At 39.2% G+C, this 72,089-nt stretch overlaps 2 protein-coding genes and 1 long non-coding RNA gene across 14 annotated transcripts; 1 reads left to right on the top strand and 2 right to left on the bottom strand.

The window, feature by feature from the left end:
- Nucleotides 35,946-37,270, bottom strand: LOC109228053. The gene is made up of 3 exons (XM_019393236.1): nt 37,072-37,270; nt 36,707-36,984; nt 35,946-36,491 (listed from the first exon to the last, which is right to left on the bottom strand). Exons 1-3 carry the CDS (start codon nt 37,268-37,270, stop codon nt 35,946-35,948), a joined length of 1,023 nt encoding a protein of 340 aa, XP_019248781.1.
- On the bottom strand, nt 39,686-41,953 carry LOC109228356. 2 transcript variants are annotated; one of them, XR_002068372.1, is made up of 4 exons: nt 41,714-41,953; nt 41,397-41,450; nt 40,386-40,472; nt 39,686-40,269 (listed from the first exon to the last, which is right to left on the bottom strand). It is a non-coding gene; the product is annotated as an uncharacterized LOC109228356 (long non-coding RNA). The 2 variants fall into 2 exon arrangements; XR_002068371.1 differs by having other exon boundaries at nt 39,686-40,472.
- LOC109227358 (protein CURVATURE THYLAKOID 1C, chloroplastic) lies at nt 63,151-67,620 on the top strand. 11 transcript variants are annotated; one of them, XM_019392486.1, is made up of 7 exons: nt 63,156-63,367; nt 64,438-64,540; nt 65,903-65,988; nt 66,336-66,422; nt 66,765-66,799; nt 66,968-67,005; nt 67,151-67,301. In XM_019392486.1, exons 2-7 carry the CDS (start codon nt 64,438-64,440, stop codon nt 67,285-67,287), a joined length of 486 nt encoding a protein of 161 aa, XP_019248031.1. In that variant the 5' UTR covers nt 63,156-63,367; the 3' UTR covers nt 67,288-67,301. The 11 variants fall into 11 exon arrangements, with proteins under 11 accessions (XP_019248030.1, XP_019248031.1, XP_019248029.1 ...); XM_019392484.1 differs by having other exon boundaries at nt 67,148-67,301; XM_019392489.1 differs by lacking the exon at nt 67,151-67,301 and adding an exon at nt 67,308-67,620 and having other exon boundaries at nt 63,162-63,367.

Here is a 72,089-nt window from a genome sequence, read left to right as displayed (position 1 = left end):
TGTTTTATTCTTGAAAATCATATGTCCATATTAGTTTTGGACTATACATAAATATTCCTTTTTGATCATTTTGATGGGTGGAAAAAAGGGTGACAAAAAGTAAAAGCTTTCCTCGTTCTTTCTTTTGTGCTGAGTTTTCTTTTATTCAATCTTTGTTGTTTCTGCTCCTAGTTTATATTAGAAGAGCTTGTTGAATCCTGGGGGATACGCCTAATTTTATTCATTACGGTGTAGGCGAAATATCCTTAAGGACAGTGTCCTTGACACGCCTCAAGCTAATTCTTTTATTCTCCATAATCATCAAAATTTTCCAACAGGGGAAGGTTTGCATACACGCTACCTTCCCCAAACTCAACTAGTGAGTTTTACTGGGTCGTCGTTGTCGTTATTGTACTGTTTGGAGGGCAAATAATAAGGTTAGAAGCCGCTCACCAACTGGACGGCACCAACCCACTTATCGCCTTCACCATTGCGGATCACATCTAACATAGATGCCTTTGTGATCATGGTAGGGAACATTTCTTTCCACTGATTCTGTTGGGGAAAGTAGAATTAATAGAAAGAGTTTAATTTCTATATGCTGCCAAAAAACAAATAAGTTTTCCAATATTATTAGATCATTTCAAGGATAACCACAAGTGACTATTCGAAACATATACAATACTGACTATAATAAGTCACCCAGTACTGAGGAAAGGCCATTCCGGCCCCATGGAGAAGATCCATCTCCAGGTATATATAAATGCTCAACCACTCGGTACTGTATATGGCTCATACGGCCCACGGAAGATCCATCCCGGAATATATACATCTCTGACCATCAGTCTCCAGTACCGAGGAAACAGGCCAACCCAGCCTCATGGAGAAGATCCATCTCCATACCAAGGGAAGATCCATCTCTGAATATATAATCAACCGCGCCCACTGTGGGTGTGCAAAATCCGGAGGACTCCTACGGCCCAAGCGCTATAACAAGCCAATCACGGCATAAATCAATCAGGCCCTCGGCCTTACTCAATAATCAATAACACATGCTGCGGCGTGCAGCGCGATCCCATAACTGTCACTCATAATCAGGCTCTCGGCCTCACTCAGTCATCAATCTCTCCGGTCTCACCCACGAGCTCACAATGTCATGAAACTGACCCGAAATCATGATATGATGTATCAATAAGTAATAACTGAGACTGAGATATGATATGAATGCATGGATGTGACTGAGTACGAAATATCAATGAATTCAATGAGATGACAGCAAGAAACGATCACTATGGGTCCCAACAATAGCAGCATAAGGCCTAAACATGATATCTAGCATGATGTGCAACTCATTTATTTTATCACATGGTGAAAACACAGATGTCAATAAAATAGGGCCATTATTCAGTGCCGTGGAAACAACAGAGTCACAATTCACAGGGTACACGCCCACACGCCCGTCACCTAGCATGTGCATCACCTCAACATCAATTACATAGCACGTAATTCGGGGATTTTATACCCTCAACACTAAGTTTAGAAGAGTTACTTATCTTAAGAAAGCCAAGCGATGCTCCAAGAATGCCATCACGCGCGTAGCGACCTCCGAACGGCTCAAAACTAGCCAAAAGCAACTCAAATAGATCGGATAAAGCCCAAGGAAGAAATTACAAATGATAAAGATCGAATCCTAAGTCAAATCTCAAATTTGGCCAAAAGTCACACCCGGGCCCACACCTCAAAACTCGACAAAACTCACAAAATTCGACAACCCATCCAATTACGAGTCCACCCATACTAGTTTCATTCAAATCCGACTCCAAATCGGTGTTCGAAACTCAAAAATTCATATTATGAAACTTTAGGTCAAAATCCCCAATTTCCTCTTTCAATTCACAACCAATTGCTAAAAATGAAGATATATTCATGAAATATAATCAAAATTGAGTGTAGAACACTTAACCCAATCCCTGTGATGAAAATTGATCCAAAAGTTGCCTTAATCTGAGTCACACTTCTCAAAATATGAAGAAATAACCAAGACCTCAATTTTTATAGCTTCTGCCCAGAAATTCCGCATTTGCGATCAAAATGTCGCATTTGCGACCACCGCATCTGCGGTCACCACTTCGCTTCTGCGACCTCAACTCACCAGGCGACCCCTCGCACCTGCGAAACCATTTTCGCTCCTGCGCACACGCAGGTGCGAAGCCCAAACACGCATCTGCGCTAATCTCGCTTCTGCGATCAATTGTCCGCATCTGCGGACTCGCATCTGCACCCATACTTCCACAGATGCGGAACACCAGAACCAGCAATGATACACCTTAGCCAAAATTTCCAAAATGCTCCGGAATCAATCCGAAACTCAACCGAGCCCCTCGGGACCACATCCAAAGATACCAACAAGTCTGATAACATCACACAGACCCACTCGAGGCCTCAAAACACATATAACAACAACGAAACAACGAATCACACCTCAATTTGAAATCATTGAACTTTGAAACATCAAACTTCCACAACCGATGCCGAAACTTATCAAATCACGACTGATTGACCTCAAATTTTGCATACAAGTCACATTTGACATTACGGACCTGCTCCAACTTCTGGAATCGGAATCCGACCCTGATATCAAAAAGTCCACTCCCGGTCAAACTTTCCAAAATTCCAACTTCGCCATTTTAAGCCAAATTCCACTACGGACCTCCAAATCATGATCCGGACGCGCTCCTAAGTCCAAAATCACCAAACGGAGCTAACGGAACCATCACAAATCCAATCCGAGGTCAAATTCTAAAAAGTCAAACTTGGTCAAACTTTTCAAATATAAAGCTTCAAGTTGAGAATCATTCTTCCAAATCAATTCCGAATAACCTGAAAACCAAAACCGACGATTCACATAAGTCATAATACATCATATGGAGCTACTCATGCCTCAAACAACCGAGCAAAGTGCAATTGCTCAAAACGACCGATCGGGTCGTTACATCCTCCCCCACTTAAACTTATGTTCATCCTTGAACGTGCCAAGAGTTGTTCCAAAAGCCATCGAATCGCCGTGTAACCTCACTATGCACATACCCGGGGGTGATCCCACGTCACCCTATCCCATATAGGTCTGATAACACAACAGATTTTTTATAAAATATAGATTTATCTGAACCAATACATGATTTTCTTTTAGTCTTTCTAGGATCGGGTCTTATATTAAGGGGTCTAGGAGTGGTATTACTTCCCAATCCACGACTGAAATTTCTTAATCTAACCTAGCCCATAAGTCTTAGAATCCAATTTCCACATCCGGAATTTTTTATAAGATCATAATCTCGCATCTACACAATGTATAAGTCTGAACAAGTTGTATCAAGCCATAGTCATAACCCAAGATGAAATCACATGATATACCACATAACTCAAACACTCATAGCGATAATTTCTAATCACAGTAGCTGCTTAAAATAACTCAATGCCGGTACTAAACCTCTTATCAAATAAAGCCTCGATCTAACACCTTCATATACTGCCAATGATGAAAGAAACACACAGAAACTCATAACCATTCATCAAATCAACAAGTTTTGAAACTCTCTCTCATTCGATAGGAACTATAGCAAATTTCTAAGACGATCAACATCAATATCCTTCCAAATATACCACATTTAGATCCTATAGCACCTATTCTAGGCCCAATGACCTCATCTCATCCAACATGGCCACTCTAGTGACATGGTACATCAATGCCATCTGAAGCCTCAACCTGTGCAATCCGTGCACTAATAAGCAACATTCCAAATGTACTCAAACATAGAAAAATGACATCAAATGAGAGAACCGTCCCGCAAGATTAATAATTACCACCACAATGCTGAGAACCCATCACACACCGCAGAACCAAAACAGACGAATATAACACAAAGGATCATACCTCTACATAACTCCGCTAGAATGTGTGGCCCCATCAAAATGCTGGTCCATATTATATACCTCGAGCCACCCGGTTCAAAATCCATAACCACTCGAAATTCGACATCAAGTACCCAAAGTGCATTACAACAACCACGGAGAGCAAATAACACAATGCCACCATCCGAAAAGAAGATAACCAACGCGCAATCAATCACGCAATACTCGAATACTCATCTTGCTCAAATTCCCGCTATAAGCCCAAATAGAACCACACCATGTGTGCATATAACCAATGATTCACAACTCCTCGCAATATAGAAGGGTAACTCACAGATCATTTCAGAACACGGATAAGCTCAACAACAATTGGATGGCACCTCCTTCAACGATAGCAGTTCGGAGTCAACAATTCCGACTCGATGTCGAACACCCATCCATATTGGGCCTACCAATGAACCCCAAATCGACTCTGGTCACCCACAATAGATAAATAACCCCCAAAAGTACACAATGACACAACACATACTAACCTCTGACTAACCTTGGCTACATTTTCACAGTCCACAACCACGAAATAATCTATTCACGAGAATTCCCAATCTCCAAATCCATAGAGCATACGAATCACCATCTCTGATCTCAACCCCACCGCCTGAATGTCCACACTTCTCCAATTATACGGTCATCCCACGAGGAATACTTCTATAATTCTTCTGTGCCACAAAGCAAAATCGAACTCCAGCAGCCGATTAAACAAGAGAGTGCCACAATACCAATGAAGTACCCATAAATCAAAACACATCGCCCTTTCTGAAATGTATACTCTCATCAAGCCACACCAATTAATAATATCATTTACCTAATCATCTGAAACTGTCCATGCTGCCTACGAATACACTGCGATCTTGCTCATGCAAATCTCAATCCTACACAACACACCGCATATACCATGCCATCGTATGAAAAGTATGAAAATCTCATAATCCACTCTGAGTCACAGTAAACTACATACTCACCCAGTTAGAAACCTTCCATTTGATCTCATCCAGGAGAAAATCCCTATTCGCAACATGTTCCACACACTGGTAGGAAATATACACCTCGAACCATGGTAGAAACCATTGAGAACTCTCTGAATCGCATTTGCAGAAAACCCAACCGTCAGGACCGAATCCTTCTAACTCAACCAAAGCTACGCAGGTCACCAAAACCCAAAAGCGTTGCCAAGATACACCTGTAGAAACTCATTACCTCATAAGCACCCAAAGAACTAATCATACCCATTACCATGCCGATCCAACCTTCTACCAAGCTGTTCTATGTATCCGAGTTCATTCTGAATTACCTTCAAATTGATACTTCTCCTTGCCATAATACCACAATCCTCAACCCAGACTCACCACACGAGACCCTAACATAAAACCACACCGCCCTAAGGCTCATAAGCCGCTGAATACTCTCTTAAGCACCCCAAAAGTACCACAGCCGAGATACTCACTCTGAAGAGACCTTATGTGAATTTCAAGTTGTTCATCTTAGCCTACTGATACTAAAATGTAGAATCCACAACGATGTAGAAATACTACGAGCCTCGACACTATCCAATGTAACTCTCAGCTTCTAGCCACATACAAATCCGCAAAAATTCTCAATTGCCACATATAAATCTTGAATTCATTAGAACCATTCTCGAGAGTCATCCACTGATAGAATATAAGGGTCCACCAAACTCTATAGAGAACCAGGTTCTCTATCAGATCTAACAGTACACACACACACACAGCAGTAATTAAATGGCAAGAGGAATTTTACGTGGAAAATTCCCAGCTCAACGGGATTAAAAACCACGACCTACCCTTATAGGATTTTAACATCACTACTGAGCAACTTTTAGATTACAACCTATGCAACCTAGGAATTAACCTCTTAATACTTTACTAACTTGTAATACTCTATTACAAGCCACTTTGTAATAACTCTATTATAAAGATTTTACAACATGACTAACTTTAGCCAAGACTCAAACACTCTGGTTTAAGGTTTACAAATGGGTTCCTATAGAATGCTTCTAAACAACCTAGATAGGAACTGCAATTAAAGAACTATTTTAAAGTTACAGCTCAACTAAGGACATATAATAACTCTATATGGGAACTGGTCCGTAGTTGTTTTGTTCTTTGTTCTTGAAGCACTTGAAACTTGCTTGCTGGATGATCACGTTGATGAGCTTGTCAAGTGTTCAAATCTTTTGTTTTACCTCTCTTGAATGCATATATACATATGTGACATCACATGTAATGATGCAAGCAAGATAGGTAAAAAGTCTTCCCTAAAAAGTTGACTGCAGCATTGTTCCTGCACTGTAGCGTGTGCAAGCAACCACTTTCCAGCTGCAGAGTTGACTTCGTACAGTCTCCTCAGGAACTAGTAGAGACCTGGTCCCTCAGCGGTTCCTTCCGCTCTGAGGAGTTGAATCATATTCCACGCTGGTTCTGGATGGTAACTTTGTTAGTTCATCGAAACATAAAGTAAAGTACTTATAACCAAAGTACTTGTTGCTTATCAATTTCCCCCTTTTTTATGATGACAAATCCTAGAATGAGACATAAAGAACCAAATTGTGAACCATGAAAGACCTTAAGTTCCCTCTGAAGCTTCGCTGCATTCCCCTTAGTCGGTGCAATTATTTTCCCCCCTTTTGGCATCATAAAAAGAGCAAAAATAGTGAAGCAAGAAGGAAATCTAGTTTTAAGTTAACTCATGCCACATATGTGCACACAGTCATGATTATGAACAGAGCATAAAAGCACAGTACAAACAGCAACAAGGGAAAAGCTTGCATTAATAAAGTTTTGGATTTTACAGCAGGAGCAGAATCAATGTTACTAACACATCCACACAGTAGAACAAACAACAAAACTACCACAAGTTATCATCATAGGAACTGACACGGAAAGACTGGACATTGAAGGGGCATAATCTAAGAAGCAATGGGAGGAGAAGGTTTGGAAGTAGAGGAAATTGTTTGGAGGACTAGATCCATACGAGCATTCGCTGATAGTTGCTCATTGAGCAGTCTTTCTTTCAGGTCCTCCGCTGATAGGCTAGAAACCTCTTCGTTTTGAGAATGACTGGAACCATGTGCCTCTTGCAGCTGACTTATCCGAGTCTCAAGGATAGCATTTCTTGCTTTCAATTGCCTTATCTCAGTAGTAGCACTGTTTTGAGCATTGATTAATTGAGAAATAGTTGAAGTGCTTGCAACCCCTCCAAATTTTTCAATACACTCACATTCTTCAAGAGTGCATTTTGAAAAAGTTTGCTTCTTGGCACCCAGTTTAACTATTCTAAGAGGAACCGTGAAGTGCTCGAAGACCTTGGTAAGAAGGAACCCATATGGCAGCCCATGATTACCATCTTTATAATCAGCCACTTGTTCATGTGCTCTATCATGATCCCAGGCAGATTGATGGTAGTAAAGTCACCCAGTGCTTCCATGAGGAACAGGTCTGCACGAGTGGTGATGGATCGTCGCTCAGCGCGAGGCAGCAACACTTTGTTTAACATTTCAAATAGCAATTGGTAAACAGGAAGGAGGGCCTTCTTCTGAACCCGTTCCCCCTGCTGAACCACTTTGTCCTTCAAGATTGCATTTCTGAAGTTCTGAGTACAAACTCCTTGAACACTAGATATCCCTTCAGTGGGCACACCAAGAATAGATCCCAGCAAATCAGCGTCTAATTCCATATTAACTTTATTTACCAAGGCACAAATGTAACCATCCTCAACCTTGTACAAGTCGGCATAAAAGCTTCGAACTTCCTCCTCATATACCCTAGCAGCATCACTTGTGAACAAGTGTGTCCATTGTTGGAAATCAGAGATCTCAACCAACTGTCTCATACCAGCCTCTTCCAAGACATTAGAGGCGAATGTACGCCCCCATAGTACCTTTTGACTTCTCAATCTTTCTTTCCAAGCACTCCCCGGATCATCAGCCTTGGCCTTTTTTGAGGAACCAAGTTCATCAGCAGTATCAACCTTTCTCTTAGAAGTCTTGCGGACACCTTTCTTCTTTTTATCAGACTTTATAGATTTTTTACCTGAGTCTTTCTCCATATTCTCAGTAGCAAGAGCATCACCAAGCTTAGTCCGACGGTTTCGAAGACACAGAAGATCCCCCTTTTGGTTTGAGAAGACCATGTTTTTGTGACAACTTCCTAGTCAACGTACTAGGTTCCTCCGCTTCCTCTTCATCCACACTCACAACCGCAACTAACTTCTCATTTATAACTTTGCCATCTTTCACTAATTGTCTCCTCCTTAATTTAGTCTGACTGTTCTTAAGAGTAGACTCAAGAGCCTCCTTCTTTTGTAACCTTATTGTGGGTCGCTTAGGAGTGGGCTCTTCACCAATAGCTGCTCTTCGCCTAGGCAGACTTGCGATTGGTAAGTCATCAGAAGCTTCTTCAATCCTCCTTTTGATTTTCATACGCAGGACCTGTCTCAGGCATGATTACACTTAGAGGCTCAATGACTAAATGAGGAGAGGGAGCAGGGTCAGTAGTGACCTGGGGTTCCTGAGTAGGACCCGGAGTTGGATCCTTCGAAGGCGGATCAGGTCCTCCAACAGGTTCCCCAGTAGTACCTTCCTGTGCTGAAGGAGCAACGGGCATACGCTCACAATCCTCATCAACAGGCTCAGATGCTTCCCCCTTGAGTCTTAAGGCCATCCTCACTTCCTCCGACAAAAACCCCTTTATTTGCGATGGACAACATATTTTCGATTGCTTCCTTTTCTTGCAGATTTATGAGAAGTTCAGAAGAAATACGAGAGGCACCCGTGGACTGAGGTTCGGGAGCAGCCTCTGTTGAGTCTATGACTTTAATTCCCTCAACATGGTCTGCTTTTGCCTTTTCTTCTATAGGAGAACTTGAGATTTTTTTATTTTCTTCATTCTCAGCAATATTCGTGACATCCCTCTTTTTTGGCGAGGTAAGAGATGATCTCTGGGCAATACCTCCTGCGAGAGTTGATGCTTGGAGACTCTTGGGAGAGCAGGAACTTGAGTGGGTAGGAGAGGAGATGGAGTGTGGGGGTGAATTTGTTCTAGGGTTTTGGTTATCAATAGTGTGATGAGGAGAGATGGGTGCTGGTGTTTCGACTGGTGAGGACTCAATAGTACTAGAGATTGTTTGATATTCAGCCATGGTGAGAAGAGGAGAAGATTTGGTGACCTGAAGAGAGAGTGAATAGGGAACAGGTTTGGAAGTGTTTATGTGTGAAGTATGGTGATAGAGATAGATGTATTTATGATGACAGAGGGATTGGTTATACAAAAGGCGGTAGGTTTTAGGGAGATGGGCCGATCTATAACTGGTGAGGCGTTTGGGTTTAAAGGATGCAAAACTAAAAGCTGACATGTAGATGATGTGGCACCTGTTTTGATTGTTCAAAATTGTGCATGAGAGAACATAGAAACTACTAACCAGTTTCAGGAGAACCAGGTTCCCTGACTGATCTCTTGTCTGTAAGCCTTGCCCTTTTTACCAGTGTGTACAACTTCAAATGCTTATTTTCCATGTAATCATCAAGCGTTTCTACCTGTAACGGTATAGAGATGACTTAGACTTTGCCAGGAAACACCTTTTAGCTAAGTTTACCTGAACCTTTCTTTCATAGCCAATCATTGAGGAATCGAGTTCTCAATTTGGTTTTATCAACCCGAATGCCAGACAGTTTTTCTCGAAGTGTTCTCTGCTTAGGGCCTTGGTAAATATATCTGCAATTTGGCCTTCAGTGCTGCAGAATTTCATGCATATAAGCCCTTTCTCAACATTGTCTCTGAGGAAATGGTGACGTATATTAATGTGCTTTGTCCTCTTATGTTAAACTGGATTTTTTGGCATGTTGAGTGCACTAGTATTATCACATAGAAGAGGCACACAGTTTGAGAATACTCCAAAATCTTCCAATTTTTGCTTGATCCACAAAAGCTGAGCACAACAAGAGGCAGCTGTTACATATTCAGCTTCTGCAGTTGACAGTGCCACAGAATTCTGTTTCCTTGTACCCCATGAGATTAAGCAGTAACCCAGGAAGTGTGCCCTCCTAGAAGTGTTTTTCCTGTCCACCAGATATCCAGCATAATCAACATCAGCATACCTAATAAGATCAAAACTGTCTCCTGAAGGATAATAGAGGACCAGGTCCTGTGTTCCTTTTAGATATCTCAGTATTCTCTTGGCAGCCTTTAGATGAGATTCCTTTGGATTGGACTGGAACCTTGAGAGACCCACGCTAAAAACAATGTCTGGTCTGCTTGCAGTGAGATACAATAGTGATCCTATGATCCCTCTATACATGGTCTGGTTTACAGGGGAACCAAGTTTATCCATGTCTAGACGAGTAGCTGTTACAATGGGCGGAATCGATAACTTTTGAAGCTTCCATATCAAACCTTTTAAGCAGCTCCTTGATGTACTTTTGCTGACTTATCAATGTTCCCTTCTTAGATTGCTTCACTTGAAGTCCTAGGAAGAAATTCAGTTCTCCCATCATACTCATCTCAAATTCACTCCCATGAGTTTAGCAAATTCTTCGCAAAGAGAGTCAGTTGTGGCTCTAAAGATGATATCATCAACATACACCTGAACAATGAGAAGGTTCCTCCCTCGTTTCTTTAGGAAAAGAGTGTTGTCAATCTTCCCTCTTGCAAAGCCATTTTCCAGAAGGAATTTTGACAACCTTTCATACCAAGCCCTGGGAGCCTGTTTTAACCCATACAATGTCTTATCTAGTTTAAACACATGATCAGGGTGTTCGTGACACTCAAAACTAGGAGGCTGCTTGACATAGACTTATTCTTTTAGATAGCCATTTAGAAATGCACGTTTGACATCCATGTGGAACAGAGTGAACTTCATATGAGATGCAAAAGCAATCAGAATTCTAATGGCTTCCATTCGAGCTACAAGGGTGAATGTTTCATCATAATCAATCCCTTCTTCCTGATTGTAGCCATGAACCACAAGCCTTGCCTTGTTTCTTGTTGTATTTCCAAACTCATCAAGTTTGATTCTTAATACCCACCTGGTTCCTATAATGGTTCATCAGCAGGTCGAGGAACCGGGTGCCATACCTTGTTCCTTTCAAATTGATGTAGCTCTCTTGCATAGCTGTGATCCAGTCTGCATCTTTTAGCACTTCTTTTATATTTTTGGGCTCTATTTGAGAAAGAAAAGCTGACAAGGTAAGTGAGTTTCTTGATTTTGATCTGGTTTGAACTCTTGAGTCAAGAGGAGTGATTATGTTGTCAAAAGGATGTGAACTTTTGAACCTCCAATTTGGTGCCTACGTCTCATTAGTAGAGGAACCAGGCACATCTAATTGGGATTCTTGAGCGCTTCTTACTTCACAGAGTGGGGTTCCTTGGACTGCATCAACAACTCTGTGTTCAGCTTCAGTTGTTGTAATGGGGGGACCAGGTTCCTCTCCAATTGATGGAGATGTATTTGCATTTTCTTCACTGGATTCCTTAACATGGCTCATCATGTCTGCCTTTCCATTTGCCATGTCAATTGCTTCACCTGGCACAGATAAGGGCTCTCCATCTGGATCAACATGTCTGTCCTTTTCACAGGAGAGATGAGCTTCATCAAAGATCACATGAATTCTTTCTTTTACACATTGAGTCCTTTTGTTGTAAACCTTGTAAGCTTTTCTTTGAGATGAGTATCCCAGGAAGATTCCTTCATCACTTTTGGCATCGAACTTCCCAAGAGCTTCCTTTCCATTGTTATGAACAAAGCATTTACACCCAAAAGTTCTTTGATGTGTGAGCTTGGGCTTCCTTCCATTCAGCAGTTCATATGGAGTTTTGTTCAGAAGGGATCGGATTATGCACCTGTTTACCAAGTAGCATGCAGTATTGACAGCTTCTGCCCAGAAATATTTTGCGATCCCATTATCAATTAGCATTGTTCTTTCCATGTCTTCAAGAGTTCTATTCTTCCTCTCCACAACACCATTTTGTTGAGGTGTCCTTGGAGCAGAAAAATTGTGAGTGATGCCATTTTCAGTGCATAACTCATCGAACTTGACATTGTCAAACTCCGTCCCATGATCAGACCTGATGCAGGCTACTTTATTACCATCTTCTCTTGGATCTTTTTGACAAAGTCAACAAACACTTCAAAGGTTTCATCCTTGGTTCTGAGGAACAAGGTCCAGGTGAATCTGGAATAGTCATCAACTATTACAAAGATGTACTTCTTTGCTCCTCTGCTTGGCACCCTCATAGGTCCACATAGATCCATGTGAAGGAGATTGAGTGGCATTGCGGTGCTGACTTCCTTTTTGGGCTTGAACGAAGATCCGACTTGCTTCCCTTTTACACATGCATCACACACTTTGTGATCCTTGAAGCTTGATTTGGGCAGACCACGAACCAGGTCCTTCCTTACTAGTTTGTTTAACAACATGAAGATTGCGTGACCTAGCCTCATGTTCCATAGCTCAGCATCATCATCAACAGCGCTTAGGCAGCTTAAATCTCCGTTCTTCAGCGACTCAAAATCAGCTACATAGATATTCTTGTATCTTTTTGCCACTAGCACCACCCCACCCGTAACCAGGTTTGTCACTGTACAGATTTTTGACATAAATTCGACCTTATTTCCCTTGTCACAGATTTGGGAAACGCTTAGTAAGTTGTACTTCAATCCGTTCACATAGTACACATTTTCGATTGAGTGAGAGAGAGACTTCCCAATCCTTCCAACTCCTAGAATGTTTCCCTTCTTGCCATTCCCAAAGGATACACTCCCTCCTTGCAGGGCCTTTAGTAAAAGGAAATCATTCGTACTTCCAGCCATATGCTTTGAGCAGCCACTATCCATGTACCATTGTAGGCTACTTCCTTTCACTGTTCCTTGCACAAGAAGATTAGGAGTTAGCTTTAGGAACCCAAGCCAATTAGGTCCCTTGTAATGAGGAAAGTGATGAATAAGGGATCTTTTGGTCCATGCAGGCATTATGCATTTTTTAAATGAGGAACCAGGTTCTCTACTAGTAGTTACCTTTTCAGTAAAGGCTTTGTTTTTCTGCTGCGACTGACATCTGGCCTTACAGTTTTCTTTAAGGTGCCCATTGTTACCGTAGTGGGTGCAAAGCTAATTGTCACGTACAGTAACGTACTTGCTATGAGGGTTGTACGTGATCTTTTCCCTTTGAAACCCAATCCCCTGCCTGTTTCCCTCATTGTTGGAGTACATGGCAGTGATAGCATCAGAGGACCAGGTCCACTTGAGTGATTTTACAAGATCACTCTTCACTCTACCTAGTTCTGCCTGAAGTAGTTTGTTTTTCTCAAGCTCAGCACACAGACTAAACTGCACTGACTTTAGTTCATTTTCAAGCTTAATGTGTGCCTCGCTTGCAACTTCCTTTCCTTTTTGATAATTTTCAGCCCTACTTTCCATTGTAGGTTTCCCAATGGTTTCTTTCACGTACATTACTACCACTTGAAGGTCATCTCTTTCTTGTTCTACATTTTCAATCCTTTTCTTTAAGATATTTCTTTCTTTCTTCAGGTTCTCGATTGACTCTCTTAGATCAACTGCAACTATTACTAGGTCATCTCTATACTGTTCTACTTCTCCTAGTTCAACTGTTAAGACATCTCTGTCATTTATAAGACTATGATAAGCGTCGATTAGCAAATTTGCCAAAGACATGAGTTTCTTAGGAGAATAAGATTTCAGATTTCTCTGAACATCCTTAAATTTACCTCATCATCATCGTCATCTTCATCATCACACTAGGCCATCAAAGCAAAAATTGAATCATACTCGGTTGATTCACTTTCTACTGCCATCATAGAGCCATTACCTAGTTCATCATCTTCTCCAAATTCGCTTGATGAATCTCCCCATGCAGCAAGAGCTTGTCTCACGGCATTGTCAGCGGTATTTTTTCTATTGAAGCGTCTGTCAGGAGCCAGGTTCCTTTTGGCTGCTTTATCTGAGTTATTCTTGTACTGATCCTGCTTTAGGAGAGGGTAATCCTTGATGAAATATCCCGGCTTGCCACATTTATGACAGAGATCATAACTCTTTGGCTTGCTAGAACTTCCCCTTTTTGGAATGCCTACATTCATGCGAACCATCTTTTAGAATCTTTTTGTTAGGTATGCCATATCACCATCTTCACCACTTGACTCGTTGTTTTCTGTTTGAGAACCAGATTCTTCTCCTTCTTGGGCTCTCTTATTTCACTGTCTTTCTTCTTCTTCATTTCATATGTTTTTAGATTGCCAACAAGCTCATCAATAGTTAGCTCCTGCAAGTCTTTTGCCTCTGTAATGGCGTTCACTTTGCTTTCCCAAGAATTGGGTAGCACGCTTAGGATCTTTCTAACCAGCTTGTTTTTTGGAATAGTTTCAACAAGGGAGTGAAGCTCATTAATGATGGAGGTGAATCGGGTATGCATTTCTTGGACAGATTCATTGTCTTGCATCCTGAAGAGCTCGTATTCTGCTGTGAGCATGTCGATTTTGGATTGCTTGACCTGTTTTGTTCCTTCATGAGCTGTCTGTAGGGTTTCCCAGATTTCTTTGGCTGACTGACATGTTGATATCCCGTTGTATTCATCCGGTCCAATACCACACACCAGAATTTTCTTAGCACGAAAGTTCTTCTCTATGGCCTTTCTATTTACATCGTTGAATTCTTTCCTTGTCTTGGGAATGGCTACTGGTGGGTCGCCAAGGTTTTTGGTAGGAATAAATGGTCCATCACATATGACATCCCATAGCTCAGAATCTTCAGCCATCATGAAGTCATGCATTCTAGTTTTCCACTATCCATAATACTGTCCATTGAACCTAGGTGGTCCGTAAGTAGACTGGCCTTCTTCGAAGTTTGGAGGAGCAGCTATGAGGATCCTTTCTAGGTGTTAACCTGATAGAAAGAACCCGCTCTAATACCAATGGATAGAATATAAGGGTCCACCAAACTCTGTAGAGAACCAGGTTCTCTATCAGGTCCAGCAGTACACACACACACACAGCGGTAATTAAATGGCAGGAGGAATTTTACGTGGAAAATTCCCGGCTCAACGGGATTAAAAACCACGACCTAACCTTGTAGGATTTCAACTACACTACTGAGCAACTTTTAGATTGCAACCTAGGAATTAACCTCTTAATCCCTCACTAACTTGTAATACTCTATTACAAGCCACTTTGTAATAACTCTATTACGAAGACTTTACAACATGACTAACTCTAGCCAAGACTCAAACACTCTGGTTTAAGGTTTACAAATGGGTTCCTATAGAATGCTTCTAAACAACCTAGATAGGAATTGCAATTAAAGAACTATTTCAAAGTTACAACTCAACTTAGGACAAACAATAACTCTATGTGGGAACTGGTCCGTAGTTGTTTTGTTCTTTGTTCTTGAAGCACTTGAAACTTGTTTGCTGGATGGTCACGTTGATGAGCTTGTCAAGTGTTCAAATCTTTTGTTTTACCTCCCTTGATGCATATATACATGTGTGACATCACATGTAATGATTGAAAGCAAGGTAGGTAAAAAGTCTTCCCTAAAAAGTTGACTGCAGCATTGTTCCTGCACTGTAGCGTGTGCAGGCAGCAACTTTCCAGCTGCAGGGTTGACTTTGTACAGTCTCCTCGGGAACTAGTAGGGACCTAGTCCCTCAGCTGTTCCTTCCACTCTGAGGAGTTGAATCATATTCCACACTGAATCCCAACCCGGAACCTTGTGATCTTGAGGTCTTATAAATGTGTAACAGGTTCCTTATCTGGTTCTGGGTGGTAACTTTGTTAGATCATCAAAATATAAAGTAAAGTACTTATATCCAAAGTACTTGTAGCCTATCATCCACTCTGCTCAAATCTCAATTAGACTGATCAAACGGGTCGAACGACCTGTGCCCCATTAGCACTCTAACACCCAAGGAAGTAACCCACACTCCTAAGCAAACGAGCAAATTCCTACTCCATGCACATTATACCCTTCACGAATAACCACTCAATTATTTCATGATTCTCATATACTCATAGAGTGTAATACAACCTGTATCCGAAAATTCCTTTACTCGAGTCATCCTCGATATCCACCTCTGCAGAACGTAACTTATTCACAAGTATACCTCAAACCGAGACCAATACAACACAGTCATACAATAAACTTAGCAATAGCAGACTCCCCCACTTGGCTCAAATCCATAGATCAAAACACACAATAACTTATGATGTCCATACTCTATTACTACTAGAATACCGCAGTGAGATCCCATAAATCCTCCATAAGCTTGTGAAACTCAAACCATCTATCACCTCAAATCATCTGCAAATCTCGCCCTTGTAACTGTCAAGCCATCTGTCATAAGCGATCGGAACTCAAATTGCAACTCATATAATTCAATGGTAAAAGAGAACTCGCCACAACAACATAGGGATCATACAAACCTTAAGACACCCTCAGGAGATAACCCACCTGCTTTGCCTCAAGCTGACATCTCTCTATTCCCTTTACAGTCATAAACATTACGCAATCACTTAATCTTCCTAAGTCTGAACTAATATCACGACATGAAATCTACTTCAATCCTCAACTAAGCAACATGAAAAGATCCTTCAACACACCCGTAACTCGGGGCTATACATCAAATCAAGATGGAAATCAAGCACCAAATAGTTCTTTCTACACCTCAAGCAGACCCTTCTAATCACATTCAAATCATATGAACACATCTCGCAATCACATCATGCTCATCACGTAGCCATCCAGCCACAAATTCCACTAATAGGGACACTACCGGACATATAAATCTAAAAGTACGTGCTCACACAATCAATACCTCAGTGCCCAAGCTACAGTCAGAACCCAGCCTCATGTCCTCCAGACTGGCCCATCATCAACATACTGAAATCACATCTCACACCTCTTCCGTGGAATCACAAGTCATCGATGCACAGCTGATACTGAGCGCTCATGTGGGCATACGAATGCATGGAATGAATTCAAAGGATTACGCTTCAAGATGAATCAATGTCGCACGATAAGGAAAGAAAGATGGGAAGTATATCCTAAATGTCATGTAGCCTCTAAAAGATAGGTATGGACGTCATCATACCGATCTGCAAGACTCTACTAGACACTTGCTCATGACTTGTAGAACCTATGAACCTAGAGCTCTGATACCAATCTGTCACGACCCAAAATCCACTAGTCGTGATGGCACCTAACCCAACCCGATAGGTAATCCAACTAATAACTATCCAATTCCATTAATATTAATAACATAATTAAACAAAAGGAATTATCTAAATCTTATACATTCCCCAATGACTGGTAGTACAAATCATGAGCTTCTAAGAATATAGTTTACAAAACTGACATGAAAAGAATACATCTTCTATTTGAAAAGTACATAAACAGAGTTTCATAATCTAAGGCTACCGTGAACAAGAGGCAGCTACAGCAGGAACGCAGGTACGCCTTCAAATCCAGCAACCATCGAATGCAGCAACATCAGCATCCGGGATCTGCACGCAATGTGCAGGAAGTGCAGTATGAGTACAACCGACCCCATGTACTCAAAAGTAACAAACCTAACCTCAGGTTGAAAGCAGTGACGAGCTGGAACATAAGTCGGGTCCAACATAAATACCCAACAACAGTTCATACAACGTAGAGCATATAAACAAGGAAATAATCTCCGAGATAAAAATGTTCAGCTTTAGCACAATTTTCCGAAAATAGTTCCGCTTCTCAAAAATATCAGTGAAAACCCAAATCCTTTATCGAAATCATCGAATTTTTTTGAGATAGTTTGAAAACTGTAGTTTTTCCTGAAAACCCTTTCCGAAATAATTAAAAATGTTTTATTTCCCTTCCAAGTAACAAGTGTGAAATACCACTCTATGCCCACATATCAATGTGTGAGAAAAAGTCATGAATGATGTGATACCGTACAATATAGGGAAATGCGTCTCTATGCATGTATGTCATATATGCATGCCAATGCCATGTATCCCAGATATGAATCATGTACTCACACTCTCAGAGTACTCAAACTCACTGTATCACACTTTCCACTCATCATACTCAACCACTCGGTACTGTATATGGCCCATATGGCCCAGGGAAATCCATCGGAACATATACAACACTGACTATAAGTCACCCAGTACCGAGGAAAGGCCATTCCGGCTCTATGGAGAAGATCCATCTCCAGGTATATATATAAATATTCAACCACTCTGTACTGTATATGGCTCATACGGCCCAGGGAAGATTTATCCCGGAATATATACATCACTGACCATCAGTCTCCAGTACCGAGGAAATAGGCCAATCCAGCCTCATGGAAAAGATCCATCTCCATACCAAGGGAAGATCCATCCCTGAATATATAATCAACCGCGCCCACTGTGGGTGTGCAGACTCCGGAGGGGCTCCTACAGCCTAAGTGCTATAACAAGCCAATCATGGCATAAATCAATCAGGCCCTCGGCCTTACTCAATAATCAATAACACATGTTGCGGCGTGTAGCGCGATCCTGTAACTGTCACTCATAATCAGGCTTTCGGCCTCACTCAATCATCAATCTCTCTGGTCTCACCCACGGGCTCACAATATCATGAAAACTGACCCGGAATAATGATATGATGTATCAATAAGTAACAACTGAGACTGAGATATGATATGAATGCATGGATGTGACTGAGTACGAAATATCAATGAATTCAATGAGATGATAGTAAGAAACGACCACTATGGGTCCTAAGTCCTAAAAATAGCACCATAAGGCCTAAACATGATATCTAGCATGATGTACATCTCATTATTTTATAACATGGTGAAAACACAAATATCAATAAAATAGGGCCACTATTCAGTGCCCTAGAAACAACAGAGTCACAATTCACAGGGTGCACGCCCACACGCCCGTCACCTACCATGTGCGTCACCTCAACTTCAATCACATAGCACGTAATTCGAGGTTTTTATACCGTCAGCACTAAGTTTAGAAGAGTTAATTATCTTAAGCAAGCCAATCTGATACCGGGCAAGCCAAGCGATGCTCTAAGAATGCCATTACGCGTGTAGCGACCTCCGAACAGCTCAACAATAGCCAAAAGCAACTCAAATACATCAGATAAAGCCCAGGGAAGCAATTACAAATGATAAAGATCGAATCCTAAGTTAAATCCCAAATTCAGCCAAAAATCAAACCTGAGCCCACGCCTCGAAACTCGACAAAACTCACAAAATCCAACAACCCATCCAATTATGAGTCCACCCATACTATTTTCATTCAAATCCGACTCCAAATCGGTGTTCAAAACTCAAAAATTCATATTATGAAACTTTAGGCCAAAACACACAATTTCCTCTTTTAATTCATCAACCAATTGCTAAAAATAAAGATAGATTCATGAAATATAATCAAAACTGAGTGTAGAACACTTACCCCAATCCTTGTGATGAATTTCTCCAAAAATTGCCTTAATCTGAGTCCCACTTCTCAAAATATGAAGAAATAACCAAGACCTTGATTTTTTTTAGCTTCTGCCCAGAAATTTCGCATTTGCGGTCAAAATGTCACATTTGCGACCACCGCATCTGCGTTCACCACTTCGCTTCTGCGACCTCAACTCACCAGGCGAACCCTCACATCTGCAGAACCATTTCCGCTCCTGCGCACACGCAGGTGCGAAGCCCAAACACGCATCTGCGCTAGTCTCGCTTCTGCAATCAACTCTCCGCATCTGCGGACTCGCATCTGCGCCCATACTTCCGCAGATGCGGAAACACCAAACCAGCAATGATACACCTTAGCCAAAATTTCCAAAATTCTCCGGAATCAATCCAACACTCACCCGAGCCCTCGGGACCACATCCAAAGATACCAACAAGTCTGATAACATCACACAGACCCACTCGAGGCCTCAAAACACACATAACAACATCGAAACGACGAATCACACCTCAATTCGGAATCATTGAACTTTGAAACTTCAAACTTCCACAACCGATGCCGAAACCTATCAAATCACGACCGATTGACCACAAATTTTGCACACAAGTCACATTTGACATTATGAACCTGCTCCAACTCCGGAATCGGAATCCGACCCCGATATCAATAAGTGCACTACTGGTAAAACTTTCCAAAATTTCAACTTCTCCATTTTAAGCCAAATTCCACTACGGACTTCCAAATCATGATCCGGACCCGCTCCTAAGTCCAAAATCACCCAACGAAGCTAACGAAACCATCAGAACTTCAATACGAGGTCAAATTCTAAAAAGTCAAACTTGGTCAAACTTTTTAAATTTAATGCTTCAAACTGAGAATCATTCTGCCAAATCAATTCCGAATAACCTGAAAACCAAAACCGACGATTCACATAAGTCATAATACATCATACAGAGCTAATCATGCCCTCAAACAACCGAGCGAAGTGCAATTGCTCAAAATGATCAGTCGGGTCGTTACAATTGAAAAAGTTCAGGTTTACACCATGATGTGTGAAATTATCAATAAACTCCATGTTTATTATGATATGGGTTTTTATATCAATAAACGTCCACTTTATTGTGGTATTCTTTTATTTGTGTAGTACAATCTGAAGAATAAAGCGGGTAACTTTTCACATACATATTACCCCGCTATAAGTTGTAGTAATAGAAGATATTAAATCTTTCCTTTATTTATAGTCTCAATATAACCAACCACTTTCGCAGATACTTTAGAAACTTAATAAGTTTCTTTGAGATGTACTACGACAATACCTTATTGGTAATCAATTTTATTTCTCCAAAGTAGTATAATTGGATCTTCTAGAGTTTTCAATTAATTTTGTACTACCACATATTTATCAACATCCATAAGGTGAATATCTCTTTCAAGGAGAAAGTTATACCATTATGGTCATGGTCAAAATTATTTTAGGCAAGATATGTTGCTTCTATTACTTTTGCCCTGTAATAATCATATTACCATAATATATTGGCGTACGTGACCAATAACCATTATGCCATAATAATGACATTATTTTTTTATTTCATCTCAAACCTCTTTCTAGAGGTGAGTGTGGCATATTCACTACCACTAGCACATTCATATTCTTCCAAGAATGAATATGTATTCACAAATCATATATTGTCACATTCACATCATGAATGGACCATAATCATTTATATGTGCTTTACAAAATCTCATGTCAAATCGATGACAAACATTACTTTCACAGAGTGAAGGATTATCTTGAGAATCACTATTATTCTCATTACCACAATGATGACGATTATAATTTCGTCTATTGCCACGTCCACATCCATTGATACCTTCACGGTAATAATTTTATCTTCTTTCAAACTTATTACATATTGCTACCACATTCTCTTAAGGGAATGAGAATGAAGCAAATCCAACGGGACGAGTTTCTAATTCTTTGCCCACAATCATACATGAATTTGATCATGGCAAGGTATAGAAATTTTACTACTTTGGGTGGTTACAATTTCTTTCAAACTCCATTAGAGTTACAATCAAAAATTATCGTCTTTGCTTGTATTTAAAATCAAATTATAGAATGTCAAGAATTTAAACGAGAAAAGTAAAGTAAAATGCTTACCTTAAATCCAGAATTTAATCATGAAGGAAGTTCATGGAACAATTGACAATCATTATGCTCAATCCCAGAGTTTCTACTCAATTGGTTAGAGTCTCGTGCTGATAACGTGTTATGAAACAAGAAAGAAGAAGAAGAATATTGTAGAAAAAAGTAGGGAGTGGGAATTCTTATTGATTTTGGGATCAATTACAATGAAATAGAATCCTTCTATTTATCGGGGAAAAGTGACTTAGCCACCAAGTAACAAACCTTAAAATCTCTCTAAAATATAGACATACCATAAATACAATTCTTTTTATAACAGGATGTCTCTTTTTCAACATATTTTGCAACTAAAAACTAACAACCTTCCCATTTTCAAGTGAGATTGAAAAAATTGTAAGATTTTAATAACCAAACACTATTTTCAAAAAAAAAATTGAAAAAAAGGAAAAATTTCTTATGTCCAAACGGGCTCAAACACTGTCCGTAAAACCACATTTTTTCGAAATATATGCAAGTAGTTTTAAATTGTTACTGTATTTTATTACTTTTGAAACTCAAAATATTCAACGTGAGCCCGTTTTCTTCAAAAAGATTGAGAAATGTTAATATAGTACTTCTCACGGCTTGTGATTATATCGAATAGGTACGTTTTCTTGATCTTGAACACTTGCTTTGAGTAAATGTGAAGTAAGTGCGATAGCAGAATAGATAATTATGAATAACCGCGCTAATAATCACTAATTGACTAGATCCTTTGGGTTGCCCGGTTGGTTTGGAGGGCGGTCATTCATACGGTTGATCTGGGATCGATTCCCCCCTCAATGCCTTCTGGGTTGAGCCTATTGCACAGGATTTGCCTAGTACGATTTATATCCCCTGTGTAGTTTGGCAGGTTATTACACAGGGCACCCTAAGGACAGAAGTTGTGGCAGAGGTTATAGCGGCTGCGGGTTTCTTCCCTTACCAAAAATAGTTGACTAGAACATGAATAACTTTGATTTTTTGTGTATGTTAGAGTGGCAGGATTGAGATTTCAAAATCGTGAAAGTTCTGAATTCACCCAAATACTCCTAAGTCATAATAACATGGTAGTTTGACGTTTACTTTTGATTGACCTACTCTTATATACATACTAGACAAAATAGTCATTTTAATTTGTTTTCTCATATTCAAGAATAATTATTTAATAGAAAACCACCGTTCTAATTGTTACAAAATAAAAAATAAACAAATACTAACAAGGAAGTAATATTCTCAAAATTTAGAGTTGCGTGTAAGTTAAAGCTCATTAATTTAAAAAGTAAATAATTTATGGAAAGCAAATTTTACTTGAATTTAAAGTCCTAAATATACTTTTTATAAAGTTCAAATAAGAAAAGATTTAATAATAATAAAGTTATAGTATATTTTATAATTTTAACTATTGGGCGAATAATTAGATGACTTTTTTGTTTAGTGTGAACTCTATTTTTAAAGGGTAAAAAAGATATTCAATTTGTTCGCAGGTATTATTGATCAAATAGTTGATAGCAAGGATCGATCTCAGTGTGGATATGCATAGAGTCTTCGCACTATTAAAGAAACTTTAAAACGAGACTATTGTATTGGGGAAAATCAATATTACCCTTGGAATTAATTATGTGGCTGACGTAGCAAAATACGTGGATCATTAGAAAAGTGACAACTGGAGAAGAGTACTTAAAGAGATGCGAATCTAAATAGGTACGAGCAAGGCGTCTAAGAGACAAGAAGAAACGGTTGCTCGGGTCTCTTCATAATTTAAAGAGATATCGGCGGAATGAATCAAGACAGCAAAAAGTACAGATTCGATAACCTTCAATTAGTGATTATGAATGATTAGAAACGTTACAGAATCTTCACGAAACAGTTACGATTGCCAATTATACCGTTCCATTAATATCATTAATTGCTCATTATGACTCGATTATGAGAGGGAAGAGACGTTGTACTTAGAAATAGCTATAAAAGAGGGAGAAATGACATTTGTATGGATACGTTCTGATTACTATTGGAATATACTTATTTACTTTGTTTTATACTGGTTACTTTGCTATTTCTCGTTCTAATTTTCCTTTTCCATTGCAAAAATATTCTTTTATTTGATTATCAGTAACCCGAGTACTTCTAAAAATAAGCTTTGACCGAAATTCCTATTTCTGGTTAAACAACTATGATTTAGAAAAGATTATACTTGTTGAACAATGAGCATGTGAAGGCAAAGTTCAAGTTGTAGTTGCAACAATCCAGCTGGGATCCAGCTCATCCTAAATTAGTTAAGATATTAGAAGTGATTGTATAGGATTTAGTTAGTTAGTTACAACTATAAATACACTGTATATGTAATAGCTAAATAGATTTTTCATTTCCTTTCATATCAGAAATACAGAGCATCCTCTGCTTTCTTCAACATTGAGCTCTCTTTCCTTCTTCGTCTTTCAAGCTGAAAACTCCATTTCCATGGAAGTTATCATTGTATCAGAGCCTGTGACGCTGATCGCTGGCACTCATTAACTCAGTTGCCTTCTTTAGGTTCTCTGATTCACTCAATTGAGTGAGTGAATTCTCGTGAGGGAACTCTAATTGAAATTAGGGCTTGATTTTTGTGGTTCACTTGATTAACTCAGCTAGAGATGGGATTTGAAGACGTAATTCATGGCACTACGACTGCAAATGCTACTGGAACTTCAAATTCAGCAAATGCTACGAATGGAGGAAGTGTCTTCCCTACAATCGATCACAATCACCTCATGTACCTACAACCAACTGACACACCAGGTAGTTCTCTGATCTCTCTTCAAATTGTTGGATTTGAAAACTATGCATTGTGGACTCGTGCTATGCGAATTGGTCTGCTAGGGAAAAGCAAGCTAGAGTTTATGGATTGTCGATATCCTAAGTCTAGGTTTTCGCCTGATCTACATGATTTGTGGGAAAAGGTGAATGTTGTTGACCTTTCATGGATTATGAATGTTGTTAGACCCGGTTTACTAAGTAGTGTGTTGTATGCATCGAGTGCACATAAGGTCTGGGAGGATTTGAGAGAGAGGTTTGATAAGGTGAATGGCTCGAGGGTGCAGTTTCTTCATAAGGAAATTCACTCACTTAGTCAACGCACTATGACAGTAGCTGACAACTTCTCCAAACTCAGAGATCTATGGGATGAGTTTGATGCAATTATGCCATGCCCTGGGTGTCCATGACCCAGAGTCTAAGAGATATTTGGAGCATTTTTAATATCAAAGATTCCTTCAATTTTTAACTGGAGTGAATGAAATATACACACAAGCCAGAAATCAAATCATGATGATGCATCAAACTCTCTCCTTGAACAAGGCATATTCCTTGATTATTGACCAAGAGAGTCAAGGGAGTATAGCTAATCTCACTCAGACTGTTCAAACCTCTGATCTTCTTAAAGGAGTTGCTTTGTATAGTAACAAGGGAGCAGGCTACACTGGAGGCAATCTCAAGTTTAAGAAGAACCAGCTGCAGTGTGAGTACTGCCATTACAAAGGCCACTCAAAGGAAAACTGCTTCAAGCTGATTGGTTATCCACCAGATTTTAAGTCAAAGAGGAAGGGAAATAACTCAGGTAGTCATGCAAACTTTACTTGTAATATTGATGCTAACTCAACAGCAGGTAACTATGTGAGCAGACCTGCTCCACCACCTCCACTACAGCCACAACAACAAGGAAGGAATGCTCCCATAGCAACTGATAAACCCATGGCACAACCTCCAACTCCATTCTTTACACAGGAACAATACCAACAGATCATCCAACTGCTCAGCAAGGGAAACAATGAAGGTTCATCTGAGAAATCTGCAGCAGCTGCAGCAGGTACTATGAAAGCCTTATTCACTTCATGTGTTAATAAAGAATGGATAATAGACACAGGAGCAACAGATCATATGGCATCCACTTTAGAAGTGTTGAAAACCTTTAAGCAAATACCTATGTGTGAGAGGAGTAAAGTTCATCTACCAAATGGTGATGTAGCTTATGTATCTCACACAGGAAAATCTTCTGTAATTGACGGTCAGGACATATCTAATGTACTATATATCCCAGAATTCAAATACAACCTTTTGTCCGTGTCTAAACTAGCAAAGGAGTTACAGTGTTCAGCCCTATTCCTTCCTGACTTCTGTATTATCCAGGATCTCTGGAGTGGTCAGGTGAAATCGATTGGTAAGGAGGATCATGAACTATATGTGCTGAAGAGGAACTTTGCACACTCTTTTCTTACTAGTTTACTTTGGCATAGAAGGTTAGGACATGCATCACTTAATGTAATAAAGAGGCATGATGTACTCAGACATCTAGAAGAGGGTGAGCATCATCCTTGTACTGTTTGTCCTCTAGCTAAACAAACAAGACTGCCTTTCCCTTTGAGTAATACAATGTCAAAATCTGCATTGAATTGATTCATTGTGACATTTGGGGCCCCCATAGAGTACCTACATATCATGGCAAAAGGTATTTGTGACTATTGTAGATGACTTCACAGGATACTCTTAGATATTTCTAATCACTCCAAGTCAGACACTTTGGTAGTGCTGAAGTTCACAACTTATTTTCTACTCAAGTGAAAACTCTTAGGACAGACAATGGATGTGAGTTCTTCAGTTCTGACTTCACTAGTTTACTATTAGAACTAGGCATTGAGCATCAGAGTACTTGTGTATATACCCCTCAACAGAATGGTGTTGCTGAGAGAAGGCATAGGACAATCTTAGATATGGTTAGATCACTCAGGTTTCAAGCATCAATACCCTTAGGGGTCGTTTGGTATGAGGTATAAGTAGATATAGTGCTGGTATAAAAATTTAATACTGCCTTAATACTTTGTTTGGTTATCAAACCTAGTATAAGTTATCCTGGGATAAGAATTAGTACCGGGGTAACTTATACCTTGTAGGGGGTGGGGTAATTAGTGCCGGTATAACTTATACCTTCTTCTTAGAAATTATGCAAATGTCATTTTTAACACAACATACCAAACAGTGGATAAAAAACAATACCAGGATAACTAATCCCAACATAATTAATTCCAGCGTAACTTATCACAGCATAACTTATCCCGGCATAACCTGTATTCAAACCGAACGACCCCTTAAAGTTTTGGGGAGAGTGTGTTGACATTGTTGTGCACTTACTCAACAGGTTTCCCTCCAAAGTCATCGGCTACAAATCACTTTTTGTGTGACGACCCGACCCGTCGTCACGTGAGTTACCGCCCCGTTTTCCCCATTTTCTGCTTCTTTATGCTTCATTATAAGAGTCTTGTGTGAACGAGTTGATTTGGATTGGTTTCAAAAGGAAATGAGACACTTAGTCTGGAAGGTTTGTTTTGAAAAAGCCAACCGGATGTTGACTTATGCATTAGAGGGCTCGGATATGATTTCCGATGGTTCGGTTAGATTCGGGGGATGATTTGTGATAGGAGTGTGATCGGAAGTGTTTTTGGAGGTCCGGTGTAGAATTAGGCTTGAATTGGCGAAGTTAGTATTTTGGCGAATTCCGGTTGATAGGTGAGATTTTGATCCGAGGGTCGAAATGGAATTCCGAGAGTTGCTGTAGCTTTGATATGTGATTTGGGATGTGTGTGCAAAATTTCAGGTCATTCGGAGGTGATTTGGTTGGGTTTTTTATCGAATGCGTGTTTCGGAAGTTTTGAAGAATTTAGGCTTGAATTCGATGAGAATTGATGGTTTTAGTGTTGTTCGAGGTGTTTTGATGATTGGAACAAGTTTGAATGATGTTATAGGATGTGTTGGTGCTTTTGGTTGAGGTCCCGGGGGCCTCGGGGTGATTTCGGATGGCTAACGGGAGATTTGAACTTGGAAAAATGTTGCAGAAAATGCAGCAGTCAGTGCAGCAGGATATTGGTCTTCGTGAACGCGAGTGGGCCATCGCGTTCGCGTAGAAGGATTTGGGGCCCTGAGTTTCTGTTCTTCGCGTTCGCAGCTGGGTCTCGCGTTCACATAGGTTCGAGTTCTGGTGCATCACGTTCGCGGGCAGTGTCTCGCGTTCGCATAAGAGGAATTGAGGACCCGCATTATTTGTTCTTCGCGTTCGCGACATGAATCACGCGTTCGCGTAGTTGGAGCAGCTGAAGGTTCGCGTTCGCGTGTGGAGCCCCGCGTTCGCGAAGGGTATTTGGTCAGAGGCAAGTTTTGTTCATCGCGAACGCGAGAGAGCCCTCGCGCTCGCATAGAGTAAATACCAGATGGGCAGAAGGGTTTTTATTAACATTTCATCCGCGAACTAAGTCTTATTTTCACCATTGTTGAGCATCCTTGAGAGCTTTTGGACGGGAATTGAAGAGGGTTTCGACTGGGATTGATTGGAGGTGAGTTCTATGAACTAAAAACATGACTTAATTGTAGAATCAACCTAGAAATTCATGAAAACTTAGCAAAAAGGGGGAAGAACTATGGCTTGAAATTTGATATTTCAAATTGGGTTTTGATGGCCCATTTGAGCTCGGATTTGGGAGTTTTTGGTATGTATGGACTCGTGGCGAGATAAGGAACCCGATGATGTAAAATTTTCTGATTTTCGAGAAGTGGGCCCGGGACTCGGGTTTTGCTAATTTCGAGATTTTTGCTATTTTTCGATTGTTTTCGATTGGGTATTGTTCCATTGGCATATTGTGACGTATTCGTTGTGGTTTTGGTCAGAATAGACGCGCGAGGAGGTTGATTTGAGAGGCAAGGGCATAGCGAGCTAGGATTTTGGCCGGTTTGAGGTGAGTAATAGATGTAAATGATGTCCTGAGGGTTTGAAACCCCGGGTTTGCACATCGTAGTGCTATATTGAGGTGACTTGCACGCCGGATAGCGAGCGTGGGGTAGAGCTCCGTTGGGGATTGTGACTTGGTCCGTCCCGGTAGATGAATATACTGCGTATTTGACTGAAAATTACTTATTATCATTATAAGTTGAGCTGATTGCTATATTTCCGCTTCGTGCCAACTGATTGAATCCTTCAGGGATTGCTATTACTGGTTTCTTACCATTTTTACATACTATTGAACTCAGTTCTAGTAACTAATACTATTTTACAAACTCAGCCACCTTTTCTCAAACTTGAAACTTAATTAATATTTTTAATGAAGTTTGGGCTGAATATTTCTATACTACTGTGCCCGAGGGGCTTATGTGATTCTGGACTGAGTATTGGATCGGGCTGCGCGCCGCAGCGGTATTGTATTGATATTGATATGAGGCCGAGGGCCTAGTTGATGCCACGAGATGGCTTATTATTGCGCTTGGGCCGTAAGGGGACCCTCCCGGAGTCTGCACACCCCCAGTGAGCGCCGTCGACGATAAATAAATGGAGCGGGCTGCACGCCGCAGCGGGTACTAGAGAGTACCGAACTATGTGTTGCATTTCATATTTGACTGTCATTTACTTACTTATCTGTTGTAGTATTTCCATAATTATTTTATTGGTTTACTGACTTTATACTACTTGGTAAATTGCTGTATTTATAGAATTACTTTGTGCCTATTCAGGATTTCTTATTCTCGGCCTTTATTTATGTTTATTACTCACTGGGTCGGAGTACTCACATTACTCCCTGCACCTTGCGTGCAGATCCAGGTACATCTGAGGCTGAGTGAGGACTTCTCTGCCGAGTAGCATATCCGGGAGTATCAAGGTAGCTGCATGACGTCCGCAGTCCTAATCTTCCCTTCTATCTTATTGCTTTATTTCCGCATTTCTTTAGAACGATATGTAGTAGGTTGATACTCATGTATTAGAGTCTCAGACTCGTGACACCGGATTCTTCGGGCTGTGTAGTAGCATTGATATTTGGGATTTTCGCATGTTTTAACTCTATTTCGGAATTTCAGTATTATGACTTAGTAATTTATCTATGTTAATTAATTCATGAACTAGATAAAAAATGGTTAAGGTTATTAAATTGGTCGGGCTTGCCTAGCAGTGTGTTGGGCGCCATCACGACTGGGGTTGGGGTCGTGACATTTTGAAAAGCTTTACTTACACCCTCATTCCTTGAATCATTTGAGAGTGTTTGGTTTCTTGACCTATGCAACCAGTCCTAATATACATGACAAGTTCTCCTCCAGGGAAATACCATCTGTTCTCATGGGGTATTCTCCAACACAAAAGGGTTATATTCTATTCTACATTCTAAAGTTTTCTTTGTAAGCAGGAATGTAGTATTCCATGAAGCCATCTTTCCTTTCAAGGACATGAGAAGCTCAGGCACTCCTCTATTTCCAGTCCTGGATCTCTTAACTCCAACATCAACTCAGCCCCAATCTGGCTCCTACATTCCATCAAGTCATACTGAAGCTGCTACTTATGCATATAACCCCACATCTTCATCCCAGGGGGAGATATCAGATCAAGAAGAAGCTCCAGAACAGCAGCTTGATGTTCCTGGTAATTCTACAGCTCCAGCTCTAAACCACTTACCTGACCAGCTGGTTGTTCCTAGTAACTATGACCTTACAGAAGCTTCAGACACCCAAAATCTCAGAAGATCTCTCAAACACAGTAAACCTCCACTGTGGTTGAAAGATTTTGTAGCACAGTCCCGGGGCATTACATGTGCTTATCCCCTTTCATGATATGTGTCTTATCATCATGTGACTCCTCGTTTCCTGAAAGTTCTCACCACTTTCTCATCTGTGACTGAACCACAAACCTTCAAAGAGGATGCTGCTGATCCAAAGTGGTCACAAGCTATGCAACTTGAGATTGTAGCTTTGGAGAACAACCACACATGGACCATTGTTGATTTTCTACCAGGTAAAGTGCCAATTGGATGCAAATGGATCTATAAGGTAAAGTATAGAGTCTCAGGTGAAGTGGAAAGATACTAAGCCAGTTGATTGCAAAAGGGTACAGTCAAAAGGAGGGTCTGGATTACACAGAAACATTCTCCCCAATAGCCAAGATGGTCACTGTGAGGTCCATTATAGCCCTTGCATCATCAAGGAACCGGTGCCTCTATCAGATGGATGTTCACAATGCTTTTCTCAATGGAGAGCTTCAAGAGGAAGTCTATATGCACATTCTTGAAGGGTTTGCCAGATAGGGGGAGTCTCAGAAGGTCTGCAAACTGCAAAAGTCCCTCTATGGACTTAAGCAAGCTCCAAGGCAGTGGAACTTGAAGTTGACTGAGGCTCTACTGCAGATGGGGTTCAAACAAAGTCACTTTGACTACTCTCTCTTCATCAAGAGGACAAGTCATGACATAACAACCATCTTAGTCTATGTAGATGATTTGTTGATCACAAGCAACAATCAAAGAATGTTGGATCAAACTAGAAGGGACTTGCAAAACAAGTTCAAGATGAAAGACCTAGGTGAGCTCAAATTCTTTCTGGGAATTGAGTTTGCTATGTCTGGGAAGGGCATAGTGATGAATCAAAAAAAATATGCTTTAGAGCTCATTTCTGAATCAGGACTGAGTGGAGCTAAACCTGCAGGAACTCCACTAGAGTTGAATAAAAAAATTACCTCTTTGGATTATACTTGCTCCAAAGTGACAATACAGCTGCATATGAAAAGCTGAAGGATCCTAGTATCTATCAGAGGCTGGTGGGTAGACTTTTATACCTCACCATGACTAGACCTGACCTAGCATTTGCAGTCCAAGTTCTTAGCCAATATATGCACTGTCCCAAAACATCTCACTTAGAAGCTGCCCTCAGAGTGGTGAAATATATCAAGGCTGAACCTGGTCTAGGACTCCTAATACCTGCTGAGAATACAAGAAAGCTAACAGCCTACTGTGACTCAGATTGGGGGGGGTTGTGTGGAGACAAGAAGGTCTGTTACAGGTTACCTAGTAAACTTTGGTGGTGCTCTTATCTCCTGGAAATCAAAGAAGCAGGAAACTGTCTCCAGGAGCTCAGCTAAGGCTGAATTTAGAAGCATGGCCTCATGCACTACAGAGATTACTTGGCTTGTGGGGTTGTTAAAAGAGCTAGGAATTCTGTGGATGTACCTGTTCAGTTGATATGTGACAGCAAAGCTGGCAATAGGAATTGCAACAAATACAATCTTTCATGAAAGAACCAAGCATATAGACATAGATTGTCACTTTGTAAGAGAAAGGATCTCACATGGTCTGATCAAAACTGAGCATGTGTCTGCAAAGGAACAACTAGCAGATTTACTTACAAAAGGCCTGAGAAAAGCACAACATGATTATCTACTGAGGAAACATGGAGTGAAGAACCTATTTCAACCATCAGCTTGAGGGGGAGTGTTGAACAATGAGCATGTGAAGGCAAAGTTCAAGTTGTAGTTGCAACAATCCAGCTGGGATCCAGCTCATCCTAAATTAGTTAAGATATTAGAAGTGATTGTATAGGAGTTAGTTAGTTATTTATAACTATTAATACATTGTATATGTAATAGCTAAAATAGATTTTTTATTTCCTTTCATATCAGAAATACAGAGCATCCTCTGCTTTCTTCAACATTGAGCTCTTTTTCCTTCTTCGTCTCTCAAGCTGAAAACTCCATTTCCATGGAAGTTATGAATACTCATTGAGATGGGGTACACGCGTAACGCGTGTACCAAAAAATTAGTACAGTAAATAAAGAAATTAAAGGATGATTGAAGCACCAAAACAATGCATTAAAAATTTAACTTTGGAAGACGGGGTCAAAACATTCAGTGTTGACAGTCGAATTCCATAAAGATAGTAGTAGTTATTTTTTATTTTTTGGTAGTATATGCCAACTTCACGTAGTAGTATACTAGATGGTCCGTGCATGTGTTGTGCACGGGCTATGCCTAACATCACTGTATAAAAGAGGTCTGACATTAAGGAAAATAATTTCATACTTGTCTTAGTTGTTTGATAGGATTATCCAAAAAAGGAAGTAATAAGATCAAGGTGACTAAATATTAAGGTCAAATACATAGACAGACCCTTTAACTTGTCAAAATATTTTAGTTGGACACCTCAACTAAGGGTGTGACCTATTGAACACTTAATGTACCTATAAAGTGTGTCTATTGAACCCTCCAATATCATTCAGACAAAAACACAAACGGGGGTAATACAGATGCTGATGACATGGCAATAAACAAATAAACTTTGATACGTGTCATGGAAAAAATATTTAACAGAGAAAAACAAGTCTTTTCTTCTCATCTTCACAATAGCCATGTATCCTTACATCTTCATCCACATTTTTTCGAAAAATCCCGTAAGCTCACTCCAAAGGAAAATCAGCAAGGACATGAAAATTCATTCACCAATGCTCGCTCGAGGTCAAAACCACAACTTTTAACCCATACCCACTAGTAGTGACTAAATCGAGGAGTTCCTTTCCGAGAGCACAATGAGGAATCTGAAGGCTTTAGAAATAGCCATCTCTTGGAACTTCGTTTCTTTCGAACGCTGATTTTTTTTCGTCCCCATTAAAAATATTCTATCTTCTCGGCTCTCGCCATAAATATCATATCTCTGTTTTCTCCTCAATCTTTCCATTGCCGTTAATTTTCCGATACAATTCTCGTTGAACTTTCCGTTATTTGAAATCTCCGTTACCTTATGCCTCCAACAATATCTTCAAAATCAGCGTCCTTTTTCGACATTGAGATACTGCCGGAAATAGTGAACTTATCGCTGTTAATTGCGGACTACCCAATAAGATTCCGTCAGAGATTGTTAAAGATTCAAATTTGTATATCCTTTCATGCAACTGGGTAATATAGAAAGCTTGAAGTCTCTGGCTTTATCGGAAAACATGTTCTCCGATAAACTATCTATCGACAATATTTGCAGAACTTAAGAATATCACTATTTTGAAGAAGGATTGTGGAATCTCTTTTTGATGGGTTTCGTGAGAAATAACATATATGTCTAGTATGTTTTAAGTTGCACATGGTTGTATATTTAATTTTGAAGATTAATTCATACACTTGTCATGAATATCATGAAGGAATAATCTGAGAAGCTTTAGAAATAAAAACAAAGAACAGAAGCAGAAGTTAGGCAAGAGAGAAGTATTAGGCGGAGAGATAGAGAGAGAGGAATTTAGAGTTTATTGTTTTATTCTCTAAAAATCTGTATTTACATTTTATGTTATATATATATATATATATATATATATATATATATATATATATATATATATATATATATATATATATATATATATATATATATGCTAAATATGTAGTTAAGAACTTACTAACTACCTAACAACTCCCTAACAGCTATTAGTTAGTTAATTAATAGCTTTCATCTAAAAGACTAAACTACCCTCACATTACATTATTTAACACTCCCCCTCAAATTAGGTGGTGGAAATATATTAATCACACCTAGTTTGGATTTCAAATATTCATGTTGAACCTTGGTTAGACCTTTTGTAAGAATATCTGCTGGTTGTTCTGTTGTAGAGATGTACTTGGTGTTAATAAGACCTTGTTGAATTCTTTCTCTCACAAAGTGACAATCGATTTCAATGTGTTTGGTTCTCTCATGATAAACTGGATTTACAGCTATTTGAATTGTTGCTTTACTGTCACTAAAGATGTCAATAGGTAGTTGGATCTGTGCATCAACTTCAGTTAGCAGACCATATAACCAAATTAGTTCAGCAACAGTCGTGGCTAGGCTTCTGTATTCTGCCTCTGCAGAACTTTTGGATACAGTGGTCTTCTTCTTAGACTTCCACGAAACTAATGAATCACCAACCTTGACTAAATACCATGTAACTGATTTTCTAGTTAGAGGACATGCAGCCCAGTCTGCATCACAGTAAGTTGTGATTGCATTACTTTGAGAGCTTGATAATAAGATCCCTTGGCCTGGCTGGTTTTTCACATATCTTACTATCCTTAATGCAGCTTCCATGTGAGATATTTTAGGCTGTTGGAGAAATTGGCTAAGAGTCTGAACTCCAAATGCTATATCTGGCCTTGTTACTGTTAAATATAACAATTTTCCTATTAGTCTTTGATAGGATGTTTGATCAACTGCACTGTCTTCATTTCTTGAACACTCTGCCTTGTCAATGTGATCATCATACTGCTTTGAAGTTAATTTGATGTTGACATCTATTGGAGTTATGGCTAGTTTGGCAGCAGCTAATCCAGTTTCTGAAATCAACTCTAAGGCATATTTTCTTTGATGCATAGTAATTCCTTGACTGGACCTTGCAAACTCAATTCCTAGGAAGTATTTGAGCTCCCCCAGATCTTTCATTTTGAAAGCTTTTTGCAGTAGAGTCTTTGTTTCTTCAATTAATTTCAGACTGTCACCTGTAATTAACATGTCATCTACATAAACTAAAATTAGAGTAGTACCTTCTGTTGTCTTTCTAATGAATAAGGAGTGATCATACTGGCTTTGTTTGAATTTGAACCTTAACAATGATTCACACAATTTTGCATTCCATTGTCTAGGTGCCTGTTTAAGTCCATATAGGGATTTAACAAGTCTACATACAGTTTTCTCCCCCTGACTTTTAAATCCCTGTGGTAGATCCATATAAATTTCATCAAATAGATCCCCTTGAAGAAATGCATTGTATACATCCATTTGATGTATATGCCATTTTCTTGAAGCTGCCAATGCTAGAATACTTCTTACTGTTACCATTTTCACTACAGGTGAAAAGGTTTCTTGATAGTCAATTCCTTCCTTTTGGCTATATCCTTTTGCCACTAATCTAGCTTTGAATCTTTCAATTTCTCCTGTGGCTTTGTATTTGATTTTGTAAATCCATTTACACCCTATAGGTTTCTTACCTTCTGGCAAAGTCACAATTTCCCATGTATGATTGTTTTCAAGAGCCTGTATCTCTTCCTCCATAGCCTGAATCCATCTAGGATCTAAAATAGCTTCAGAATAATTAACTGGTTCAGACATTGTTGAAGTTGTAGCTATATATGACTGATATTTAGATGAGAGATGATCATAGCTGATATATTTATTTAAAGCATAAGGAATATTTTGATGGATATTCAGAGATACAAAGTCCTTCAACCATACTGGAGGATGTTTGTCTCTGCAGGATCTTCTTCTATCTCCAACTGAGATCTGATTCTGAACTTCAATAGCACATGGTGTATGTGAATTGTTAGCGTTGGGAACCTCTGAATTTAGCCCTTCATCCGTTTGAACATGAACTATATCTGTGTAGTTTTCTTCACTGTTTTGTTGTATATCACTTACATCATAGTCTGTAATCATTTCTGTGTTCTGTTGCACATTAGTTCCACTAGATTCTGAATTGTCACTAGCATTTGTAGTTGTATTTGTACTTCTGTCTTGAGATAGTATTGGATTATCATACATCATTCTCAATTCTGGAGTTATATCTACAAACACCTGTGAAGGACTATTGTCCTTTATTGTAAATGGAAAAACATCTTCTCTAAATATAACATCTCTGCTTGTGAAGAAAGATTTGTAGTAAGATCATATAAAATATATCCTTTCTGGATTTCTGAATATCCCATATGAATAGCTAGCTTAGCTCTAGGCATTAACTTATCATGCTCTTGTACTGTTTTTGCAAAGCAAAGGCATCCTATTATTCTAAGATGCATAAGTGATGGCTTTCTTTTGTGTAGTCTTTCAAATGGAGACATGTTTCCAATAACAATACTAGGCATTCTATTTATTAGATATACAGCAGCTAAAACACAGTAACCCCAAAATGTAATAGGTATTTGAGCTTGAAATCTAATAGCCCTTGTGACTTCTAATATATGTCTGTGTTTTCTCTCAGCTACACCATTCTGCTGAGGTGTATACACACAGGTTCTTTGATGTATTGTTCCTAATTCTTTAAACATTTGTTCACACACAGAGTTCACAAATTCTGATCCATTGTCTGTTCTTATAATTTTTACTGTTGTATCAAACTGTGTTTTTACATATCTGAAAAAATGCTGAATTGACACACAGGCATCAGATTTTTGTTTTAGCAAAAATATCCAAGTTACCCTTGAGAAATCATCTACAATAGTCAGAAAGTACTTATTTTCATCTATAGTAGGCACTCTATAAGGTCCCCACAAGTCTACATGTATGAGATCAAAACACTTGCTACTTTGTATACTACTTGTGGAAATGGTAACCTAGTGTGTTTTGCACAAGGACATACAGTGCACTTATTTATTCTATTTCTAATAGTATCAGTATCTATATGTAATATCTTCTTAAGAGTCTGGGTGGATACATGACCACATCTCCTATGCCACAGAACTATATCTGAGTATTCACTTTTATTTGTATCATTTTCCTTTGCAATCAAAGCTACCATTTTGTTCCTTTCAGCTGTATTAGTGTATAGAAGATATAATCCAGCATTCTCTTTACCAATCCCCTTCACCTTCCCAGTGAAGAGTTCTTGAAATACACAAAAATCAGGGAAAAGGGTTGCTGAGCATTATAATTCTTTGGTTAGATTAGAGACTGATAATAGGTTATACTTGAACTGAGGAACATAAAACACATTAGTAATAATACTGTTTTCTAATATAGAACTTGTTCCTATATGAGTGACAGTTGTAATATCTCCATTATGAAGTAAAACTTTCTTTGGATTGTTTGATTTATTTACTGTCCTTTCATCTAGTAGTTTTTTATCAGCTACCATATGGTTTGTTGCCCCGGTGTCTATAATCCATTGACTAAGGCAACTAGACACTAATAAAGTTGTATCCATACCTGCCACATTTGCTGCAGTAGCTGAATTTGATATGCCATTGTTATTCAACATCTGTAATCTGTTCATATTGAGACTTTGTAAGAGCATAGTTTTCAAGACCTGATTTCTCCATAGTTGAACTAGGTCCTTGAGTTTGAGCATTAGGCCCTGGTTTTTCCTGCTCCAGCACATTTGTATTCTTCCCATAGCTGAACATAGGCATTGAGTTTGCTTGTTGATCATTAGACTGACTAGATTCTGTCAACATATTCACATTATAAGCTGCATTTGTCCCATTGTTTATTCTCCTCTTGTTCTTGAAATCTGCAGGATACCCAACAATCTTGTAGCAGTTTTCTTTACTGTGCCCTTTCATTTTACAGTAGTCACAGTAAACATTGTAATTCCTTTTAAATCTCTGATTCTTAATCTGATTTGTACTAGATTTTGAGTACATAGCAATCTCATAATTTCCTCCTTGGCTTGTAGGATTAGATCCCAGTATTCCTGAAGTTGCAGCAACAGATTTTTGACCCTCGTCACTTATAATCAGTATAGGCTTGATTTACTGTAGGAACAGGACTTCTCATTAGAATTTGACTCCTAGCATGTGAGTATGAGTCGTTCAGTCCCATTAGAAATTGATACAGCTTCAGTTTCTGCAAGTAAGCTACAAAATCTCTTGATTTTAGACAATCACAGCCAGGTGCTGGTACTAATGCTTCAAATTCTTCCCATAGATCTTTTAATTTCGAAAAATACACTGATACAGATGTTGTTCCTTGTGATAGAGTAGCAATTTCTTTATGAAGATTGAAGGTTCTTGAACCATCTATCTTGTTGAACCTTTCAGCCAAATCTTCCCAGACCACTTGAGCACTAGATGCATACATAATTCCTCCAAGCAGTCCTTTTCCCACTGAATTCATGATCCAAGAAAGAACAATTGCATTTACCCTTTCCCAGTGATTCCACATCGTTTCTGGGAATCTTTCTTTCCTGCATGTACCATCAACCATTCCTAGCTTATTTCTGCCCAGCAAAGCTACTCTCATGGATCTGAACCAAATTGAGTAGTTCTCCATTCCTGTCAACTGAAAAGAGATAATCTGAATTCCACTAACATCTGCAGGGGATAAGAACAACGGATGATTGTAATCAATTCCATTTACTTGATTTCCTTGAATACCAGCTGCATGTTCATTTGGAGGTTGAATTCCTGATGGTTGAACCACTGATTCGCCATTAATAGCCATTTTTGTTAATGTTCTTCTTCAAGATTCTGATAAGAAGAATAAGAGAGCAGAAAGTTTGAGAAATCAAAGAATTCTTGAGTTGAATTTGGATCGATGTACAGATCACAACAGTAAGTTGTGTATGCTCTGATACCATGAAGATTAATTCATACACTTGTAATGAATATCATGAAGGAATAATCTGAGAAGCTTTAGAAATAAAAACAAAGAACAGAAGCAGAAGTTAGGCAAGAGAGAAGTATTAGGCGGAGAGATAGAGAGAGAGGAATTTAGAGTTTATTGTTTTATTCTCTAAAAATGTGTATTTACATTTTATGTCACATGTATGTATATGTATATGTATATATATATATATATATATATATATATATATATATATATATATATATATATATATATATATATATATATATATGCTAAATATGTAGTTAAGAACTTACTAACTACCTAACAACTCCCTAACAGCTATTAGTTAGTTAATTAACAGCTTTTATCTAAAAGACTAAACTACCCTCACATTACATTATTTAACAAATTTCTGTAATATTTGTGCAAACTAATGGTGAAGAAGATGAACACTATGATAAAGAAAGAAGAAGAAAGCCATGTTAACAAAAGTAAATCAATTCACGTGCTTAAGTTCGGGTGAGATTCACATCATGCCATGTCAGCATGTTGTGTTCAATAGGCACACATTTCACATAGTTTAAGTGTCCAATAGGTCATACTCTTAGTTAAGGTGTCTGAATGAAATATTTTGACAAGTTTAAGGGGTTGTCTATATATTTGGCCAAATATTAACATAATGTACATTCATTTGCGGAACAAGGTTGGGCAATTGCATTCTTGAGCTTGCTTCCATGAGAATGAGAAAGACAAAAGCTATCAGATTATTCATGCTCATGTTAGTGGTCCTCTAATACAAACGTTAAGTTGATGCTACAATTGGATAAAAGTTATGTCCATATTCTGAAAAGAAAATAGGAGAATCTTAGGATGATATTGCATCGTTGAATTACCAGAATTATGTGTATTTTTAAAACTGGGCTAGAAATTTTGAATAGTTAATACAACTGAACACCCACAATGCAGCAATTACATAGTTATATTCAAGCCAAAACGGAAAAAAGAAAAGCTACATTCTCAGTGCCATGGAAAGTTTATACAGGAATTATGAAGGGCTGAAATATGACAGAATGTTGTTGTTCATCTCATTCCTAAGAGTAGTAAAGCAATGGAATTTCCCTTCTACTGGAAAGCATAAGTTTAATCTTAAATGACATTTACTTCTATTCCTACAAACAATATGAAACTTAATTGACAGCTGTGCAGTCAAAGCCGCAAGAGGAAAGCTGAAAATTTGCTCATCCGAAACAGAGCTAGATGCAATAATCAGCATGAACTTGTTCCTCATGTAACATGCTAATATTATTCCTCCAATTATCTAGTAATCAGGGTCTATCAGAAACAGCCTCTCTGCCCTATCGGGGTAGGGGTAAGGTCTGCGTACACATTACCCTTCCCGGACCCCACTTTGTGGGATTTTACTGGGTAGTTATTGTTGTTGTAATTATCTAATAATCACTTATCACGACATGAAGTGTACCATCTGAAAACATGAGGATTGAGTCAAAGAGGGCAAAACAAAGCCAACTATAACTTAAAGATGAACAAGAATTCATGCTTAATCTCCTGAAATTTCGTGTATCATTAGGATCATCGGAGGGATATGCACCAACCAATATCACATATAATGTCACCCTACAAGTCCAAATATCTGTCAGCTTCACCTCCAAATAATAACATATACTACATATTAAGGTTTAGGTCAAGAGAAATGCATAAACTGAAGTGTCTTCTAAAGATCATTAGCATACCTTTCCGTAGTACTTCTTTGTTTGATAAGATTTCTAGTACAATATGGGCCTGAGTTCCTACTGAAGATTTGGGTTGAAAATGCACAGCTGTAGAATAAACAAAGGAATATACGAGTCAGAAACTGAACTGAAAAAGAAACCAATCACAGCAGAGATCATATAGTTTAGTTCATTGCATATTTTTACAAGGTAAATGAATTTTTAATAATGAAAAATAGGTATACCAAAAATTAGAGAATCTACATTAAAACATAATTCTCTACGTAGGACACCCCATCATCTCTATCAAAAGGGATCTCAAGGGTTCACCTAAAAGCAGATTCATTGCCTTGGAATAGCAAAAGTCACATATTTTTAGACATGGTGTGTATTTTCGAGCTTGAGATCATAGCGGCACACTTCCTAGAATTCAAGATAATAATCACATCACACGCTCATAATACAAGAGTAATCTAATATTCTGTGAATTAGCCAATTTTCTTTTGGTTTAGAATTATCCAATTTGAAACAAATTAATATAGGCTCTGTAGACTGTATACTATGGAGTGATAGTAACTGATTCCTAATATAAGTTGTCGTAAGAAAAATATTGCTGGAAGAAAAACAAACACAGATAAGATAGATCACATGAGTAAATAATAGTTACATGATAGGACAGTGAAAGAATTATCTATTAATATTCTAGCGAGAATGCTAAAGAATAAACCCTGTAAAACACCGCTATTCACACACACATAGCAAAAACACTCAGAAGCGTCCGAACTTGAATATAGTTAATTGTGTATTATCTCTTTATGATGTCAAACTTTGTAAATTACCTCCTTGTGGTAAAGCAAATATGCTCATTATGCCATCACAGTAAAAAGAAACACGCGAAATAACAACAAATAAAAAGAAGGATTATGAGATAAATCAGAAGATTGATACAAATACTCAGTAAAATGAAATTCGAAAGAACAAAAAGATCCCCGGAATTTAACCAAAGCAGAGAGGGAAGATTTAAATACGTACTTGACTTATAATTTTTCTCTTCACGTTGTTTGCACAAGCTCCACACAGAATTTCCTGCAAATTTGAACAAACAACTTCAAGAGAAAAATGCATACATTTGGAATCCATAAATAGAAATGTATGGCATAAATACAAAGACAAAAAGGATCAAAAATAATCTGCTGAAATAACTTGAACTAACGTCCAGAGTTATAACATCTCTGACACCCTTAGAGGCAACAATACTACGTTGCATAAAATCTCCACAACAGTCTGATCTCCACAACAGTCTAATGGTCACCTTGTGCCCATAAACTTGCAACGGTTATCAATCTTACCAGTGAACTCTGTCTGAGACAATACAACAAACACCTATCGGCGTTCAGTTTATTATGTTTTTATTTTCGCATCTCATCTCCTTACAACTTCGAAACAACGATTCTTCAACACCACGAGAGATGGTAAATTGTACTGACGTTTTAGCTCTTTTAGCTTTCCAGGTGTCAATTATAGCCAGACCCACATTATATTTGGCTTCTTTGATACGAGATAGAAGAGTCTGTGATTGCGGAGGTTGTACCTGAGTCTTCGGGGAAGGAACTCTACCGTTAAATCAGTTAGAAAGCCCAGCTAATTAAAGTTATTAGTTAGTACACTTTAGTCCATTATAAGTTTTAGTATACAATTTACTTATTTGTAATTAGGCCCATGAATTATTTTGAGAGAATACTTTTTAGTCCATCATAGGTAGTTATGATGTTTTGTCCTGTAGAAGCTGAGTGGGTGATATATACTCTGTAATTATCCATTACCATTATCAATCAAATTAAGCTTTTTATCTTGCCCTAGTTCTTAACGTAGCCATGATTCCTCTTTAGTTCTTCTTCTTCTTCAATTACACATAAGTGGTATTAGAGCACGATATTGCTCGAAGGATTCATGGCGACTGAAATATCAGAGGTGATGTCAATCCTTCACAAAATGTCTGTTGATATGGTAAATCTAAATCAGAGGCAGGACCAATCTGAAGCTCGACACGAACAAGCTATTCGGAGTCAAGTTTCTGCCATGCGTGAGCTTAAGGAAGTTGTAGCAATAGGGAAAAGACCAGAGAGAGACAAGGACATCAACCCCAGTGGAGGAGAGTTGTATTCTCCATCAGACACTCCATTAAGGTTTGGAGATCTGATTTCCCCTTTTCCTGCGAGCTCGAGTTTGAATAACTCAAGTAACACTCAGCTGAACTCACCTGGTAATTTTAACCTTCAGAGTACTGTTCCATTACAAACCCCTTCTTCTGTGGTACCAGCTGCCCCTAATTTTCAAACGAGCAACCCTTTTGTTAATTCCCTAGTGCAAATTTGCTCATCTCCCATTCCTGAAACTCAAAATTTGTTGAACTATAGTAGTTTGTCCTCACAAGTAACAACTGTTGTGAGCAATTTAACGCCAGTAACCATGGCTCCTAACACATCCACACAACCCTACCCCCATAACCCAAACTCAGCAAACTTACCCCCCAGCCTTCCCTAACTATAATGTACCTACTGTAGGCTTGAGCAACCAAAACCCTCAAACCAATTATATGAGGTATCCCATGCCACAGTCGCACGATCTTTCACCACTGCCTGAACAAGGCAGGCACTACCCAACACACTAGCCCTTTGGCCAAGGAACCCCTATGGGAATGTCATTATCCCACAACTCCTATGTTCAATTCCCACCTGCCTATAATACACAACCCACACACATTCCTCCACCCCTTTACCACCAAATTCCCTTTGCACAAAACAATGCTCCTTACCACACACACCAAATATATACTAATGTGCCCTTGCCTAACATTCCTTTCACCAAATATACCAAAGTGGAGTTCCCTTAGTTCAATGGGGAAGATCTGAGAACATGGTTGTACAAGGTGGAACAGTTTTTCTCTGAAGAAGATGTCACCATCCAACAAAAAATAAAGTTGGTGTCAATGCATTTTGAAGGGGATGCCCTGCAATGGCATTTGGGGTACATGAGGAGTAGAGGACAAATGCCTCTTCCAACATGGGAAGAGTACTTATGGGCATTATGTGATAGTTTTGGGGCAGAATATTCAGACCCTATGACTGAGTTGATGAATATTAAACATACAGGTAGTGTGAAAGACTACCAAAGAGCTTTTGTTAGTGTCATGACCTGGCTCAATCTATCAGTAGAGCATGCTATAAGCATTTTCCTAAACAACCTCAAACCTGAGATTAGTAATGTTGTCAGAGTTGGGAACCCTTGTACTCTCCCACAAGCATATTATCTAGCTAGTCTTCAGGAGACCAACTTTGCAGCCCAAAGCCAAGCTATCAGGAGTAGTGTTGCTGGTTTATTCTCTCATAGAGGGCCAATGGGGCATCATTCTAGCACAACACAGAAGAACACTACCAACAACTTGAGAAAACCTGTTACTGCCTAAATGGATAACAACAGGAGAAGAAGGCTTACTCCAGCAGAGATGGAAGAGAAGAGAGCTTAAGGTTTATGTTTCTTTTGTGATGAGAAATATGTGTTTGGTCATAAGTGCCAGGCCAAGAGACAATTGTATTCACTTGAGTTAGAAGTGATTGAAGAGCATGCTTGTGCAGAAGAACAAGAGATACTTGAAGAGCTGGAGGAAGAGGAAGCAGGAGTGGTGACAAAACCATCAGAAAACTATGCCATTTCCTTGCAAGCTTTAAATGGATCCATGGGAGACAAAACTCTTAGACTTAGGGGCTACACTGACAAAAGACCCCTAGAAATCTTCATTTACTGTGGATCAACACATAATTTCATAGATGAAGAGACTGCCAGGAAGTTGGGTTGTGTAATCCAAAAGATCAAACCACAACTAGTGCAGGTGGCTGATGGAAGGGAAATTCCCACTGATAAGATGTGCAAGGGGTTCAAATGGTTTATGCAAGGGACAATGTTTGAAGATGATTTCTTAGTGTTTCCAATAGGGAAGAGTGATCTAGTTCTGGGAATCCAATGGTTATACCCATTGGAAGACATCAAATTCAATTTTAGAAAGTTGTTGATAGAATTTGAGTATAAGGGTAAATTGTTAACACTTAAGGGCATACAACCTACCTTTAAGGCTGTGGATGCTAAGTCTTTTGAGAAGATGTCTGTGGAAGGTTCACAATTCTTCATGGTAAGGGTAAAAAGTGAAAGGGAGACAGCAGAACTGATCACTAGTTTTGAGACAGAATCTGAGGAAGTCACACAACTACTAGGAGAATATAGTGAAGTCTTTGGTGAGCCACAACAACTGCCACCTTCCAGGGGAGTCTTTGATCATCATATTCCCCTGTTGGAAGGTAGTACACCAGTAAACTCCGGGCCCTACAGGCTAAGTTGCACGGACTCTTCAATTTTGGTGTCGTCCCCATCCTGATACGAGACTGGACAGGTGCTGGAGCGGAAAACGTCCCGGATACGGTCAACCGACTTCGTACACTTTAACCGGAGTCCATCGACAAATTTGGGAGAAAAATTGAGATTTTGATTTATCAAAATCAAAAATTAAACAGATTTAAGTTATGGAAAATGGCATACCTTCAATGTTGTAGTATTTTTGTCTCATATTTGCTGCTTTATGTCCGATAAAAACTAAGACTAATACAGTCTAGAAAAAATAACTAATAATATCTAAAGAAAGATAGGAGGAAGAAGAGCAGGGCTGTGATCGCCATGTAGCAACCTTGCTAACTCCACAGATCCGCGACGAATGAAAATCAACAATCGCTAGCACGTCCAGCAACCCCTGGATCTGCACACAAGGTACAGAGAGTAATGTGAGTACGCCAACTCAGTAAGTAATAAAAGTAAATAAAGACTGAACAGTAAGAAACACATAAAGTCCACATCATGAAATCTCAGTATGTACAACATGCTTTCAAATCAGTATGTGAGTCAAATCATCTCGTTTAAAAATCCAGTTTCACTAAACTGTTTTAAAACGTCTTTCAACAATTTTTCCAACAAAGTGATGAAACAGAGAGTAAAAATGATGAAAACATAAACAGCCCCTCGGGCAAACCATCACTCGTGAACAGCCACTCGGGCAAACATGAATCATAATCAGCCCCTCGAGCAAACCTCACATCACTCGTAAACAGCCCCTTGGGCACAACATGAATCAAGAACAGCCCCTCGGGCAAAATATCATATCACTCACTCAGGGTACATGCGCTCACTGGGGGTGTGCAGACTCCGGAGGGGCTCCGACAGCCCAAGCACTATAACAAGCCATCTCGTGGCATAAATCAATTAGTCCCTCGGCCACTCATAATCATAAATTAGGAATAACATGCTGTGGTGCGCAGCCCAATCCCATAATATCCTCACAAAACATGCCCTCGACCTCACTCAGTCATAAACCTCTCAAGCCACTTGGGCTATCAGTAAAAACAGGGTGCTCAGCCCAAAATATCATTTTATGCATCAAAACGGAGTAATAAAGACTGAGTTATGAAATCAGTAAACACAGCATGACTGAGTATAGATCTTAAATCAAAACAGTAAGAGGATACTAAGAAAAGGCCCCTAAGGGTCCAAACAGCTTTGGCACAAGGCCCAAATATGGCATTCAACCCAATTATGGTAGTTCTTTCTAAAACACATAAGTATCATATAGTTTACAGTCAAATACGCAACTTTATAGTTGCTACGGGACGGACCAAGTCACAATCCCCAAATGTGCACGCCCACACGCTCGTCACCTAGCATGTGTGTCACCCCAAAGAAGTAAAACAATGTGAAATCCGGGGTTTCATACCCTTAGGACTAGATTTACAATCATTACTTACCTCAAACCGGTCAATTCCCTATTTCGCGATGTCCTTGCCTCTCGAACCGGCCTCCAAACGCCTCGAATGTAGCCACAAACAATTCGATACAATCAACACGAGCTAAAGGAATCAATCACATAAGAAAATGCTAAGCTTTAGGCCAAAAGTCAAAAAGTCAACTCAAAAGTTGGGCCCCGGGCCCCCGTCTCGAAACACGACAAAAGTCACAAAATCCGACAACCCATTCGATTACCAGACTAACCATACTAGTTTCACTCAAATTCGACCTCAAGTGGGCTTTCAATTCCCAAAAACACATTTTATGAAACTCCACCAATTTTACCCAAATTCTATCCAAATCACGAATCAAATGATATATTCATGATATTAGCCAAAACCGAGTTAGAATTACTTACCCAGATGATTTCCTTGAAAAACTCCCGAAAATTCGCCTCAAACCGAGCTCCCAAAGTCCAAGATGTGAAATAAAACCCTAAACCTTGCTTATATAGTGCCCTCTGAACTTCCATTCCGCGGTCCGTGTATTTCTCACCGCGGCCCCACACTCCCACTGTGGTCCGCGAAATTCTACCTCGGCCGTGGGTCCTGAGATATCAACTACAGCGGTCCGCATGAAATTCACTCCGCACAATCCTCACCGCGGTCCGCCGAATTCTCTCCGCGGCCGCACTTCCAAGATCCGAGACCTGCAACTTTCCAACACCAGATACCAGATATTTCCAACTTCCAAATCTAAATAATGATCCGATAACCATCCGAAACTCACCCGAGGCCCTCGGGACCTAGAACAAACATACCAACATATCCCATAACATCATTCAACCTTGGTCGGACCTTTGAATCACTCAAAAAAACATCAAAACGCCAAATTACCCTCGGATTCAAGCCTAAGAACATCTATATTTTCCAAATTTCACAAACGACGTCGAAACCTACCAAATCACGTTCGAATGACTCAAAATTTTGCGCACACATCACAAAATGACACCACGAACCTGCTCCAACTTCCGAAATTCCATTCCGACCCATATATCAAAATTTCCACTGCCAACCAAAAATCGCCAATTTTCCAATTTCGCCAATACAAGCCTAATTCAACCACGGACCTCCAAATCACATTCCGGACATGCTCCCACGACCAAAATTACCTAACAGAGCTAACCGGATCATAAAAATCAAAATCCGACATCGTTTACTCATAAGTCAATATCCAGTTGACTTTTCCAACTTAAACCTCACAAAAGAGACTAAGTGTCTCATTTCCCAACGAAATCACTCTGGACCCGAACCAACCAACACGATACGATAAAATACAGCTGAGGAACACATGAGGATACAGAAATGGAGGAAACGGGGCTATAACTCATGAAACGATAGACTGGGTTGTTACATCCTCCCCCTCTTAAACAAACGTTCGTCCTCGAACGAGTCTAGAAACATACATGAAGCCTCAAATAGGCGTGGATATCCACTCCGCATCACCCTCTCGGTCTCCCAAGTAGCCTCCTCCACGGGCCGACCTCTCCACTGTACTTTCACTGAAGCTATATCCTTTGATCTCAACTTTCGGACCTGCCGCTCCAAAATAGCCACTGGCTCCACATCATAAGTCAAATCACCGTCTAACTGAACCGTGCTGAAATCCAAAACATGCGACGAATCGCCGATATACTTCTAGAGCATAGAAACATGAAATACCGGATGCACACCCAACAAGCTAGGTGGCAAGGCAAGCTCATAAGCCAACTCCCAAATCCTCCGAAGCACCTCAAAGGCCCAATGAATCGAGGGCTCAACTTGCCCTTCTTCCCAAATCTCATAACACCCTTCAGGGGTGAAACCTTCAGCAGAACCTTCTCCCCAACCATGTAAGACACATCACGAACCTTCCTGTCAGCATAACTCTTTTGTCTTGACTGAGTTGTACGAAGCCGCTCCTGAATCACTTTCACCTTGTTCAAAGCATCCTGTACCAAGTCAGTACCCAAAAGCCTAGCCTCACCCGGCTCAAACCAACCTACTGGAGATCTACACCACCTCCCATACAAAGCCTCATATGGAGCCATTTGAATACTCAACTGATAACTGTTGTTGTAAGCAAACTCCGCGAGCGGTAGAATCTGGTCCCATGAACCCCCAAAATCAATGACACAAGCGCGTAACATGTCCTCCAATATCTGAATAGTGCACTCGGACTGCCCGTCCATCTAAGGGTGAAAAGATGTGCTCAACTCCTGAGTACCCAACTCTCGTTGCACGGCCCTCTAAAACTGTGATGTAAACTGAGTACCTCTATCTGAAATGATGGAAACCGGGACACCATGCAGGCGAACAATCTCTTGGATATAAATTCACCTAACCGCTCTGAAGAATAAATAGTACACACAGGAATAAAGTGCGCAGACTTGGTTAGCCGATCCACAATCACCCAAATAGCATCAAACTTCCTCAAAGTCTGTGGGAGTCCAACTACGCAATCCATGGTGATCCGCTCCCACTTCCACTCTGAAATATCTATCTGCTGAAGCAAGCCACCGGGTCTCTAATGCTCATATTTCAGCTGCTGACAATTGAGGCACCGAGCCACAAACGCCACTATATCTTTCTTCATTCTCCTCCACCAGTAGTGCTGTCTCAAATCCTGGTACATCTTCACGGCACCCGAATGGATGGAATACCACGAACTATGGGTCTCCTCAAGAATCAATTCTCGAAGTCCATCTACATTAGGCACACATACCCGGCCCTGCATCCTCAATACCCCATCATTACCAATAGTCACATCTCTGGCATCGCCGTGCTGAACTCTGTCTTTGAGGACAAGCAAATGATGGTCATCATATTGGCGCTCTTTGATACAATCAAACAAGGAAGACCGAGAAATCACACAAGCTAAGATCCGACTAGGCTCCGAAATATCCAACCTCACAAACCGATTGGCCAAGGCCTGAACATCAACTGAAAGAGGTCTCTCCCCAACAGGAATAAATGCAAGACTACCCATTCTCACAGTCTTCCTATTCAAGGCATCAGCCACCACATTGGCCTTTCCCGGATGGTACAAAATAGTAATATCATAGTCCTTTAGCAGCTCCAACCATCTCCGCTGCCTCAAATTGAGATCCTTCTATTTGAACAAGTGCTGGAGGCTACGATGATCAGTAAACACCTCACAAGACACACCATAGAGATAATGGCTCCAAATCTTCAACGCGTGGACAATGGCAGCCAACTCCAAATCATGAACAGGGTAGTTCTTCTCATGGGGCTTCAACTGACGAGAAGCATAAGCAATCACTCTACCCTCCTGCATCAACACACACTCGATGTCGACCCGAGAAACATCACAATATACCGTATAAGAACCTGAACCTGATGGCAAAACTATTACTGGAGCTGTGGTCAAGGCAGTCTTGAGCTTCTGAAAGCTCGCCTCACACTCATCCGACCACCTAAAAGGAGCACCCTTTTGGGTTAATTTGGTCAAGGGTGATGCAATATATGAAAATCCCTAAACGAACCGACGGTAATAACCCGCCAAACTAAGAAAGCTACAAATCTCCGTGGCTGAGGAAGTCTGGGCCAACTCTGAACCGCCTCTATCTTTTTCGTATCAACCTGAATATCCTCACTGGACACCACATGCCCCAAGAACGCCACTGAACCGAGCCAAAACTCACATTTGGAGAACTTTGCATAAAGCTTCTCCTCCCTCAACTGCTGCAATACAACTCTCAAATGCTCAGCGTGCTCCTCCTGACTACGCGAGTACACCAGAATATCATCAGTGAAAACAATAACAAACGAGTCGAGATAAGGCCGAAACACGCTGTTTATCAAATGCATGAATGTTGTTGGGGCATTGGTTAGCCCAAAAGACATTACAAGGAACTCATAATGACCATATCGTGTCCTGAAAGCTGTCTTAAGAATGTCCGAGTCCCTGATCTTCACCTGGTGATACCCTGACCTGAGATCAATCTTGGAGAACACCCTCGCTCCCTGAAGTTGGTCAAATAAATCATCAATACGAGGCAAAGGATACTTGTTATTGATTGTGACTTTGTTCAACTACCTGTAATCAATGCACATCCTCATCGTGACATCCTTCTTCTTCACAAATAGAACAGGCGCACCCCAAGGCGACACACTAGGCCGAATAAAACCCTTATCAAGGAGTTCCTGAAGCTGCTCATTCAATTCCTTTAACTCCGCCGGTGCCATACGATACGGTGGAATAGAAATGGGCTAAGTGCTCGGCACCAAATCAATACCGAAATCAATATCCATGTCCGGCAGCATGCCCGACAAGTCTGCAGGAAACACATCCGGAAAGTCCCTCACTACCGGAACTGAATCAACTGAAGGAGTCTCTACACTGACATCCCTAACAAATGCCAAATAAGAAAGACAACCCATCCCAACCATCCGCTGGGCCTTCAAGAATGAAATCACCCTACTGGGAACATAATCTGTCGAACCTCGCCACTCAATCCGTGGTACCCCCAGCATAGGTAACGTTACCGTCTTAGCGTGGCAGTCCAGAATAGCATGACATGGAGACAACCAATCCATGCCCAATATCACATGAAAATCCACCATGCTAAGCAGCAAAAGGTCCACTCAGGTCTCCAAACCCCCAATAGTCACTACTCAAGACCGATATACGCGATCCACAACAATAGTATCGCCCACCGGAGTAGATACACGAATGGATGAAACAAGAGACTCGCGGGGCGTATCCAAATAATGAGCACATATGATGACACATATGAAAAAACTGGAACCAGGATCAAATAATACAGAGGCATTCCTATGGCAAACTGAGACAATACCTGTGATCACAGCATCTGAAGCAATAGCATCTGGTCTGACTGAGAGTGCATAGAAACGGGCCTGACCACCACCTGATCGACCTCCCCCTCTAGGGTGACCCCTAGTTGACTGTCCTCCACCCCTAGCTGACTGGGCAGGTGGTGAAGTAACTAGTGCTGAAGTCGATGGCTGACTCCTCTGCTGAGGTGGACCCCCATGACGACAAGGGCACTGCCTCCACATATGCCTCAACTCCTCACACTCATAACAACCCCCTAGTGTTGGTGACGAGGACTGAAGGGAACCCTTGGTACCGGGATGACTAGTAGAAGAACCTGGCATGGAGGAGCCCTGAACTGATGGAGCACGGGATGAACTCTGAGCTGGGAGGGTACTAAGTGATGAATGGCCCTGATGAGAACTATGAGAACCATGGCCCGATGATGCCCCACGGTGAACTGGGCGAGCTGACTGAGCATGTATGAATAGACGGCCTTTGCCGTGTTGAAACTGACCCCCGTGAGGAGAACCCCCAAAACTATCGGATCCACGAGGCCTCTTGGCCTCTCTCTTTACTCGCTCCTAGTGGCGAATCGACTCTATATCCCGAGCAATGTCAACAACCTCCTCAAAAGAAGCACCGGACACCCTCTCTCTAGTCATAAGAATCTGCAACTGATACGAGAGGCCATCCACGAACCTCCTGATCCTTTCCCAGTCCGTGGGAACCAACCAGATAGCATGACGGGCTAACTCAGAGAACCTCATCTCATACTACGTCACAGTCATATCATCCTGACGCAACTGCTCGAACTACCTGTGCAACTCCTCTCTAAGAGACTGCGGCACATACTTCTCCAGAAAGAGAACAGGGAACTGCTGCCAGGTGAGGGGCGCTGCACCAATAGGCTACGCCTCTCATAAGCCTCCCACCAAGTAAAGGCAGCTCCAGAGAACTGAAAGGTAGTGAATGAGACCCCACTGGTCTCCAGAATACTGTCGTACGAAGAATCCTCTAACACTTGTCCAAGAAACCCTGGGCATCCTCGCCCTCTTTACCACTGAAAGTCGGAGGCTGAAGTCTACAAAACCTCTCCAATCTACGTTGCTCGTCATCAGGCATGACTGGTACCACATAATCCTGAGCAGGTGCAATCGGCTGGGCTAGTGGTGCCTTCGGTATCTGTAGTCCCTGAACAACCTACTCGGGTGTATGGGCGGCGAGAGTCTGAGTGCCTCCCCCGACCTGGGAAGTAGCTGCTGTAGTAGAAACAACGACTGCCCGAGTAAGACTGGTGCACACGGTCAAGATTTGAGCTAAGGTCTCCTGAAGACCTGGGATAACAATAGGCACGGCCGGTGCCTGAGCTGGTCCCGCTGGAGCATCCACAACTGGGACCTGATCATGAATTGGGGCGGCTGGTGGATCTGTAGGTGCTGCCCCAGCTGTTGTGCAGGCTACACCCGTGCCCCTACCACGACCTCGACCGCGACCTCGGCCTCTCGCGGACCCAACTGGTGGCCGTCCGTCCTGACCGGTAGCACGTGTCCTCACCATCTGTGAGAGAATAAAATAACAGAAGTTTAGTTACCAGAATCAACAGATTCGCACGACAAGAATTCAAGAATTTGAAGTTTTCCTAAAGGTTCTGCAGCCTCTCGAAGATAAGAACAGACGTCTCCATACCGATCCGCAAGACTCTACTAAACCCGCTCATGAACCGTGAGACCTATGTAACCTAGGCTCTGATACCAACTTGTCACGACCTCAAATCTACTATGTCGTGATGGCACCTAACGTGGAACTAGGCAAGACGACTATTTTTCCAAAACAAACTGATAATTCGAATAAAGATTTCCTCAAGCTATTTAATTAATAAAACTTCATACGATAAATCTAAATAACAAGATGCAGAAGAAAAGCCCAACATCGGGATGTCACTAGTCATGAGCATCTACTAAGAACTGTCCGATAAAAACTAAGACTAATATAGTCTGGGAAAAACAACTAATAATATCTAAAGGAAGATAGGAGGGAGAAAAGCAGGACTGCGATCGCCAGGCATCTACCTTGCTAACTCCACAGATCCGCGACGAATGAAAATCAACAATCGCTAGCATGTCCAACAACCCCTGGATCTGCGCAAGGAGTAATGTGAGTACGCCAACTCAGTAAGTAATAAAAGTAAATAAAGACTGAACAGTAAGAAACACATAAAGTCCACATCATGAAATCTCAGTAAGTACAACATGCTTTCAAATTGGTATGTGAGTCAAATCATCTCGTTTAAAAATCTAGTTTCACTAAACCGTTTTAAAACATCTTTCAACAGTTTTTCTAACAAAGTGATGAAACAAAGAGTAAAAATGATAAAAACATAAACAGCCCCTCGGGCAAACCATCACTTGTGAACAGCCACTCGGGCAAACATGAATCATAATCAGCCCCTCGAGCAAACCTCACATCACTCATAAACAGCCCCTCGGGCACAACATGAATCAAGAACAACCCCTCGAGCGAAACATCATATCACTCACTCAGGGTACCCGCGCTCACTGGGGGTGTGCAGACTCCGGAAGGGCTCCTACAGCCCAAGCGCTATAACAAACCACCTCGTGGCATAAATCAATCAATCCCTCGTCCTCTCATAATCATAAATCAGTAACAACATGCTGCGGCGCGCAGCCCGATCCCATAATATCCTCACAAAATAGGCCCTCGACCTCACTAAGTCATAAACCTCTCAAGCCACTCGGGCTATCAGTAAAAACAGGGTGCTCAGCCCAAAATATCATTTTATGCATCAAAACAGAGTAATAAAGACTGAGTTATGAAATCAGTAAACACAGCATGACTGAGTATAGATCCTAAATCAAAACAGTGAGAGGATACTAAGAAAACGCCCCTAAGGGTCCAAATAGCTTTGGCACAAGGCCCAAATATGGCATTCAACCCAATTATAGTAGTTCTTTCTAAAACACATAAGTATCATATAGTTTACAGTCAAATACGCAACTTTATAGTTTCTACGGGACGGACCAAGTCACAATCCCCAACTGTGCACGCCCACACGCTCGTCACCTAGCATGTGTGTCACCCCGAAGAAGTAAAACGATGCGAAATCCGGGGTTTCATACCCTCAGGACTAGATTTAAAATCATTACTTACCTCAAACCAGTCAATTCCCTATTTCGCGATGTCCTTGACTCTCGAACCGGCCTCCAAATGCCTCGAATGTAGCCATAAACAATTCGATACAATCTACACGAGCTAAAGGAATCAATCCCATAAGAAAATGCTAAGCTTTAGGCCAAAAGTCAAAAAGTCAACTTAAAAGTTGGGCCCCGGGTCTCCTTCTCGAAACCCGAAAAAAGTCGCAAAATTCGACAAGCCATTCGATTACAAGACTAACCATACTAGTTTCACTCAAATCCGACCTCAAATGGGCTTTCAATTCCCAAAAATTCATTTTATGAGACGCCACCGGTTTTCCCAAATTCCATCCAAATCACGAATCAAATGATGAATTCAATGATATATTCATGAATATTAGCCAAAACCGAGTTAGAATTACTTACCCAGATGATTTCCTTGAAAAACTCCCAAAAATTCGCCTCAAACCGAGCTCCCAAAGTCCAAGATGTGAAATAAAATCCTAAACCTCGCTTATATAGTGCCCTCTCAACTTCCATTCTGCGGTCCGCGTATTTCTCACCGCGGCCGCACACTCCCCACCGCGGTCCGCAAAATTCTACCGTGGCCGTGGGTCCTGAGATATCAACTACCGCGGTCCGCATGAAATTCACTGCGGCCGCACAATCCTCATCGCGGTCCGCAAAATACAGTCGCAGCCGCATAGTACCATTGTGGTCCGCGAAATTCCCTCCGCGGCCGCACTTCCAAGATCTGAGACCTGCAACTTTCCAACTCCAGATACAAGATATTTCCAACTTCCAAATCCAAATAGTGATCCAATAACCACCCGAAACTCACCCGAGGCCCTCGGGACCTCGACCAAACGTACCAACACATCCCATAACATCATTCAACTTTGGTCGGACCTTCGAATCACTCAAAACAACATCAAAACATCAAATTATCCTCGGATTCAAGCCTAAGAACATCTAAATTTTCCAAATTTCACAAACGATGTCGAAACCTACCAAATCACGTCCGAATGACTCTAAATTTTGCACACACATCACAAATGACACCACGAACCTACTCCAACTTCCAAAATTCTATTCCGACCCCGATATCAAAGTTTCCACTGCCAACCGAAAATCGCCAAATTTCCAATTTCGCCAATACAAGCCTAATTCTACCACGGACCTCCAAATCACATTCCGGACGCGCTCCCAAGTCCAAAATCACCTGAGGAGCTAACCGGACCATAAAAATCCAAATCCGAGGTTGTTTACTCATAAGTCAATATTTGGTTGACTTTTTGAACTTAAACCTCACAAAAGAGACTAAGTGTCTCATTTCCCACCGAAATCACTCCGGACCCGAAACAACCACCACGATACGATGAAATACAGCTGAGGAACACATGAGGAAACATAAATAGAGGAAACGGGACTATAACTCATGAAACGACCGGTCGGGTCGTTACATTTGGACTTCTTGTAGACCCAGCAGCGATGTAGATGGAACTTTACGTTGAATGGCTTTCTTTTTCTCTTATGAGGGAAGAACGAAGGGACGTGAACGAAGGGACGTGAACGAAGCGTGAATGGCGATCTATACGAGCTTGAAAGAAGTTGGGAAATTTTGAGCATTTGTAAGAGCTTGAAAGAAGTTGGGGAATTTTGAGGAAGATGACCTAGAAGAGACGATCTGCAATTCCTTCCTAAAGACTCTTAATTGTAATAATATAATAATAAGATAACCCCTTTATTCTCCATTATATGCCACTTGTCCCCTTTATTCTCCATACTTGTGACACGTAATTGAAAGGTTGCTATTGGCAAATATTTCTTTCTCATACAATATATAGGAATAATTTCTAAATTAATTATTAGAATGTTAATTTTTGCTAAATAATTTATATATTTTAATCGCACAAAATAATTTATACGAAATTATTTACTAGTTGTACAAATTTATCGTAACTTAGTAGTATTGTATAATTTTCAAATATGTGAATTTTATTTCGAAAAAACTAAAAGATTCGATTTCAAAATTAGGAAGTTTGAATTTTGAAAAATAAAAAATATTATATAGGATAGAAGAAGTAATAGATATTGACATAAATTATAAATTACATCGTCTAACTTTGATGTCGAAGTTTAAATTCTCAAATTAAATTAAACCTGTGACCAACGTGTAACCACCAATTGAGGAAAATTGTGAATAACTAAATTGTAGAAAAAGCTAACTATTATATTAGTGATCCCGTCTTCTTAAGTCGTTTCCTATCAATATAAGTTCAGAATGATCAAAATACTTGAAATATAATTAAATAATAGTTAAGGTTATATAATTTTGAAAAAATCACATTATTTAACTAGACTTGTTGGGGATCTCGTCTTGCTAGTACTTCTGAACTGTCGAAATACTTGAAATATAATTAATAATAGGTAAAGTTATCGAAATATTTGAAATGTAATTGTATGTTAAGTAGGAACTAACGATTGACTTAATCTGACTAATTTAATCGATAACAAAATATATACACTATTATATTAGGGATCCCATCTTATTAGATCGTTTAATCATTCCTATCAGTACAAGTTCTGAACTATCGAAATACTTGAAATATAGTTAAATAATAGTTAATGTTATATAGTTAATGGAAAAATTACTAACTTAATCGATAACAAAGCATATACACTATTATATTAGGGATCTCATCTTATTAGATCGTTTGATCATTCTTATCAGTACAAGTTCTAAAATATCGAAATACTTGAAATATAGTTAAATAATAGTTAAGGTTATATAGTTATTGTAAAAATCACTAATTTAATCGATAACAAAACATATACACTATTATATTAGGGATCCCATCTTATTAGATTGTTTGATCATTCCTATCAGTACAAGTTCTGAACTATCAAAATACTTGAAATATAGTTAAATAATAGTTAAGGTTATTGGAAAAATCACTAATTTAATCGATAACAAAACATATACACTATTATATTAGGGATCCTATCTTATTAGATCGTTTGATCATTCCTATCAGTACAAGTTCTGAACTATCGGAATACTTGAAATATATTTAAATAATAGTTCAGGTTATATAGTTATTGGAAAAATCACTAATTTAATCGATAACAAAACATAATTTCAAATTAAAATAATAAAATAATTAATAATAGTTAATTAACTAACAAAAATTTCAAATTAAAATAATAAAATAATGTTAGTACTTGGTACAAAACTCATTTAATGCTAGCTTGTACTATGCTAGAAATATAACGTTAAAAAGGCAATTCTTTGCCAAAAAGTCCAGTATGATACTTTTGATTTGCCAATTAAAAGGTAAATTATATGTACTTTGTTAACCAAGTCTTTTCCTCCACCAAAAGGTCTTTTCGTCCACCTTTCCCTCCAAATACCAAATACAGAGACAAGTTACACAAATATACTAATTTCTCACTCTCTGCCTCGTTTTACTTCTCTGTTCCGCAGCAAGAGAAAAATCACAACACACAAAACCTTCCATCTTTCATCCAAAGAAACGAGAAAGAGGATATGGCATCATCTGGAAGTCTAAAGGGAAAGAGTCTCATGAGAAAGAGTCTTATGAGACCAACAAAAACCGTAGGCATAGATTTTGATGATAAACCACTATGGAATCATGTTATAGTTGTTTCAACTACTACTAGTCGGGGTGGAAACAGAACATGGATTCGTAACTATTGCAATAAAATATTTACGGGATCATATAACAGAGTAAAAGCACATCTCTTGAAACTACCAAACCATGGAGTTCAAATGCGCCCAGAAATCAGTGGTGAAATATTAAGGGCTTTGAAGATGGAGCATGAACAAGCTGAAAGAAAAAAATCAGCCATTCAACTTGATGCAAAAAAGAAAGTTGATTATGTTTCTCTTCCAGAGGGGACTGATTTACTACAACAGAAAAAGAGAAAGGGTCCTGAGGGTGGAACTATAGAGAAATCTTTCGGCATCTATAAAAGAAATACAGTCGATAAATTAGCAGCTCGAATGTTTTACGCATCAGGTTTAGTTGCTATTTTGTTGTGTTTGTAGGAAAATGAAAGAATGATGTCCATCTTGGAGAATGAAAGATTGAATTCTACAATATTCATGTAAGTTTTTCACATAATATCTCCCAACATTTACAATATTTTTATAGCTCTATTTTTTTTTTTGAATTTTCTTAACCGTATCCCTGCACCCGTATCCATATCCGGATCCGCACCCCGGAATCTTAAAATTTAGATTTTGCCGAATCCGATACTCGAATCCGTCCCTGTATCGGATACCCGCACCCGAGTCCGAGCAACTTAGCCTACAGGTACTCCCCAATTCAAAAAGATGTGATTGAGAAGATGGTGCAGGAATTACTGTGTCAAGGTATCATCCAATACAACTCTAATCCTTATGCTTCTCCAGTTGTATTGGTTGGCAAAAAGGATGGATCGTGGAGATTATGTGTTGATTATAGAGCCTTGAACAAGTTGACAGTGAAGGACAAGTTTCCAATTTCAATTATTGAGGAGTTGTTGGATGAATTAGGAGGTTCACAAGTCTTATTCTAAGTTGGACCTGAGAGCTGGCTACCACCAAATAAGGATGGCTCCAACAGATGTTCCAAAAACTGCTTTTAAAACTCACTCTGGCTATTATGAATATATGGTGATGCCCTTTGGGCTAACCAATTCACCTTCAAGCTTCCAAGGACTAATGAACCACCTCTTTCAGAAACATCTTAGGAAATTCATCTTGGTTTTCTTTGATGATATACTTATCCACAGCAAAATCTTGGAGGAACATCTGGACCACCTGAGGATTGCTTTTGATTTACTAGTGCAACATCAGTTGTTGGTGAAGAGGAGTAAATATGTTTTTGCTGCTGATAGAGTGGAGTATTTGGGGCATTACATCTCAGTAAAAGGGGTAGAGACAGACCCTAAGAAGATAGAAGCAGTACAATTATGGCCAACACCTTCTTCTGTCAAGCTACTAAGGGGCTTCCTGGGTTTGACTGGATACTATAGGAGGTTCATTAAGGGGTATGGAGTCATTAGCAAACCCCTGACTAATCTCCTCAAGAAAGATGGCTTTAGTTGGTCTGATAAAGCCAATGAAGCTTTTAAAAAACTCAAATTGGCACTCACCACAGCTCCAGTGCTGATCCTGCCTGATTTTTTCTTGCCTTTTGTGGTAGAAACAGATGCCTGCAATGTGGGTATAGGAGCAGTTTTGCTGCAAAAAGGGCAACCAATTGCCTTCCTTAGTAAAGGCCTCTCAGCACAACACCAAACACTTTCTGTATATGATAAGGAGCTTCTAGCACTTGTAATGGCTGTGACTAAATGGTCCTAGTACTTGACTGGGAGAACTTTCATTGTGAAGACAGACCAGAAGGCTTTAAAGTTCCTACTTGAGCAGAAGTTGCATACAGGAACACAGTTGAAATGGATTACAAGGCTCATGCAGTATGATTTTACAATCGAATACAAGAAAGGGAAAGAGAATAAGGTTGCTGATGTTTTATCCAGGTTACCTTTAGTGGAGTTAACAACATTAACCTTGTCAACCATGAAGACTGACCTACTGAACTTGATTATGTTAGGTTGGGAAAAGGACCCTTCATTGAAAGAGTTGATCCAAGCTCTGATGAAAGGAGAACAAGAAGGCAAGGGATACTCTTTCAACCATGGGCAATTAAGAAAGAAATGAAGGCTAGTGGTTGGTCCTGATGATCAGCTGAGAAGAGAAATTCTGCAGCTATGGAATAATTCACCTGTGGGGGGGCATTCAGGCATGGAAGCTACATATAGGAGAGTGGCAGCCCTGTTCTATTGGAAAAAGATGAGAGAGGACATTCAACAGTATGTCAAATCTTGTGATATCTGCCAGAGACACAAATATGAAAACTCTTCTTATCCTGGGTTACTACAGCCTAATAAGATACCAGACTCAGCATGGAGCAGCATAAGTATGGATTTTATAGAGGGATTGCCAAAATCAAAGGGAAAGTCAATCTTTTGGGTAGTAGTGGACAGACTAACCAAGTATGCTCATTTCATAGGTCTGTCCCACCCCTACACAGCCAGTTCTCTTGCCAAAGTGTTCTTTGATCAAATCTATAAGCTGCATGGTATGCATGAGGATATTATCAGTGATAGGGACCCAATTTTTATAAGCAAAATCTGGCAAGAGTTGTTTGCAATGTTTGGAGTCACACTTAATACTTCCATGGCTTATCACCCTCAAACGGATGGCCAAACAGAGGTAGTCAATAGGTGCCTAGAAACTTATCTCAGGTGTTTTTGCTCAGGCTCACAGTCAGATTGGTTCCAATACCTGGCTGCAGCTCAGCTATGGTACAACACTGCCTTTCACAGTGCCATCCAATGCAGTCTTTATGAGGCTTTGTACGGGAAACCTCCCCCTCTTCACTTACCCTACATGGCTGGTGATTCTGTAGTAGAAAAAGTAGACAGGAGTCTTCTTACAAGAGAGTTCAAACTATAGCTGCTCAAGTACCATTTACAAAGGGCACAACAAAGGATGACAGAACGGGCTAATAAACATAGGTTTGACAGAGTTTTCAAGGAAGGAGATTTGGTCTACCTAAAGATCCAACCGTACAGACAGGTCACTATGTCCACCACACACTTCTCCAAGTTATCAGCTAAATTCTATGGCCCTTACCAGATTCTACAAAAGATTGGACCTGTCTCATATAAACTCTCATTACCTCCTCAACTATTGCTCCATCCCACTTTTCATGTATCACAACTCAAGGCATGTTATGAGCTGCCAGCAAGCATTTCCTATCTCCCTATCTTAGAACTCTCCAGTCCATATTTCCCTCAGCCTAACCAAATTTTAGAGCGACGCGTGATTCAAAAGGGTAACAAGGTTGTAACACAAGTGTTGATTCAGTGGAATGATCTACCACCAGAACATGCCACATGGGAAGATTATCAGGCACTCAAGGTTCGATTTTCCTCCTTCCTTCCTTGAGGACAAGGAAGATTTTAACGGGGAAAGACTGATACGAGATAGGAGAATTTGTGCTTGCGGAGGTTATACCTGAGGCTTTGGGGAAGGAACTCTACCGTTAAATCAGTTAGAAGGCCCAGCTAATTAAAGTTATTAGTTAGTACATGTTAGTCCATTATAAGTTTTAGTATACAGTTTACTTATTTGTAATTAAGCCCATGAATTATTCTGATGGAATACTTTTTAGTCCATCATAGGTAGTTATGATGTTTTGTCCTATAGCAGCTGAGTGGGTGATATATACCCTATAATTATCCATTACCATTATCAATCAAATTAAGCTTTTTATCTTGCCCTAGTTCTTAACGTAGCTGTAATTCCTTTTTACTTCTTCTTCTTCTTCTTCAATTACGCATCATTCTTCTTTTTAATTTTAATGTTATAAGGAACTCCCTGTTTTTCATTTCTCCTTTTTGTGCATTTCTTCTTCATCTGTTTTCTCCATTTGGCTTATCTTGGCTCTGTAATTAATTTTCTTTCTGTTAAGTTTTCTTTTCATTTTTTGTGTCTCTTTTCTTGGTCTTTCTTTATTTTATTTTACATGTTTTTCTTTTGGTTGCTCTTCTTCATCTAAAAATTATGGACTTTTTTTTGCTCTGGTTCTTCATCTCAACAATCAAGATCATCCATCTATAACTTCTGATTCTCTTCGAATTCCAGTACCAACTTTTCTTAAATGACGGCATCCCCTAAAAGGACTCGACGTCTAGGAGTTTTCGAGATGGGTACAGTCAATAGTGGGGTATTGCTTTGGCTATTCTCAGAAATTTTTGTGAGTTTGGTTTACTTTGTTAACGATTACCTTATCTTTTTCTGAGTTGGTTGCTCCTCTTTTCTGCTGCAATGGCTCTACTTGAGTCTTTTTTTACTCCTGAATCCTCTTGCGTGTTCAAACCCCTTTCGTGAAGATGTCAATAACCTTTGATCTTTTTTTTTTATTTAGTTCCAACCCAATTGACTCCTATAGTGATTTTATCAAATGAATATCAGAATGTAATTCCATCATATCCGGCATTGTCCTCTTAGATATAGCTTGGTAAAAAATAACAGGTTTGCTTATTAAAGCGAATATTTCCTTCAAACCCTCCCATGTCAAACGATACCACTGGAGATAGAAAAAAAAATACCCAAATCGAAAAAATAAGGGTTTGCTTGGAATGAGAGAGGGAGGGGAAGAGTGATGAAAGAGCAGAAGTAGAACCGCAGAGGAGATTCAGTAATGTGGTAAATCTAAAAGGCAATGGAATGAAGAACATTACACATGGAAACGAAAGGATGGGTTTTATGGGAATGAACACAAACTAAATTACCAATTTATCCATACAATTTTTTATATTTATGATATTACCCTTCGTCGTATTCAAAACTTCACTCTTTATTAGTTATTAGTTAATAATCTTATTTTTTACAATTAAGATCTTGATTATTTCATCGCTAACTATACTCATCGATCGTATTTCACAAAAAATAGCAACAAATAAGCCGTGGAAATGTTGAAATTCTATCTTAGTATATGTGATTTATTTCGGATTACGAGAGTCAAATGAATTCTTTTTATTGCGATTTTTCATGTAGAATGCCAAAAGTTGCACCAAATATCAAAAATAAATCAAATAAGTAAAAGTTGCATTTAAAAAACTCCACCTAATACTAGAAATATACAAACTAATAAAAGAATCTGCACATCCAAGTGTATATTTCTTTTTTATTACCGTAATTTTCAATTAATCTAACTGCTAAAGTTTGTTAAATAAGTATTTTACAGAGTTAAAAAGTTGTACTTTAACAAAAAAAAAAAAAAAAAAGAGGATCAAAACTATTCAAAAAGTATACTTAAAGGACTATTTTAAACATACCACTAAAACATAAGGAACCATTTTTATCATTTTATTGCAAAATGGCACAATCATGGGACGACAATAGCTGCCCTTCGGATTCCCACATTCGGCTTTGGCTCTAACTATTGTCTCTTATCATTATTGTGGCTTATCTAGCTGCGTGTTCTTCACTGCCCAATCTAGTTCTGTAGTTCCTAACTCCGAAAATTCTCAGCTTTCTTTTAATCTCACTTCGTACTGTTGTTTCTTGAAACCGAAACCCATTTGGCAAAACAAAGTTAAATTTCTCAGATGGCTTCAGTCGTAGCTAAGTTAAATCCTCCTCCGCTGGCAATCAGTGGAAGACAGTTCCTTTTTGGAACTGTTCAGACATCTACTCTATCTATCCCCAGGAGTAAGGTTCTTCAATATATATCCGCAATTAGATTTTCTTTTTCTCTCTTTTGTTATTTACAGTACATGATTTGGCTTTTGGACAATAAGATGTAGTGAACTTAATAACTAGAGTTCATTTTTTAGTCTTATTGAAGTACAGTATAATCTTGAGGTTATGTTGCAATTTAGTAGGTGAAATTTCAGTAGTATAACCGGGATTCTATCTTTTGGTGAAGGGTGTTGTGTTTGTCCTGATTTTCTTATATTTCTTGAAGGAAGAGCTACATACTTATCATATTTGGTTTTTCCTTTTCCTGGAATAAAATTATAAGTCTCCCATATTTGACTAGTGAAGAAAAAAATTTGGACTTCTATAAATGTGGATCATTCTTTCTCATTTAGTAGCATCCACAATGTAACCATATGGGGTTTGAGAGTCTTGTTTAGGGGAAAATCTCGGGACAAGTATTAGCTTGTCACTTGTGTTTGCCTCTTTGTGAGGTTGTTCTCTTATATTGTACTGTCTTTTATATAGTGTATTGTTCATCTTCGCCTGTGGTCGTAGGTCAATTAACGAACCGCGTTAAATATTTGTGTCTCTTTTGGTATGTTTCTCTTTTGTTGTCTGATTTATCGTAGTTCAAGATATCTTAAAATTGTGCATTGTCCCCAATGCACACCCATACATACAAGAGGGTAAAAGAAACTCCCTGGTAGGCCAAAGGCCGAAGCACTAGCAGTTCATGGGGTACTCAGACTTCTCCCAGCTTGGTCCTTCGTGCGGGTACCTCACACTTAGTTCCGACCATTTTATTTGTTGGTGCATCCTTCCAATACCTTTGCTTTTCATGCTCCTAGAAAATAAAAACGAAATTGACACTACAAAAATAATACAATTAAAAAAAAACTAAAAAAAAAACTAAATAAAAGAAAGACAATAAAGCTGGGTTGCCTCCCAACAAGCGCTTGATTTANAAATTTCTCAGATGGCTTCAGTCGTAGCTAAGTTAAATCCTCCTCCGCTGGCAATCAGTGGAAGACAGTTCCTTTTTGGAACTGTTCAGACATCTACTCTATCTATCCCCAGGAGTAAGGTTCTTCAATATATATCCGCAATTAGATTTTCTTTTTCTCTCTTTTGTTATTTACAGTACATGATTTGGCTTTTGGACAATAAGATGTAGTGAACTTAATAACTAGAGTTCATTTTTTAGTCTTATTGAAGTACAGTATAATCTTGAGGTTATGTTGCAATTTAGTAGGTGAAATTTCAGTAGTATAACCGGGATTCTATCTTTTGGTGAAGGGTGTTGTGTTTGTCCTGATTTTCTTATATTTCTTGAAGGAAGAGCTACATACTTATCATATTTGGTTTTTCCTTTTCCTGGAATAAAATTATAAGTCTCCCATATTTGACTAGTGAAGAAAAAAATTTGGACTTCTATAAATGTGGATCATTCTTTCTCATTTAGTAGCATCCACAATGTAACCATATGGGGTTTGAGAGTCTTGTTTAGGGGAAAATCTCGGGACAAGTATTAGCTTGTCACTTGTGTTTGCCTCTTTGTGAGGTTGTTCTCTTATATTGTACTGTCTTTTATATAGTGTATTGTTCATCTTCGCCTGTGGTCGTAGGTCAATTAACGAACCGCGTTAAATATTTGTGTCTCTTTTGGTATGTTTCTCTTTTGTTGTCTGATTTATCGTAGTTCAAGATATGCTTTACTAGCTTGCGCATGACACCTGATTATTTCGATCCTAAAAAGGGGGAAAATGGCCCCTTTTACTAGGGTAGACGTAGACCATTGACCTTGATGTCACTTGACACTTCTCACATAGTTGTAGTTGGAGAAAGTGAATTCTGGTCATGTGGACATCTTGCCTTTATTTAGTATACTTAAAATGGAGTGGAACATGTGATGATGCTACATTTCACTAGAGTTAAAAGAATAGTATGAATGTTTATCGTTTATATAGGTGTATTTGATTCATAGAGAAGACTTAACGAGCAGAGCTAGCAATTAGTCAATTAACTAACATCATTTATATGCAAAAGAAATATTGCTATTCCACATTCACTACAGATAGAAGTAAATGAGCCGGTGAGATGAGGCTATCCTGAAGTCGTCGTGATTGACCTTTGGCTACTATGGAGGTGAATGAGCCTGTAAATAGAACAATCGTGAAGCTTTATTTGATTCGCAATATATAGTTCTCAATTTGGAGTTATAGACCCATTGATACCACTAAACCAGGTAAGATAAGCCTTGAAGCTTATCGAAGATGCCAAGTCATATTCAGACTCTGGATTCTGATAAATCACCATGGCATTTATGAAATGCCTATTCAATTTTTTTATGTCTTATCTCCTCCTCGGTTAGTTCTCGTGCTTTCATATTTAATATACTCATATTTTACAGATTCCTTCTGACTTTTACTGTTCTATTGTAGCAAGACAAGGTCATCTGGCCATCACAGCAAAGGCTACGAGTGAAAGTTCTGAATCCTCAAGTGTTGTTCAATCATTAAAGAATATTGTGAGTGCCTCTTCTCTCCTTCTCTTCTATCATATCTTGATTCCTATAGTTCATCGTAGTGACATCCATTACGAGAATCAGAATCAATCCAATGCTCATTTCTCTCGGGAAAAAAAAAATCTAAAATGAAACTGTCAATAGATCTTAAGTCGTTTTGTTAATCATTTGCACTTTTGCAGCCATGCAATTCTTGTTGATTGCACAAGGGCAAAGATTCCATCCGACACTCCCCTTCATCCCCCTTCCCCAAGAAAAAAAAAGTCTGGAATTGTAAAGCAATATAGATCTTATTCCTTATTTGTTATGCTTCGATGGTTGAATTATGGCTTGTTTGATTGTTGAAACAGTGGGACAAGCCTGAAGACCGTGTTGCTGTAATTGGGTTTGGAATTGCTGCTATTGTTGGTTTCTGGGCTTCTTCAAATCTTATTGCGGTAATTGTTGTTGCTTTATATATAGATGGTGGGGTTATGTTATGCCCATACCACATTGAGAAGTTTACAATATCACCTCTTTGGTGATTGACAAAATCTCTATGACATTTGCAACCGGCGATACCTATCCAAGAATATATTGAGATCCAACACCCTCTACTGGAAACACTACTAGTGCAACGTCTGACCTCAAACTAGTATTTTTACATCAGTGTTAGGCCTATCACTGTTGCTTTAGCATATACTACTGAGAGATCCATAGATTTTTATTATGGAGAATTGTGAATGTACTGATGTTTTTAAGTTTTGTATAGGCAATTGACCGCCTGCCCCTCATTCCAGGTGTGTTTGAATTCGTTGGGATATTGTTTTCTTCTGTAAGTACTGAAGCACACTTATTTTCTCCTGTATTTATTTAGGAACAATAGATAGATTTAGTTCTCCTTTATCGTTTCATTTGTCAAATGGTGAGTTTAGTATGTTCGGATTCTGATTTCCTCAGTAATCATTAACCTAATGCATTTCCTGTTTTTTCTCTTTTGCAGTGGTTTGTATACAGATACCTCTTATTCAAGCCCGACAGGTAAAGAACTCTACCACATATTCCCTTTTTTCTTACCTTGTATCTCCAATCTTACGCCCTCCTTCCCTTAGCTGTTTAAGTCTGTTTTGTACATGTAACTAGTGAAAGATACCACTAAACTTAGTGCTTTTCTTATGTCTAGTAGCCATTTTTGTTTTCAAGCGTCTCCAAATTCTTCATTCGGATGCTAATATTGCATGGTTGCCTCAGTCAGTTGATAGTATTTATACTGGTGTCCAGCCATACACATTTAGTTGTCTGGTTCACTTCATTCATAGTTGATACTATGCGCTCCACCTCAGGTGTTCTTTATATTACAGGAAAGAATTGTTTCAAGCGATCAGTAAATCAATATCAGATATCTTGGGCCAGTGATCTGAAGATAATAGGATGATGTAATTCATGTTGTACGTTATGTATCCAAGCATTATTAAAATGCTGAATCATATGACGGGTGAAATGATATGCTCAAATGAGCAACTTGCACTTGAAAAAAGCAGCAGGCAAGTCGGAATCAGACTTACTGATCAAATTATGCGATATTTTAATTGACTGCGACATCTTACATCTATAATTTGTTAATATACCTTTTGGCAACTGAAACAATAGTGCTTTCACCGTCCGTCTCTCAACATCGTTTGGGTTTTTTTTTTTTTTTACCGCGCTGCCATATTCAGTTTGATCCATCAATGGGTTCATGGATTTGGCAGAATTCAGTATGTCGAGGTAGAACTCACTGAGAAAACAAGTTTCTATAGAGTTGGACATACATTTTAAATTTAGTTTTTAATTTTAGAACTCATAGGGGTCGTTTGGTATGAGGTATAAGAAGGTATAAGGGTGGTATAAAAATTTAATACCATCTTAATACTCTGTTTGGTTAGTAAATCAGGTTTAAGTTATCCCGGTGTTAATTTTAACACTGGAATAACTTATACCTTATAAAAGGTGGGGTAATTAACACCGGTATAACTTATACCTTCTTCTTAGAAATTATGCAATTGTCATTCTTAATACAACATAACAAACAATGAATAAACAACAATTTCAGCATAACTTATTCCAATATAACTTATACCTGTTGGGGCATATACTATTAACCATGCGTTTAGATATAGTATATTCTGACAATTGTCATGGTTAAAAGTCTAAGTGGGAGATTGTTGGGATATATACTATTAACCATGGATTTGGTTTAGATATAGTATTTATTATGATAATATTGTTCATTCAATTTTAATAAAGTTTTAATAGATCATATATTAGTCGGTGTCCTTTGCTTATATAGTAGATGATTTAGTGTATAGAGTTTAGCTTATACACGGAAGATTAAGGCCCCGTTTGGCCATGAGTTTTTCCAAAATAAATTTGGGATTTATTTTCAAAACTCATGTTTGGCCATAAATTTTGCTCATATTTTGGCCAAATCCCAAATCCCAAATTTCAAATCCCAAAATCAGCTATTGAGTTGATTTTGGGCCAAAATTCAGCAACTTGGGAATTATATACATGTTTTTCCAAAATAAAGTTGGAAAATATGTTTTGAAAACGTATGTCCAAACACATTTTCATCTTCAAACCAAACTTCACCCATCAGGAATTAAACTTCACCCATCTATGGCCAAACGCTAGCTAAATCATCGGTTCTTATAAGTATAAAGTTTGAGTTCACAATCTAATGATGGAATTGGACAAACCATCAGGAATGATTGTAGCACAAGATTAAATATAATTTATCTTGATTATGGGAATGGTTTAATTCCAACTTCTTGTGCTAGTACATTTTGTATGTATTGAACGGACCAAGTAGAGATAAGTATTTTATACTGACTTAATAAAATAAACTCTCTAGCCATTAAATGTACTTATACTCTTAATCTTGATATAATTATTATTAGCTGTGTATATTATTATTGTTTTGATTTATTAAAAGGCGAGATTCTTTCGTGGGTCAATATGCCTGGTAAATTGGATAATAATAATGTACATTGGCGAAGTAATAGTTAGTTGATGGAATCCATGTCTTGGTTTAGAGATTGATGATACACCTTTATGAAAGCTTATAAGTTTTCATGTGTAAACCCGGCCGGTGGATTTTGTATCCGACACATGAAATAAGTTAAGCGAAAGTCTAAAGGAAATAATTAATAAATTAAATCGTCAGTAATTTAATTTAATTGATTAGTATCTGAATCTTAACATGGGGAGTTAAATAAGATTTAATGGATGAATTTCGAAATTGAATAAGGAGTGCAATTACGAATTTTTAGTGGAATAATTCGTAATTAATTATGGTGGATATTAATTTGGAAAATTATAAATTAATTCCACAATTGGAAGCCTTGTTAATTAAATTTTGTGGTCCCTGCTGTGTCTAAATAATAGAAAATAAAGGAATCCTTTTTCTGGTGGAAAAGAAAACCCAACAGGTTTTGGAAAAGGGTCTTAACCCTTAAAACTTGTGCTATAAATACATAAGGTTTTCCACCTAGAAAGAGGAGCACATGGTGGCCGAATTTCAGCCCATTTTCCTTAGAAATTTCGCCCACACGAAATTACTATTTCCGGGTATTATTTGGGTAACACAGTAGAAGACCGTGGAACGTTCGGAGATCGTGATCGTGCGGGGTGTGGAGAATTCATTGAGTTGGTGTAGAATTGGAGGCTCACGTGATAAAGGAGTTTGCTCACGCTTCAAGAGGTAACCCGTGAAATCCCCTTTATGCTAGTTGTCTAGATTACATGTGATTTTGATACTGGGATTGCTTCCGCTGCATATATTAGTCCATCAATTGGTATCAGAGCCCACTCACATCTAATTAGATAACTAAGTTTTTCATGAAACAAGAATATCGTGTTTATGTGCGTTTTTGAATTACTTGTATATGTGGTTTTCTGAAAAACTGCACTGTTGTTTTGTGAATTAGCTGTGCAAAATTTTTGGATTATTCTTGTAATCATAAGATATCTATTTTTTTTATTGATATTTGATTGAGATTATCTGAATTTTTTGGGGTAAACCCTAGAAAAACGCAAAACCTGATTTTGACCGAATAGTCGGTATTTTCGGAGGTCAGTGAACTTGACGGACTCCGATTGAGCTGAAATTTGGTGGGTCCATCGGAAACGACGTGGTGAGAAAAACTCACCGCTTTAGCAGTGAATCATGGTGTTTTTCGGCGTTTTGAGGTCGTTTGGACTGTGTTTTGGACGTTTTTCTATTTTTTGGAAATTATTTTTTAATAATTTTAATTCGTTTTTAATTTAATGGTTGTGGGGGTGACTCCCTGTTTAACCAAAAAACTGAATATTTGGTTAAAGCTAGAAATTAAGAGAGAAATCGGGTTACTGATAATCAAGAAATGAGAGACTTTGAGAACAATAATAAAGCAATGAATAAGTATATATTTCAGTATAATCTCAATGATATTTCGTGTCCTACAGATGTTGAGACCTTCCCCTTTTATAGTTAATTCTAGGAGAAAGTGTAATGCCTTTGTCTTAATGAGGCAATTATGAGCAATAAATGACATTAAAAGAAACGTTACTCCATCATTCCTATTAAATACAAATTCTCTCAACGTATTTGGCATTTAATGCTGAATTTGGACTCCTTTACGCTATCATATTCGTTTCTTCAATTCCTTCCGATCTTCGAGCTTTAAATGACTCGAACAGGTACGAGTCCCATTTCATTTGAATAATAGCTCGTGCCTTTAAGTATCTTCTCTCCCGCATCTGTTGTTGCTCGTGCCTTCTGACTGATTACCACGCTTTGACTATTTGACCAGTCCACGTGTCATGACACGTCATCTTATATAAATTCAGTTTTTTCCCAATACAGATAGTCCCCCCACTTTCCATTTATTTATCAATTAAATATTTGGGAAGTGGATCTTCATTAAAAAGGAAATTTTTGCCATAATCAATGCTATGACAGTACTGACGCTTCAGTTGTCTTTTCTATTTAATGCGGTGCATACGTGTCACCTTCTTATTAGCTCTGCAATTCTGCAGCTTCTCTTTTTTTTTCGAGGCTTCTTCAACTCCACTATTCACGAAGTGATAGTTGCCTTTATTATAGGCTTTCCATCATTACACTCCTTAATCTTTGACGGTTGCTTTTATATATAAACTTAACCCTTTTTCCCTTGTCTTCTTCTCCACAAACTTTTACCAAGTATTTCACTATTTACTCCTATTCACTTCTTCCTCAGTTCACATCTTTTTACCATGTCATCTTCGAATCCTAACCCTAGGAGAGTCCCAATTCTTGACAGTTTCCCCAATGCCCCTGTAAGACACAGAAGAGGTAGAGGAGGTAGGCTTCGTGGCCTAGGGTCCATTCGTGGTGGTACCTTTGATTCCATCACTCCTTCTTCTGGCATTATTTCTAGAGGTTCTTTCACTAAGAGATCCTCTTCTAAAGGCAAAGAATTCTCTGAGCCTATTCAAGAACCTTTGGTTGAAGAAATAGTGCCAACCGACTTATCTTTCGAGCATGATAAAGAATCCCTTCGTGGCCATGTAATTGATGCTGACACCTATCCTTCTTTAATTACTGAACCCTTGATTTCCACTGTTCGAAAAGATTGTCGTTGGAGAGATGACCTTCATATAGTTATTCCTAACCCAAACCAGAGAATTTCTTCTTATAGGATTGGTTTTTCCTTTGTTTATACTTACCCCTTTACTTTGGATTTATTCCTGCTATCTACCCAGTCATACTCGATTTCTGTCGTTTTTTCAAGATTTGTTTGGCTCAAATTAGCCCCCTCGTATGGAGCGCAGTGGCTTGTTTAAGGTATGTATCGGCCAAGGCTGGTGTTGACTTTACCTTCTCCCATCTAATTCATCTTTACCACCTCAAGTTGTTCCGCAATGGTGTTTTTACCCTAACTGCAAGAAGTAAAAGGGTTTTGGTAAGACCTGAAGATGATAAAGATCGAGGCTGGTACACCCGTTACGTTGCGGTACCCACAGTTGGTTTGGTGGGTGAATCAAATATTCCTTTTCCTGAGAAATAGAACCTTGCACGTAAGTATTTCTTCCTTACCGTATCTGTTTTTTTTTTTTTCAACTCC

The sequence above is a fragment of the Nicotiana attenuata genome, chromosome 6 (assembly GCF_001879085.1).
Source record: "Nicotiana attenuata strain UT chromosome 6, NIATTr2, whole genome shotgun sequence".
Classification (NCBI taxonomy): Eukaryota; Viridiplantae; Streptophyta; class Magnoliopsida; order Solanales; family Solanaceae; genus Nicotiana; species Nicotiana attenuata.
The sequence above is the reverse complement of the archived record's forward strand: the minus strand, read 5'-3'. Positions and strand labels throughout refer to the sequence as shown.

Coding starts and splice junctions, on each gene's coding strand:
- LOC109228053 (XM_019393236.1), bottom strand. CDS start 37,270: ATGGATACAACTTTATTAGTGTCTAGTTGCCTTAGTCAATGGATTATA. Junction 36,985..37,071: donor AAGTTCTATATTAGAAAACA/GTATTATTACTA, acceptor TATAATGCTCAG/CAACCCTTTTCCCTGATTTT. Junction 36,492..36,706: donor ATAGAATAAATAAGTGCACT/GTATGTCCTTGT, acceptor GTGTCAATTCAG/CATTTTTTCAGATATGTAAA.
- LOC109227358 (XM_019392485.1), top strand. CDS start 63,368: ATGGCTTCAGTCGTAGCTAAGTTAAATCCTCCTCCGCTGGCAATCAGT. Junction 65,989..66,335: donor TTCAATCATTAAAGAATATT/GTGAGTGCCTCT, acceptor TTGTTGAAACAG/TGGGACAAGCCTGAAGACCG. Junction 66,800..66,967: donor TTGGGATATTGTTTTCTTCT/GTAAGTACTGAA, acceptor TCTCTTTTGCAG/TGGTTTGTATACAGATACCT.